General features: G+C 35.7%; 1 protein-coding gene across 1 annotated transcript; it reads right to left on the reverse strand.

Moving 5' to 3' along the window:
- Positions 1 to 26,705: 26,705 nt before the first annotated feature.
- On the reverse strand, positions 26,706 to 60,689 carry LOC123527895 (enolase-like). The gene is made up of 12 exons (XM_045307616.2): positions 60,642 to 60,689; positions 60,268 to 60,378; positions 47,366 to 47,461; positions 45,473 to 45,531; positions 43,557 to 43,626; positions 39,431 to 39,640; positions 39,011 to 39,100; positions 37,709 to 37,917; positions 34,696 to 34,835; positions 31,458 to 31,574; positions 28,568 to 28,676; positions 26,706 to 27,499 (listed from the first exon to the last, which is right to left on the reverse strand). Exons 2-12 carry the CDS (start codon positions 60,350 to 60,352, stop codon positions 27,377 to 27,379), a joined length of 1,308 nt encoding a protein of 435 aa, XP_045163551.2. The 5' UTR covers positions 60,353 to 60,378; positions 60,642 to 60,689; the 3' UTR covers positions 26,706 to 27,376.
- Positions 60,690 to 71,624: the final 10,935 nt, after the last annotated feature.

Raw genomic sequence — 71,624 nt, forward strand, 5'->3', positions numbered from 1 at the left:
ATCCTTTTAAAGCTTACAGTTTCTTTCTGTACATACCTTTAATTAAATGGATGACAAAGTTTTGCTCCCAGCATGGGAAGGACCATTAACTTCGCAATGTAGTAGTACCTATATGACACCTTATTTCTTTCATCAACTTTGTATCAGTGTTAATTAATAGCCCTAAGTTACAACTTTGTTAACTTTAAACAATCAAGCAATCAAACGAAATTGATTAAAGACTTAATAAACACAGGGTGTCAGGAGAAACGTTCGTCTAAACTTTTAACGGCCTTGTATGTAAGGAATGTTTCATGTCGTCATATTTTCTAGACAATTTCAGTTAAATTAATTAAAGTGCTTGGCTTTACATGGTATTTACCCTTGTGCATCGTTTTTGGGGTTCTTTTTCTTGTATTTTCATTTCAATTATAGAAAATAAGACTTTGTTTTACCCGCTACAGGCGAAAGATAAAAAACGTTTATAAACCCATTATAACTAAACAACAAAAAGATAGCAAGATAAATGAACGTACAAGATCAAACAGAAAACAGTTGAAGTGAAAGCAAAAAAAAGAAGGAAAAACAGAAAAAAATATACGCTGATTCTGATATATACACGGCGTACACTATCTTACTTCACGAGTGCCCATCTTTTCCGCTTGGCGCACATTTTAATGTTTCTTGTGCAAATTTGAATACATTTCCGTGTAAACGTGTAACAATCCGAGATGGATGTTGCCTTTATCAGCCGCTTTCCCCGTTTTCGAAACAATGAATTTTGCGCATTACTTGGATTTTATGTCAATGTGACAGCAATTGATTTTACAACAATGTTTTAGATGAATGTAATGTTATAGTAAATAAGATCGAGTGACTTTCATTGGAAGAATCAAAAGCACTCAAATACCTGTGTTAGTTTTAGTCCAGCTTCAGAATTTTCTAGAACGTTAACTTCGCAAAGTGTTGTTGGAAAAGGATCCCCGGTGTTTTTTTAAGTGTTTCATTTCTCATTGATATTAAAGATCTGTTTAGCGAATTTTTATACTATCACGTTTTAGTACTGTCGTTCAGCATTGGATAAAACTTGTTAAAAAGCTGAACACAGTAGTTTAAATTTGGTAAAAGGTTGGGATAACGGCTGTTTTTTGTGTTAAAACATCCACAGGCACCAGTATCAGACCTGGGACAAAAATATGGCTTTGTTTTCATCCTAAATGAGTTCAAAATAAAAAATATGTAAAGAAATACGAGCCCCCTTCAAAAGATACATATTATGTCTACTGAAGGCCAGAATCACGAGAATCGAGCCTGCGAGCAATGGGTTCATTTCCCGGGCCGTTGTGAAATAAATGCTCTAGACAATTAAACAAACTACCTATCACTTTTTCCCGTATACATTTAGCTACAAAATGAGACCGACCCCAAGTATCTGGCCCTTCCCGTTCATGAAATATCTATCAGGAAACGAGTGCTTTCCTGCTGAAAGTCCCTGGCAGATAAAAATGCGGCACAGAGAATCGGTACGTAAACATAGACTAAAGTATGGTTGTCCGCCGAGTACGGCTCAAACTCAATAAAAAATGCTAAAAACTATCAATAAATACATAAACTAGGACCACTCACAATCGTCAGTAGCAACTCAAACACGCGATATTGGTGTTTCAATTTCTTCAACGGTCTTTCGATTGAATGCTACGCCATTGAACAGAATTCATTCGGTATTTTTAAACGCAATGTCTAATTGGCCAATAGCGACACACCTCCCACAGAATGGCAATGTTTCGCACAAAATTACTCGGATATTATCGTATCAGTTTCAATGGCGGAGAATACAATTGAAAGATCGAAGGAAAAATAAAAAAAGTAAATATCGCGTGTAGCAGATGCTACTGACGGTGGTGAGTGGCCATAATTTACATATTTAGTAATACTTGTTATTAATGGCAAAAGAATTTGACCCTTGCCAGGCTGAAAAACATCTTTTAGTCCGTGATTTCGTACCGTTTCGTTGTGCCACATTTCTATCTACCTGGGACTTGCAGCAGAAAGGCACTCGTTTTCTGATAGATATTTCATGAACGGGGAGGGCTAGAGACTGCTTCATTTTTAGATTTACATCTCTCTATTTATGACAATATTATACATACCAGAATTTATGACAAGAGGGATGATTTTAATTTCAGTATTGTAAATTTTCCCCATTTGGATGGGGATGTACCTTAGGCTACATCTTATGGGGTATATATTTCTCAATTAATTCGGTTTGCCAGAGCGTGTAGTCATGTCAAGCATTTCAATGAACGTAATCAATATATTACAAGTAAACTTCTTCAGCAAGGCTACCGTTATTACAAATTGCGTAAATATTTTACTAAATTTTATTATCGTAATTCTGATTTAGTTTTAAAATTCAATAGTAATTTAAAGACACTTCTGCGAGAAGGTATTTCTAAACCCGTTTTTTATGGGGATGTGGTTTACAACTTCGTAAGATCTTGGGTCATGGTAATTTTCCAAATGTATTTGAAAAAAATATCAAACGTTTTATTAAAAGAGGTTACGACCCAACTGTTTTGAGACATACCGCATGTTTACTGTTCAACCCGTTTACAGTTGGACACTACGCTTCCCTCTTTGATTGCGTCTGACGGAAGAGGGGGAGGACTCTATGATGAGCAGTTTTTAAATCCTACCAGGACTGAACTGTTTTGATATTTGTCTTCTGGCCTGTTTCGTCGGGCCCTTAAGGGTGTTTCTCTTGTTGCTCTGTCTTCTGAAAAGGCATTGAGTACATACGTTTTTGGTTCTTAAGGTTTGCTTTTTATATATTTATACACGAGCATTTTTGTGTTTTACATGCCATGCCTTTTTGTTTCCATTACGTGTGTTAGAGATTCACCTGGAGGGGATTACTTTTATTTACACTGTCCCATGTCTTTGGAACATGGTGGGGGTAAGAGTGAGGTTGGGTGCGCACCATAAACCGGTTTAAGCTCCCCAGTGGTGTTTTTGCCACTGACCGTTCCAAGGCGGTGTGTGTATGCTTATTGTTCGTCTTGTCCTTATGTGTTGGCTTTGAGTGTGTGTGTGCGTGTGTGTGTGTGTGTTGTTCGTTTTGTCCTGATGTGCACGCGTTTGCGTGCTGGGGGGTTCGTTTTGAGGAGGCTGCGCTTTTGGTGGGTGGCACTCCCTGTTTGATATTTTCTTTGTTTTTTGGTCGGTCTCATTTTGTAGCTAAATGAACACTTGAAATAGTGATAGGTAGTTTGTTTAATTGTCTAGAGAATTTATTTCACAACGGCCCGGGAAGTGAACCCATTGCTCGCAGGCTCGATTCTCGAGATTCTGGCCTTCAGTAGACATATGTATCTTTTGAAGGGGGCTCATATTTCACTACATATTTTTCATTTTGAACTCATTTAGGATGAAAACAAACACATTTTTGTCTCAGGTCCGATACTGGTGCCTGTGATTACATCAGCAGAATCCAGAGAAATCGACTGGTGCCCAGTAAGGTGAGGATACCAATGTATCCCAAAGGATTTTACAAATGTTATAACACGAAACAAAGACAGGCGTTAGCCGAGTCCCCACAGTTATTATACCAACTCCATATGTTTCCTTAGGGGGTCAATAACAAACCCAGTAATTGATTTGTTTTATCGACCATTTATTTTTAGCGCAAAGAAAAAATGAAAAATTGACTGACCCTCAGCGGAAATATGGGGGTCCTCAAGATACCATCTTTTAACCATTTAACTTTTTAACAGTGAAAATACTAGAAAATAACTTTATGAACTTTTCATAGAATCATTAAGTGACATTCTGGAATTTAAATGTATCCTTTTTTACCCCGTTTGTAATATAAATTATAAATTTTTATTTTAGGTCTTTAAACGTATGGTTGAAATATTATATCAATGACTTTCTTTTCTATGACTTCTATTCTTTGAAAATAAAGTACAAAAGACTTCTGCAATGTTTACATGCGTACTGAATTATTGAAACACCCCTGTACGTCAGACCGCCCGTGCCATTGGTTTTACTGAAATAAAAGTAAATCAGATAACCGTAATAATCCTGATTGATGCATCTTAGTTTTAAAATAATAAATATTTTAATACATCATAAAATATATACATTTGCCTGAAGCCTTTTTTAAGTTAGAATGATTACATTTTAAGAAATAGAGATAAACTGCATCAATGGCTCGTTGAGTAAGGCAATCTGTATAAAAAATAAAAAAGTAAACTGTAACTTACTTTGTTGTGACCTCGCGGATGGCACGTCCTTTTCATGAATGATTACTTTACGGTGCATTATTTTGTTTTCTAAATTAGTTTATTGTTGTAAATGAGCCGTGCCATGGGAAAACCAACATAGTGGGTTTGCGCAGACTGGTCAGGCTCCATGCTGTTCGCTTTTAAAGCCTATTGAAATTGGAGAAACTGTTAGCGAACAGCATGGATCCTGACCAGACTGCGCGGATGCGCAGGCTGGTCTGGATCCATGCTGGTCGCAAACCCACTATGTTGGTTTTCCCATGGCACGGCTCATTTTAGGATATATTTCTGTCTCTTTTCTTTAATACATAATTGAGCCGCACCATGAGAAAACCAACACAGTACATTAGAGACCAGCATGCATCCAGACCAGCCTGCGCATCTGCGCAGTCTGGTCAGTATCCATACTGTTCGCTAACGGTTTCTCTAATTGTAATAGGCCTTGAAAGCGAACATCATGGATCCTGACGCGCAGTCTGGTCTGGATCCATGCTGGTCGCAACTGCACTATGTTGGTTTTCTCATGGTGCGGCTCAATTTATGTTTGATAAATGGGAAACTAATATTTGTCTGAAAGTAACGATTAAGTTAACGCTTGAATGTGTATTTACCTATCAACATTTATGAATTTACGCAATTTGATTGGTACAGAAGAGTAGTTTAATATCGGAAACAATTATTCTTATTTTACAAGGTATCTTATATCATTAGCTTGAACATTTTTTTTTGAAAAACGCAACCTGCGTTAAAATTTTTCAGTAAGTGATTTATCATGATTGTATACCAGTAATAGAAGTACAGACAATTTGATGTTGGAATTTTTCTTCGTCAATATAAAAGACACTTTGTCAATATTAAACATTATTCTACAATTTTAAATGTAATGGTTCAAATTCGAAATATAAGTATTTACTGAAAAAGATAATTCATACAAACAAATCATACACACACACATTTAAAAGCCAGCTGTTATAAATTTAAGTATTCCATAAAATCACACTATTTCTGTAATAAAATCGAGCCGCGCCATGAGAAAACCAACATACTGCGTTTGCGACCAACATGTGTTCAGACCAGCCTGCGCATCCGCGCAGTCTGGTGAGGATCCATACTGTTCGCTAACGCAGTTTCTCTAATTGCAATAGACTTTGAAAGCGAACAGCATGTATTCTGACCAGACTGTGCAAATGCGCAGGCTGGTCTGTATCCATGCTGGTCGCAAACGCACTATGTTGGTTTTCTCATTGTATAGCTCAATTATCTTTGTATCCTCGCGATTTATTTAACTTCAAGCGAGAGAATATGTAGCTTCTCTGTCCCCAATACATGATAACAGATATTTGAGTACGTATGCAAATGTTAGACCAGTTCAAATGTGCAGTGCAGTTCGAGCATGTATATAAAGTAGGACTCGAACTGCTAGTAAGCTAACTGAACTCTGGCGGATTCGCTGTGGAATTCCCCGTCTCTCTCTCTCTCTCTCTCTCTCTGTGTGTGTGTGTGTGTGTCTCTCTCTGTCTCCCTCTTGCAGAAGTGACAGACTATCAGATGCATTGCAAGTAACATAATTTATTTATTATTATGTATATGCGATCTCACATATATGTATGCATTACAGATGACAATATCATAATCCAGTAAGCATTTTATATTGGGTCGGAGTATCGGACTTATGTTGGCGTATGTTGGCCTGATGTGGCCAAGCTGTCGATAAGAAATTGAAAGATTTTTCTGGCCAACTAATATTCATAGCCACGAGTATCGGACCTGGGACAAAAAAGTATGCCCAGACTGATAAAAAATCAACTCTGTTTTTATCCTAAACATGTCCAAAATAAAAAACATATAGTGAAATATGAGCCCAATTCATATAATATGTGCAATCTACTGACTGAAGGCCGGAATCCAGAGATTCGAACCTTCGAGCAATGGGTTCACTTCTCTGGTCATTGTGAAATAAATTTTCCAGAAAATTACACAAACTATCTATTCTTTCCTGCTGAAAGTCCAAGGTAGACAAAATGCGGCACAACGAAAGGGTTAAAAAACATCGACAAAAATATGGTTGTCAGCCGGGCACGGGTCAAATTATCTAGCCATTACTAACAAGGATAACTAAGTATAGCTAGTTATTTTGACCCGTGCTTGGCGAAAAACCATAATTTAGTCGATGTTTTCGTACCGTTTTGTTGCGTCGCAGTTTTATCTACCTGGTATGGTGGCTGATTTCTGCCATTTCGTGCGTTCGTGTCGGTGAGGCGAAATGTCGAAATAACGAAAACACGAAAGGTCGAAATAATGCTTATTTGTCGTGTGTTCGCCTTTCGACATTCGAGGCGAATTCACGAAGTAACGAAACATTGAAGGCGAAAGAACGAAATTTCAAAGGCGAACACACGAACTTTTGTATTAATCACTTTTCGTATCGGCGGGTATTAAAACTTTGTTATTTCGCCTTCAATGTTTCGTTACTTCGTGGATTCGCCTATAGGAAGGCGAAAGGCGAACACTCGAAAACTGAGTTGTTTTCGACCTTCGTTACTTCGACCCGCCGACAAAAGCACACGACAAAAGAGCGTGTAGGGTCTTCTTTAATACACTATAATAATGGCGCAAACTGCGGCGTAATGTATATGAGCCGCTCCATGAGAAAACCAACATAGTGCGTTTGCTATCAGAAGACTTCAGACTAGCCTGCGCATCCGCGCATTGTGATCAGGATCCATGCTGTTCGCTAACGGTTTCTTTAATTGCAATAGGCTTTAAAAGTGAACAGCATGAATCCTGACCAGACTGCACGGAATCGCAGTCTGGTCTGGATCCATGCTGGTCGCAAATGCACTATGTTATTTTTCTTGAGGCGCAGCTCATATATGAATTTTATACTAGAACTGAAATACTTGGAGAGTGACATGTTTTATTGTATATAGGACATTTTCTATCATAAACTGAGAAAAAAATGTATAAATGGTAAAACACATATCTAGATAGCACTCAAAGGTCGGGTCGGCGTAATGAGATGCCCGTAAGACTGACAGAAGCTTAATGTATGTATCGGACATGTAAATTTAATATTAGTGATAAAATATCATTAGCTTTCGTTTTAAGACAAATACTATTTCATAAATTATAAAACACATTATTTGAAAAGCATATTCATTTCAGCAGCATATGCGTAATTGTTATGCGCATGCTTACCGGAAGGCGAATACACGTAATGACGAAAGTGCACATTTATGTCGGCGGGTCGAAGTAACGAAAGGTCGAAAACTGCTTATTTCTCGTGTGTTCGCCTTTTGACTTTCGAGGTGAATACACGAAGACACGACAAAAGAAGGGCGACAACACGAAGTTTTGATACCCGCCGACACGAAACGTGATTAATACAAAAGTTCAAGTGTTCGCCCCTTAAGTTTCATTATTTCGCCTTCAATGTTTCGTTACTTCGTGTATTCGCATCGAATATCGAAAGGCGAACACATGACAAGTAAGCTGTTTTCGACCTTTCGCGTTTTCGTGTCTTCGACATTTCGATCCGCCGACAGGAACACATAGTAATTATTTTGACCTTTCGTGTTTTCGTTACTTCGACATTTCGCCTCGCCGACACAAACACACGAAATAGCAGAAATCAGCCACCATAACCTTGGACTTTCAGCAGGAAGGCACTCGTTTCGTGGTAGATATTTCATGAACGGGAAGTGCTAGAGACTTGTGGTCGGTCTCATTTTGTAACAAATACATACGTGAAATAGTGATAGATAGTTTGTGTTATTTTATAGATAATTTATTACATAACGGCCTGGGAAGTGAACCCATTGCTCGCAGGCTCGAATCTCTGGACTCCGGCCTCAAGTAGATCGTACATATCATATGAATTGGGCTCATATTTCACTACATACTTTTCATTTTGGACATATTTAGTATGAAAACAGGGTTTTTTTTATCAATCTGGTCATATATTTGTCCGAGGTCCGATACTCGTGCCTGTGCTAAAATTCACTAAAAGCTATAATGAGTCCATTCATATTTCAGCAGTTTCACGAAAAAATGTGTCATTTAACAAAAAAGAGAGGTTTTGTAGTATAAGTACTAACGCAACTTAATTATATATATATATATATTTTTTTTTTTGTACACAGTCAACAAATCTTCTAACACAACCCATCTTTTTGCCAATATCTTAAAGATTGCTTGAAATAGATTTGTTGTAGATAACTTAAGTATGAATGAGTCACTTAAATAAATAGTATTTTGCGACTTTTTCTTCAAACTGGGTTGAGGTATTCAAAAATATAATTATGTGATTGCATAACTCGATTTTGCTGTAATGTAGACATGCTATATTAACAATAGATTTGAAATTTCAAAAATGTTGATTAAGTAATTTAAATGATATTATTAACACCCTATGTTGCGTTAGAAGATGTTTTAAGAGTATTTATATAGCTGACTACTTTATAATAACATTTACTTTTTATCATCCATTTATAATTAGTTTACCTATATAATACATCTTGAAATACATCAGTTGCTAAAAATGGCCAATGTTCAAAATGTTATTAATACTGTTGCAATCAGGTGACATGATTCCCCGCCTGGTCACATTATACTAACATTGGAATGACCAGTCCAAGAGAGGAAAATACTGGTACCTTTTATTTGGTCTTAGGTATGAGTCGCTCAGGGAACAAACCTATGAACTTCCGTTCTCGAAGCGGGCGCTTTACCACTGGGCTACCGAGGCGGTTTTTTTTAAAAAGAGTTTATTTGAATGTGATAAGTAAGTGCAATTGAAAAGATAATGAAATTCATCACCTAACAAGTTATTGTTACATAATTGACAGGTTCTTTGTTCTCTAGCAATATTTTGAGATCTTCCTTTTTCTATAGGTAATTTATGATTCCATTGCAACGTAAAACAAAATGACGGATTCAATTTGTTGCTGAAGAGGACATGTAAAATTCTGTACTCATCGTTTATGTATAAAAGCAGTCTCTCCGTCACCTCGGACATGTCATCATCTTCACTTACTTTGGAGAGTAGCGTCATTCGCCTTTTACGTTACTGGTATGGGTTTTCCTTGATTTATTCTTACCATATTAATTTCATTTGTCATTCGAAAAAACTCTAAGAGTAGTAGTAATTAAGAACTTTTAAGTTCAAAATACAATGTATCTTGGTTAGTATCGAATTTATTCACACGATCAAAAATGTTTTGAAAGGGCATTTAGCCACTGTAAATGTCAACTTTACGGACATGATTTTTCGTTCAAATTTCAATTTTAGCTTTATGTTTTAACCCTTACCCTACTAAATTCCCATAATGAACATGTCCATCTTTCAATTTGCACAGTACCATTAGCTGTTTAAAGGGGTTCTTACCAAAAAGATACTGACTGAATGGCAAACAGTGCAGATCTTGATCACACTGCACGGACATGCAGGTTGATCAAGATCTACACTAGGCGTATAGGCAGAATCAGTCGTGTCCAGCATGATAAGGGTTATTGCACTTACTTTGTAATAAAACTTTCAAGGTCTTTCAGTGAGCATAAAACGAATATTTTCATATAGATATCATATAGTTTTGAAACATATTTTTTTCAGATTTTTTTTCATGAATCACAATTTGACATGAATTTGGGTAATAAAATATTCATTTTTAAGATATCTTTAAAATTCTGAAAGTTGCTGCTACTACTATCCCACGAAATTCATGAAAAAAAATGTTACGGATTTGGTGGATTAACCAGTAATTACTCTTTCTTATGGACACAAATCCGTTACCATGTAACGTATCAAAATTGTTAAAAAAATCCGTAAAAGTTAAAGTCATTAAATATTTCAAGTTCACCAACCCATGAACTCAATTAATTGATAGCGGTTCCCAGTCGGGAGATTTAGTTTTTTTACCATAAAAAATACATGCAAACCATTAAATTTCATATTAACACATATGAAAAAAAAACTGTTGATAACATGTTATCGATGCCATGATGTTTTTTAAATGCCATGTCATTAAATCTTGATTTCATTGCTGATAATCTGTATATTGCATCGGCATCTGCATAAATTATAACTTTAAAATGGTGTTTGATGAAAACATGTCATATAATCTACATAATTCATTTCATGTATTAGTAACTTTCCTAATTTGTTTTTAATTGCAGCTGTTTCACTGTGTTGATAAACGTCGTTATTTATGAGCTGGGTGATTAAAAGTTCAAAACCTATTACACCATATAAAAATTGAACATACAGGTGTGTTGCAGTAGTTTTGCAATACATATTGCAGCAACTGTCTACGTTCCCCTTTAAGGTAGTGTAACCGTTAAGCTAATTATTTTTAACCTTTAGGCTGCTAAAGTTCTAAAATGGACTGGTCCACATTCACTTTGGGCAATACTATTTTATTATTCGAAGGGGTGTTCACTGAAAATTTACTGACGGAATAGCGACCAGTGCAGACCATGATCTTAGTCTGCACTGATCGCAAACGGAGAATCGCTTAGCACCAGCAGGCTAAAGGTTAAGCAAGTTATTTAAAACATATAAAAATCTGTAGTTTATTAAATGGCTTTAACTGGTGATTTTAATGATACCTCCACTTAGTCTAATTACAAACTGTTACATCGCGTGTCACTTCGGAATAGTATGGATTCAGTTTAAAACTGCACGTGATCTTGGATATCAAATAGACACCGTATTATGGTACATGCCAGGCGTAAAAGAAAATAGCACTGGTTGTTTATCCGTTCATATGATAAACATTACATTTTAATGGATGTTTAATGGCTCTTGTGTACCATAATACTATGGCAGATAAATGTATGTTAGTTGGTTCACTCAATCATCGCATAATTCATCAAGTATCAACATTAAAGTAACACATTTCCAACAAGGAGTCTTAGCGCTATGACAAAACGGTAAATACCGAGTTGAGCCGAATTAAAATCAAGTTGAATCTCTTAAGGAACCACTACGTTCTGACAAGATAAACCGCAAATGGTGAGTAAAAAAAAAAGCCGCGATGAAGTATAGGTCCATCATCATTCGTGGTCTTGCAGAAACTAGCAATAAAAACAATGCTAATAAGGTATTGGCAGAAGGCAATGGTACATCTGGTAATTCTTAACCTTGTTGTGGTGAAAACAAAACCATGATAAATGACAAGTGATTAGGAAACAAGCTGACATGAAGCACGGGATTAGTGCCTGTCAGGTTTTTTTTTTTTTTTTTAGTTATGACAAGACACACACTGATCGCGTCATGTCCGGTAACTTCCGCACCATTTAAATGTCGCGGAAAGTCAAGGTTTATCTTTAAAGAGGTTCATGTGTTGTGAAATTTGATCAATCAGATTATCGCGATCGGTATAGAGCTTGCACTTGTTGTCACCGTTCTGAATGCATGCCGTTCTTCGCATAATGAATGACAACATCAAGGCTATCAGCGCGGCGACAGTTTACGTGGCGACGGAACCAACTGTAAAATGCAGACTAATGGATCTCATGGTTTAGTTGACGAAGAAGAAATGCTAGTTGTCACCTAGTTCAAACTGGGTGTTTGGAATTTGAAGATGGAACTCTACCTGTGACTTAAATAGTTCTAACTTATGTCATCCTGTGTTTTAATCAGAATTTTTAAATTTTAGGTATTGCAGAGTCACATAGTGTAGATTGAAATGTTTTAACTTTTGATGAACAACCAACAACAACTGTGAGCTACAAGGAGAAAATTGTCATTGTCAAGGCATTAAAGAGACCAAGGATAGAGGAAGATGAATATGTTCATCTCCTTCATCGGTCGGAAAAAGTGATGCTGGTCAGGCTTCGCTCAGGGCGCAACAAGCTCAATACTCACTCGTACAAGAAATACAGACTAGCACCATCACCAACCTGTTCATGCGGTCAGGAAGATCAGACCACGGAGCATGTACTCCAGAAATGTAAACGACATGACCAGGAGCATGCTGCGACTTGGCCGATAGATACCTCGATCTACAAGAAACTGTATGGAGGCATTGAGGATCTACGACGAACCACAAATTTCATCGAGGTTGCTGGTCTGACAGTATAGGGCGTAGAAGAAATAAACACCATGTTATATATGCCCTATAGTTTTCAAGCCGGAAGGTCATATAAAAAAAGTAGACCCGGTAAACTGCAGCGGTCAGCGAATCTTATGTTATGGTCCGACATTTGATATATGCGCTGCACAAAAAAAATGGTCACATAATAGCAGAGTCATTTGAGTGAGTCTATTTATGAGAGATGAAGAAGTTTACAACAGCCCTCCCGCCCCGCTAGATCTGCTTAAGCGGAATTCTATTACAGTAAAATGGAATGCCCTCCATGAACACAAAGAACCAGAAAATTTAACAACACCGGCTTAAGTCTGTATCTGTAAGCAATTCAAACTTGAGATACGGAAAGTAAAGGGTTCTGATATTCTTCACATTTTTTTGTGGGTGGGGGGTGGGGGAGGGGGGAGGAGTGGGAGTGTGGTGTGCGGGAAGACATTATACATGTTGATGTATTGAAAAGGTTGGTTACGATGAGCTGTACTATGGTTAAGACTAATAAAGATTTGTTTTGTTATGCACCACCATAGACCAAATTCCATCATTGATGCTAGAAAGAAAAATAGTCAACCTTCACAGCTTGAAGTGAGGTGATTTTAGTCAAGAGAAGCTATGGAATTGACTGTTACACCACGAACTGGTACTGCGTACTTAGATTGCGGCCAAGTTGTGGTACTGCATACCAGTGTTCAACCTAGTAGTGGTAGTAAGCATTAAAAGGGAAACTGGCCTCTTCTCTCACACCCGCGTGACGATGGATTCCGTCAGGAATTAGGTGTCGAGAGTGATTGATATAAGTCGTAGAACTTGCTTCACAATCGAACTAATATAAATTACATGTAGTATAAACTTACATACGTTAGACACAACGCGTTTAGGAACTATAAGTCACTGTCAAAATACGTTTGAAATGAACACAGATGAAGCAAATGGTAAAAATGATAAACTGATGCTTGTAATAAAACAGAAGTATTTGAATATATACAGTATGTACTAGATTACCTGAAGACACATTTGCTCTGAGCTTTTACGAGCACTCATTGCCATTTCCCTTTGGGAAGAATTCCTTTCTTGGCACAAGACTGAGAAAGGTTAACTTTTAAAACATAAGAATTGATCTTTTGAGTTTTCAACCAAATTGAGCAAGTGTTCTGTACAGTACATATATTTTTAGGATTTTGGTGGACACATAAGAATCTGCAAAAGCAAGGTAGTTGAACACTATATCTTGCGACATCTGCGGATTTATATTTTTCGTGTTAGCACCCTCTAAGTACAGGTGGCGTACTCTATAATGTATTTACATAACTGTAAGACACTGGTATGACCTGTGATGAACTACGGGGCTTCCTTTTGGGATTGCATGTCATTTTCTTGCATCAATGCAGGTACATTTTTGTCTAGGTGTTTGAAAATACACTACAAATGTCGCGTCGTTTGGGCAAATAGTCTGGAAACCTTTTTATTATTTCAGTGGAAAAGTAGGTGCATTTTTGGCTCGTCTTTGCAATACTCATCCTCTCGAATACCTAAATAGATAATGCTGTGAGCCGCAATAGAACTAATAAGGTCTATTTTGGTCGTTAAGAAAATATATCATGATTAAGATTTAGCAAATTTTACTGACATAAAAGAACCTGGATCGAAACATTTACATATAATCATTTGTGTGTCTTTAACCTGAGGAAACTTTGGTAACGCAATGGAAAACAGCAAAAATAAACCAGATAGCATAATATATTATATGGTACTTTTAAAAAAGTTTAAACAGATTTTTTGGGGAGAAAATATTCATTTCATTATTTTTCTTATGTAACCCGAGTGGATAAACTACATAAAACCCCGTAAACAGAATTCACATGGTTTTTAAAGACAATTCATTTCGGGTGTATCTGAACCTGTGAAAAAAAGACAATTTACTAATAGTGATCAGGCTACGGTTCTCTAACTCGTAGCCTGCTGGCGGCAAGTGATTCTGCCTTTGCGACCAGTGCAGACCAAGATCAGCCTGCACATCCGTGCAGTCTGATCATGGTCTGCACTGTTCGCTATTCAGTCAGTAAATTTTCAGTGAACACCCCTTTCAATAATAAGTGGTACTGCCCACATTGAATAATGGACTAGTCCATTATAGAAATTTAGCAGGGTAAGGGTTAAATCATGTATTTTTATATGTATAAAGGTTTAACTGTAATACTGATAGAACATATGGACAATAGTTCACTTATTCACATGGGTGGGTTAAATTTACTGTTTTTGAACTTGAAATACAGTGGGTTGGGTGTCATTAAATCAACGTTAGTACGCCACAAACTAATTTAAAGATTGTAAACCGACGATGAAATTAACTATGTCAGTTTTCTTATGTAAATAGCTTTTTAAATTGTTCATTATTAAAATTTGTATCGAATTATCAGATGTTTGCAGATAATTTCACGCACAAACAGCGTTTCTTCTCCTTAAGGACATAGTCTGCCTTTAAATTTATACGAAAATGTATACGAAACAAAAGACGCATGCGCAATACAACACCTTCTCTTACAAATAAGGTCAAAGGTGACGTCAGGCGACAAGACTGAAACCAGATAAAAATATTCGTCTACAGTAATTACAGTATTATTTAAAGAAAACTGAGATTGTGTAACCCTGTAAAATACTTGCCTGTCAACTGATAAGAAATAGAACCCGTATATAATTGCACCCTTGTGCGTTATAGACAAGGTCCCAGTTTTCCAGTCGGCTTCGGTGTCGTAGATAATTATAACCTTAGATACGAAATTACCTTTTTGCTTATGTTTCGCACTCTATCAGAAAACTACTTGAATTTAAAAAAAAACAACAAAAAATAACGTTTATGTAAAAACATATATAGAAATGTTGAGATTCTGGTACAATATACAAGGTAAAGGATAATATACTAGTAATATCCTAGTTAATTCTCTTTTACCAAGAGAGTGAAATATATGTTGAACTTTTGTAAACTAAGCAAATCTAAATTTCAATAAATAATGGTTTAAACCAAACTTTCAATTTTATCGATTTACCCGCTCGCAAAACATGTCATACACAATGTCATAATTATATGCCATTTTGATACGAATTTACGTTTATTTATCACTCCTATTCGTCCTCAAAGTAACGTTTCGTTACCAGTTCAGTGAAATTTTGAAATATATTTCTTATCAGGGCTGTGCTTTCATTTCCAGATTAGCTTAGTCTTTGGTAAGTAACACAGCCACTTTCTCAGGTACAATAAATTTAAACAATAAAACCAGGTTTTATTGCACACAGGAACAAATATTTTATATCAGTATTATACCTATTTCTTTACCAGAAAGACTAAAACACTCCGAACATATAACAGGGTATATTGGAACTGCCAAATGTGCATGTTCGCACTAAATAGCCCCTACAGCCCTTTGAAAAAAGAGGCGAAAACCACAGTATTTTATTCGTGACATTTCTAATTTTTCATAAAAAATAATAAACTTGATGGATCAAGTACAATTCCTTTAACACAACAGTCGAAAGGTGACGCGCTTTCTTTTGTATAAACCGTCTGTAAACGGCCTTGGTGTCAAATTAACTAGATTAAAATGTTATTTTCTTCCATGATTTATGAAATGCCGAACAATTCATTAGGTTGATAAATCATAAAAATTATTAAGATAAAACGTTCACATTTCGGACAATAAATAAAATGTTGTATATGTCAATCTGAGGTCTTTTCTGAAAAGCATGGCGTTTTTATATGGCACTATGTGTCAAATAGCACATTATTTGACACTACTGATATTGAATGACCATCATAAACAAGCACGGGGAACTATTTTGCACAAAAGTCTTTAAGTATTTCATTTTTGGGGCGATAAGTGTAATATTCAATTAAAATTATATCTGTGATCAGTATGCTAGTAATATTATTTTGCATTTGCAAGCAATTTTAATTTGCGTTTTAGGTAAGGCATGTTTTCAAACTATTGTTCATAGAGTAAGACCAAACTGAAATGTTTAGCAATTTGTGATGCTACGATGAAAAATGTAAGATTCGATTTCATGAATAAAAGACATTTCAGTCTAACACTTAAAACAAAGTTTCTTTTTATCTAAGGTATTTTCAAAGGTCTCATTTCAAAGGTCTAAACAAAGTTTTCAAATTTTATCCGCTTCACAGTGTCACACCATGTGATATAAGAAGTGCACAAGATAGTGTTATCTAGCTGTGCTTTATTGATACAATATTCGATAAAGAGAGCAGGCTGAGCCAACACCAAACTTTATCTTAGCCAATAATTATTATATCTACCTTCTACTATATTAACTTTTATTACATAGTCGTTATTATTCCTCGTTAAGTTGCACTGGTACCGGAAACGTCAATATTTTTCCATACACTGACGCTGAAATTCATATCGTGTGCGTGACGTAATTCAGTGTGTGTTGTTGCACTTCTTTTTCTTTTTAGTTCAGCATTGTCAATCCTATTAAGGCTAATGAACAAATCTATGATATTTACCTTATATTTATACGTGTAGATGCGTATGTAATAAAAAGGTTATTATCTTTGCATCGGGAAATATGCACTCGTTCTTCGGCGGAAAAATATGCGCTCCTAAAGTCGCGCAATATTTCCGCTGAAGATCTCGTACATATTTCCTGATACAAAGCTAATAACCTAGAAGTATTGACCACCCGCATTAATGTATCATTGTTATACATGTAGAAGAACTTTACTAGCATTCTTTCGTTGTAATCAATTAAGTACGTGTTAAACATTTTTTTACTTCTGAAATGTAATTACTATGTAGTTTTCGAAATGAATGTGTTCAAACTAAGCTTTTCAGTGTGAACATGGCCAAAATGTGATTGAAACTTTATTATTGATTAAACTGAAGGTTGGGGTGGGGGGGGGGAGTGGTAAAACAGGATGAATAATAAATGATCATTTATCAATCAATTTCATATTGACTTTAAACTTTTAGTCATATTGGCACTGTGGCCAACCTTGGATAAATGACATGGCCAACAAGACAGTATTTGATTGCAAACATTATACATTTATAGATTTTTGTTTCATACTTTCATCAAATAATGAAGTAAGATAAAGCTTTATCTGTTAAATTTTTTATTATATTTAAATAAAATGTGAAAATAAGGCTAAAAACTGCGTCATCTGCATAGAAAGTTACTTCAGAATCACAATATATTAAGGTTTTATTCCGGAGAATCGAACATTTTTACTATGGTTTTATTTGGTATAATATTACCGAACAGTCACAAATTTAAATCAGCAATACGTTCGTATGGGCAGTATATCCAGCTGCAAGTCATTACTTTTTAACGGTGAGACCTATACAAAAGCAACGCAATCAATGGTGCCTACCTAATCGACGATATCTGAACAGCGTCGCTGGAAGTTGACGTGGCAAACTCACTTTCTGATATCGTCTGCGAAATATTTTGTAACTAACAATTGTTAAACTTTTCAGCCATTTTTTGAGAGAACAAGGAAATTTAGTTTTATTCTACCGTCGTATATACTTTTAATTGAAATACTGTCGACTGTGAATGCGGGAGGAAAAGCGTACTTCTTTAGCTTAAACTGATTTCCATACGGGTATATATATAAATGACAAATCAAAGTTATCAGAAACAGTCTTAGATGGTAGCTAGTATATGAAAACGGCGTTCAGCCTTAACAAACTCACGTACAGCTTTTAATGTTCTGTTTTAATTTCTCTTCCTTCAACCCGCCGCACTGGTAACGGCGCGATATTGTCAGTCGCCAAAACAGCTAATATGAAGTCTCTAACAATATACTTAATGAAAATGTCCATAACAATTAACATACTTCAATGAATTAACGAGTTATTAATGAACACTGGACAATGCCTTTTTGAGCTTAAGCATGACCAAGACCATTTTGTAGGGATTAATTTGACATTATCTTTAACATGACAGAAAACAAATGTAAAATAGACGACTATGTTTCCCTTTGATATTGCCGAATTTTTGAGATTTGATATATTGTCGTCATTTTGTAGTGGTCAAATATCCGTCTCCTTTGTCGTAAAAAATGTGTTTTTGAACAATACGATGATTAATGAGGAAACAGTCATCTAACCCAGTGTTCACGCTATGAAAACATCTATCTGGCGATGTACTGATCCGGTACTACAATCCCCTATGACACCAAGGCATCATATTTCTACATTTATCATGATTTTACTCGTTGCTATAACGAATATTAATAGTTAACACAGACCGCAAGGACTTTCAGCTATATTTCAGATCACCTTCAATGGTATCAGTGTAACTGAGTCATACAATTTGAAGATTAATAACAAAATGTCAGGTTTTCATCGTTTCCAGTGACTTATTTCATCTGTTTGAAAAAAAGAAGAAAGATAACGAAACAATAGAACAAGAAAGAAAGAAAAGAGAACTTCAAAGAAAGAGTAGGTCTGGACTATGAAATATTCTCGTAACAATGTGATATAATACTTTAATTTTGTTTATTTCTTCAATGTAAAGAAACGAGAGAATCAACCATTTTAACCATTTTATGTGGTCAGAAAAGAGGCGTTTCATACCCTCTAATATACTGAGTCGGCTCTATGCCTCCTTTCTCTACACGTCTATACGTATAAGCTCTGCACTTTCTACCCCTATGCGTTAAATCGTATCAGCACTATACCTTTACACCGTATCAGTTCTATACATCCTACCTCAATAAGTCTATATCAAATTCCTGTCTCTACACGCAAATACAGTATCAGCTCTATACTTCCAGCCTCCATACGTTTATACTGTATCAGCTCTATACCTCCACCCTCCATACGTTTATACCGTATCAGCTCTATACCTCCACCCTCCATACGTTTATACCGTATCAGCTCTATACCTCCACCCTCCATACATTTATACCGTATCAGCTCTATACCTCCACCCTCCATACGTTTATACCGTATCAGCTCTATACCTCCACCCTCCATACGTTTATACCGTATCAGCTCTATACCTCCACCCTCCATACGTTTATACCGTATCAGCTCTATACCTCCACCCTCCATACGTTTATACCGTATCAGCTCTATACCTCCACCCTCCATACGTTTATACCGTATCAGCTCTATACCTCCACCCTTCATACGTTTATACCGTATCAGCTCAATACTTCTTACCTCTACACGTCTATACCGTAACAGATTTATAAATCATTCCTCTATAAGTCTCTACTGAATCCCTGTACAGTACCAGTTCTATACTTCCAGCCTCCATACGTCTATACCATATCAGTTCTTTACTTCTTACCTCTACACGTCTATACCGTAACAGATTTATAAATCAATCCTCTATAAGTCTCTACTGAATATCTGTTGCTTCGCGTCAATACAGTTCCAGTGTCCTATGTCTATACCATATCAGCTCTATGTGGCTTACCTCTGTACCATGTTAGCTCTATACTTTCTATGTCCCTAGGTCTGTACATACCAGCTATACACTCCCTACCTCTATACGTTTATACCCTATCCTCTCTTCTGTATCAGCTCTAAACATCCTAAGTATTACGCGGACATTTCAAGTCCAGTATTTGCTTTATAACTGTTTAAATGTTATTCTAAGGTATCTTGGAAAAGTGGATGAAAAATCCAAAACGATTAATTTCTATTTTTTAATGTGAGCAAAAATATCCAATTGGAAAAGCTCTTTTTCTGTAAATAGGGGAAAATCCAATGGGAGTCTCTAAATAAGTTTAACATACTATTGGGGAAAATCTCCAAACGGAATTTGCAAAATTCCACTCTTTGTTTCGAATGAAAATTTCCTCCCTACCTCTATACGTTTATACCCTATCCTCTCTTCTGTATCAGCTCTAAACATCCTAAGTATTACGCGGACATTTCAAGTCCAGTATTTGCTTTATAACTGTTTAAATGTTATTCTAAGGTATCTTGGAAAAGTGGATGAAAAATCCAAAACGATTAATTTCTATTTTTTAATGTGAGCAAAAATATCCAATTGGAAAAGCTCTTTTTCTCAAATAGGGGAAAATCCAATGGGAGTCTCTAAATAAGTTTAACATACTATTGGGGAAAACCTCCAAACGGAATTTGCAAAATTCCACTCTTTGTTTCGAATGAAAATTTCCTACATTAAAACCCCAGTTAAAGTTATTTAAACAAGGAATTTGAAAACCGCAGAAATTTGTTTGGAACTGTCAAAGTAGAATGTATGTTTGTAAGAAATCGTCTATTATCTGTTTTGGTACCAGTTAAAAAACAAACCTTATGGCAGCTTTAAAGGTATTAGGCAAGTGGAAATAGCATATTTCTTTGTATTCAAAGATTATCTTAAAATATAAAAAGGTGGCATGTATGCGTGCAGTCATCTAATAAAAACATTTGATGATGCATGTCTAAAAAGCTGCATCGGTCCATTGATGCTATTTAGTACTTTTATACCTTAAGGCCACACAGGAAATTAGAAATTATTGAGACAATCACTGCATTGCACTTTAAATTACCACAAATATTTCCAGTTTGATTGCATAAGATTTCGAAAGATTTTAAAATGAATCATTTTATGTCATGTGAAAAAAAAGAGTAAAAAATAAATACAACACAACGCCAAAAGCTGCATATCCGTTGTACTTTAAAATTAATAATTTAGTTTTCTAGATATGATTACGAGTTAGGAGTTTAAATGATTCTTTTTTCTTGAATACTTTCGACACGTGCGACATGTAGACCTGGTCGTGAAGACATCAGACCAGGCCACGTGCAAATCAACCTAAACGCGTGGAACAGTGTATCTACGTGTGGGACTTAGGAATTTGTCATCAAAAATCTATACTGATAAAATGCTGCCGAGTTGTTGAACAGTCATGCACAGTTTCAAAACAAATATTGCTCATTAAACAATAATACAGTAAAATTTTAAAGTATAAATCTTAGATTAAACATTGATGAAAACTGGCCCAAGTCTTCAAGACGTCAGACTTGGCGACGTTATTTGGCCTAGTTGTAAATACGTCAATAGGAATCACTTCTGTCAATGCAAAATTACGATTGCATGGGTGAAAGTTAGAAAAACTGAAAATACTGAAAGAAATATATGGGGGCCTGGGGGCCGATAGGGCCCCCGGTGGGTCCAGGGCAAAGCCCTGGCTAGGGGTCCAGGGGGCCAGCGGCCCCCGGAAGCTCCTGAAATACAGCAATTTCCAAGTACTGTACAAAGCTTTTCCTGATAAGTAGAGTCCTCTGTATTTCAGTTTTGGAGACTTCTGCAAACAACAATTCAAGACCTTATTTTTCAAAAATTAATTTGTAATTTTATTATTTCCACATTATTTCACAATATACAATGCGATTACATTCAAATTCTTATCATTGTTATTGTTTGTTGCCTCATTGGTATACAGTGATAAGATCTGTCCTTTAAGGTTTTTCTTTAGGTCATCCTTCTAACTTTTGGCAATGCTGTGTGTTTACGTATGTGCCACTGGTTATGGCATGTTGTTTATCCACCCTGTCTTGCATAGATTCAGTGTTCTTAGTACCATTAGAAGAACCCGGCAGAACCTGAAAGTAAACAAATGGACCAAATATTAAATGACATACAAAACTATACAGAAGAGCCATAAAAGACATCAAGAACAGTCCCAAATTTAGACATATAAATATATATATATTAAAAAAAAATTGGGCATGGGTTCCCCTAAGAAATTGGTTTCTTTGGTTTAAACTGACACTTTGCTGCTGGGCTCATAAGTTCAGGGAAAGCTAAACTAATATTTACTCTGAATTAACAGACCAGTCCCAGCAAGCAACAGTGTATATGACCAGTAAAGCAAGGAGAAGACAGAAGAAAGGAAGAGGGTGGGGTCACATCCATGCCAAAATTGCCTGAATTAAGGATACAATAATGTATGAAGTTCAGGTAACACTGTTAAAAACTGTGTTTCAGTATTTTGGAGTATGTTTAATACCCTATTTTTATTTGAATTTGAAGCATACTTGTCATGGATGCTTGTGAGTTTTAGTACCTCTTCCATATAGATTAAGCATTTATAAACAGATAACGAAAAATCATCTCACCTCAGTTTTCACAACTCGAGTGTTTTTTTTCTGGTGTTTGCCGTCCTCGCAGTGAAGTCTGATACCTTTCTTTCCATTGGATTTGTAATTAATCGTTTGTGCAATATGCAACACATCAAATATCTATCTAGCCTTCTAGGTCTCACTATCAGACCATTTCAACCTCTCAGAATCTAACTCGGACAACTGCCATCGCCGTTAAATTTTGTTCTTGGCTTGTTTCTCAATCTCCTTGGTGTTTTAATCCGTTGGTAGAAACTTCATGATGGTCAGATCGGTCATTTTCTCCAATATTGTGAACAATCGAAAATTTCTGCCTCCGATTAGCCGTAATCAACAGGTTTTTGGTTGTCGTATAAGGAGGTCATAAAGTATCACGCGTGCTGAAATGATTCGTTAACCATCGGTTACAAACGGTTACACACGGAAATTTCAAATAGAATCTTCACTCATATCCGCGGAAATAACCGATCTACAGTCTATTTTTGGATGAATAATCGCCAGCGTTCGGTTATTTTCGGCTATAGAATAATGTTACATACGGTATTCCTAACGGAAAAGGACTATGCAAGTGTTGCAATCAGCGCTATTTTTAGCATCCTGGAAAATATGAATGCCATTATTTTGCCATTGATAGACGACCGCACTGGAACAATGGCTACGGGAACGGGACGAGTTGACTTGATGCCCCCCCCCCCCCCCCCCCCCCCCCCCGGTCCAAAATACGGAATTCCGTCATAATACGGAAAACTTTCACCCATGCGATTGATATTAAATTTTGTGACATTGCGATACTGCTATGCAGTTTAATATTTAACAATTTTATAATAAAGGATCTTAATGAATCTTGGACGAGTTTTATAAAAAAAGAATTAAATCTGCATGTTTTTTCACCTTATTTAACAGGTATAATAAATTAATTTGGTAAGACATACTAATGTAAGATTTTTTTACCACTTGTAACCTTCTGTGCTGAGACATCGGAATGTCTTTATATACACGTAGATAAAGGATTCTATGCTTGAAACGACGTCAACATCATTACTTTATGAACATATGATAAAGAAAGGATATTTACTAGAGTATCTAAATTTTCATATTGAATTTATTAAACGAGTTGAATAAAATAGTACAATGCAAGTTATTCAAATGCAGAAATTCATTGTCCAAACTGACCTGCGTTGGAATTTCTAATTCAGTGATGTTTGGCTGCAACCAAATAAATTTTATGAAGAGTGAATAAAAGAAAAAAAGCGTTGTTTATAAAGCACACATGCTCTCCAATGTTGGTAAGTCAGATGAAACTGAGTGTGTAGTTTTCTGTCTCAAGCATGCTGGAAACATGACCTTCGAGCTAGAATTATCTACTGACCATCGGCCATGAAGTTCGATGGTTATTATATTGTTCTCCAGCTACTGGTAACTATTTCAGTCTCAGACATTGAACTTTGACCTACTGACAGCCATGTGACCAAGCCTTCCTCACTTTGATAGTTTCCAAAAGTCCTGTTTAAAATGCATAGCTGGTATGGTATACATGACAAAACACTAAACAGGATTAAGAGCATCCTAAAACGTTTCAACTTAGAGCCCATACCTGCCTCTTTTGGAGTTCCGCAGGGGTCGCATTTTGGCCCCTGCTCATCTTAGCATACATAAAGCCCTCCGGCAAAATGTTGCGTCCAAAGTTCGTCTATATGCAGATGACACTGCCAAAGATGCTTTTCACACAGCAAAATTAACCTCTTCTGTCCGCCATTATGGCAGTCATTCCTATCATCACAAAATATCCTACAGATCAGACAAGAAGTACTCACAGTACCTTGAAAGTCTGTTTACTGATGAATTCTTTGCTTGGGATGTTGCTACATATGTAATCTGACAAGTGTCCCTATACTTGTAGCTTATTTTTACCGATTTTGTAAGCTATTTCCATTACATATCTACAATTTTCGATCCAAAAATGGCTGCCAGTTTTCTCAAGGGAGATAATACTGCAAAGTCACCTACTATCAATGATCCTCCAAAATGGCAATAACTGATAACAGTCCCCTGCACAGACTGAAGCGTCTTTGTCTCGGTTAGTACATTTGTGATCAGGCTCAACAATTATTTCCCTTAGCTGAATAGTTTTAAACATGAATTTACCATTTAAAAAGTTAGATAGTTGTTTTCTGTATGACCAGTATATTTTCAATGTGAATGTTTGTGTAATACTCTGCCGGCGAAGTCAAAACTTTAAAAAAGAACTGTGAACATTAATTTCTGATGTCAGGTAATAAAACACTTACAGTATGGCTCGAAAGCCGATAGACAACCACTGGCTCTCAGTCCTAGTAGTCCAAACTGTTGGCATTTACTTTTGACTGGCAAGTCATTCACTGGGAATATATATTACATGTATTACATAACTCCTTATATTTGGACCTGGGTCCGTTCTAAGACAGGACAGTATTTAGCAAGATTGTTAACAGATGATTTGTATTTGCTTTTGTACATTTAGACAGCCATGCATAATCCAGAAGAGATGGTTTTCGGACAAAAAGGGAAAATGGATAGTACGACGATTTCACACACAGTACCATTCATTGTTCGATGGTATCTGATTCGTACGCTTTAAATATGTGTACCGGAGTTGAGGCTGATATTTGTATCTGACACCAATGGGTATTTTTATGATTAGTATCCATGTTTGTCAAGCAGTGTTTAGTTGTTCCTCCATTATTTTTGTGAACAGTAAGTGTGACAGTGTAATGGACTGCAGATGGGTTTTTTTTAGTTGCTTCTGTCATTTTTGTTCTTTTAATTGATGTTTTTTGTTTTCCAACCGTTCTTCCTTTTACCAAATAAACCTGTGTCTGACTAACATGTAAAGCTGTATTGCAAGCTCAATTAACAGATCCTCTTAGAAAATATTTGTTGATTATTAAATGCTTTGTAATATGCATTTATAAAAAGTATCCCACCGAAATCGTATGACTGGCAGTTTATCTGTTACATCAATATTTGCACAGTAATTAATACGGCACATTTAACCATGCTGAGTACAAGAGATGCAATCGATCAGTGCCTTGCAGATCTGCAATATCTACATTCCAGACGTTTTATACAGGTACTCTTCATGCTGAACACGCAGCAATAATGCAAAAACACTATTTTCATAGTACTTGAGTATACTGTATGTTAGATGGATCCGAGTTTTGTGCACATGTGATCTGTATTTATAACTATAATCACCCGCCAAACTAAGACATACTGTAGTTTTTTTTATTGGTTATTAGGAATATTTCTCAGACTAGTAGAGCTTTGGTTCACAGAATGTAGGTAAACTGTATGAAAGTGTACTGTAATTGTTTAACTGCCAAGTGAACAAAGCAGTACGTGGAAAGTTATACATCTTATTTCTATAAATAGTAGCTTTATGCTATTGATGCTTGGTTCACAGAATGGCGAAGTAACCAAATTCTGATATTTTTCATTTGCATTGTTATATATCTATTGTGGCAGGGTTTTTCCAACAAGCTCAGAACTGAAAGCAGTCTATGTAATAAACCTGGTTTAAACAAAGATTAACAATACCCGTTTTCTGTGTTGATTTTAAATTAGCTATTGCCTAAATGAGTTTCCTTAGATAAAGCAGAGCTATAAAATATTATACTTCTTTGGATAAAGCTATACAGCTGATGCACACCAATTCCAATCAGTCTTGTGACCCCTAAGGCGGGGCATTCCTTAGATCACAATGTTGACTGACCAGGACTGTTTGCATACACCACAGCATCATGTCATAAAAGGGGCTTTTTTACCTAATGTTGTGAAGTGATGCAATATAAGAATGTTTATTTTTCCAGCAGCCACCATCATTTTAGGATTTTGTCATTTCTGAGATTACTTTAGATGTAGTTAACAACTGCTACATTTAATGCAAAAGAAATGGAAAACAAAAACTGTATTAACTATTTATAACGAATTAATTTTGGTTTTGTAGTTTACCATATAGATATAAAATACACTGGACTATTTCAAGAGTATCAGAATTTCAACAGCCAAAGTCGGATCATAACAGCATAACCCTAATGTATTCCTTAAACAACACTTCTCTTTTACTGGAATCATAGGCAGTATGAAAACACATATACCGTTACCAGAATCAATCTTCAACTGTAAGAACACTAAGACCCATGACATAAATCAACTGGTGGACAGACCATTATCAAAATCCACAAGGAACAAACAAATAACAGAAGTTAAAGTAAGTTTTATTCTTTACTGTAACAATACCCTACATACATAGAAGTGAATGAAAACTTCCAGCACTGAGTTATCAATGCTTGGAGAGTCTCATTAAACAAAGGGTTGAAAAAAGTACCCCACCCTTTAGCAGGAGGGGTAATGGATAAACTAACTTCACTTGCACAGGACGTTTTGACTAAGCAACTTCTAAATTTGTTCTTATTATAACAATTGCATATTATTATGCTGAATAAACATTCTTCATTTTCTGATTCTGAGATTCTTTATTTTGTTGGCATTTAATTAGAAGCTTGATCGCCCATCTAATCCATTTTTCTTACAGAAAAAAGCATTACACATATTATATACACTGGTGAAACTGTCTTTTGGAAAGAAAATTTACCATGAAATATTTATCTTATAAATAATACTGCACCTATACAAAAGAAATTAAAATAATAGTGTATACAATAACAGCAAATAAATACCATAAGACTTTTATTTTAAACAGAGGAAAAAAAAAACAGTTGATGTACTGCACCAAAAAGCACAAAGAACAAACAAGCACTTATAGCTATCTTAAACACTGTTGCCATTTATTAATATAGCAAGTCTGTGTCTCTTTTGTGTCAAATTCATCTCAAAGTTCAAATTTTAATTATGTCCTAACATTCATATTTTTGTTTTACTCTTAATAAGGGAATCGGAATTTTTCGCCCGCATATTTGGCACCGGCCCCGAGTTCCTCCTCGATACGTAGAATCTGGTTGTACTTAGCAAGACGCTCAGATCTGCATGGCGCTCCAGTCTTTATCTATAAAACAATTAGTAGCTCTTTCTAAATCAAAATAAAGCAAATAAGCTACCAAATCACTCTTTGGGCTAAAAAATAAGCTACTGTGAAATGGTTTATATTCACAAAATTTAAATGCTGACTTTCTCTGTAAGAGTGACATGCTAATTCAAAACACTTGTGTATACTAATAAGTCTTATTTTCAATACATGTAGTATAAACAACATAAAAAGTGAATTACACAATTCATTCTCATGTCCATCAAACTTGCATTGACATGGAATCTGCTTAATTCACAGAACATGCATGTAGTCCCTAGATTTACAACAAGTGATCCCTTTTTTTTACCGTATGTAATCTCTTGATTTACAGCAGTTTGTTGGCTGTTAAGTCAAACAAACTAACAGCAGGTTATATGTCAACTTTCCAGCTTTAACCAATCATTAAAAACTACTCTAGATGCTCTTTCGCCAATTATTTCAGATATTGGCTGACAACTTGGAATACCCTAGAGCCTTCTTTAAACAAGAAAAGATAGATTCCTCACACCACTTGAATGCTGAGGCTTGCATATGGGAAGAAGGAAAACAAAGAGCACCCCCCTGCGGGTGCAGACGCTTTTCTGATTTTTTTTGTCTCTGTATAATAGAAATATTTTCCTACTCATGATTTTCTCAGTCCAAAAGGGGCGATAATTCTTGCAAAAAGCAGGATGGAGTCATATTTCTTGATGTAAAGTCAGCTACTGATGATGAACAAATGTTGCAAGTTTGATAGTTTAGGAGAAAAGTTGACCTAAACATGAAACTTCACCATGAAATCTGATATTTTCTAAGTCCAAAAGGGCCATAATTTTTGGAAAAAGCAGGATGGAGTTATGTTTCTTGCTATACACAGTCAGCTATAGATGGTGAACAAGTGTTGCAAGTTTTAAAGCAGTAGCTTTGATAGTTTAGGAGAGAAGCTGACCTAAACATAAAATTTAACCAAGCAACGCCAATGCTGACACCGATCAAGTGATGACAATAACTCATCATTTTTTTCTTCAAAAAATCAGATGAGCTAAAAATGGGAAGACATAAACAAACCTGTCCTGTGCACAGTCCAACTACCAAATCTGCAATGAATGTGTCCTCGGTCTCTCCACTTCTATGTGATACCATAACACCCCATCCAGCTTCCTTGGACATTTTCCACCTACAATAAAAATACACTACTCTGTGGTGGGAGACAGAATTATTTCAGACAAGAGCAGGCACCTGGGTTGGCCTACAGACCTTCTGTAAGCCAACTGGGTGACTTCCTCACATTACATAATTCTACACCTAATGCAAGGTTTCAAACAGACAGCACTGAAGGGCAAGTGATTCAGACAAGTTTCCTTTAACTCCTTGACCAAGGAGGCACCTCCGTGAATTTTTTGTAGAAGTGGGCACTGGTATTAACTTATTGGCAGATATAATTTTGAAAAGAATCCCCGAAAAGTATAAATCCAACATACCGGAAAACTTTGAAAATGACTGAAAAAATCAACAATGACCAAGGAAGCACCTCTGTGAATTTTTTGTAAAAGTGGGCACTGGTATTAACTTATTCGCAGATATAATTTTGAAAAGAATCCCTGAAAAGTATAAATCCAACACACCAGAAAACTTTGAAAATGACTGAAAAAATCAACAATTAGAATAGATATAACAAATGTTCACCTCATTATTTTTTTCCAAAGACGGATCACGATATATATTTTTTCTATAAATTCTGTGTAACTCTGATGGGTTTCAATATTTTCAAATAAAACTTTGAACGACTATCTTTAATTTTTTTCATAGTTTGAACACAACTGGTTCTGCTTTTGCGACCACTGTAGATCATTATCAGCCTGCACTGTTCGCTATTCCGTTACTATCTTTTTTTGTAAGCACCCCTTTAAACAGTTAATGAAATTGTCCGAATTGAAAAACAGATAGTCATTATAGAAATTTAGCAGGGTAAAAGTTTCATAATTCATACACCTAATGCAAGGTTTCAGACAAACAGCACTGAGGGGTGATTCAGACAACCCCTTTAACCCTTTGACCAAGGAGGCACCTTATTAAAACATGAAATTTAGTAGAAGTGGGCACTGGTATTAACTTGTTGGCACATATGATTTTGAAAAGAATTCCTAAAGGATAAATCCAACGTATCGAAAAGCTTAAACAAGAGGGCCAAAATGGCCCTATATCGCTCCTAGTTTTTGACCGCATGTGACCCAGTTTCAAACTTGACCTACATATCATCAAGATGAACATTCAGACCAATTTTCAAACAGATCTCGTGAAAAATATGACCTCCAGAGAGGTCACAAGGTTTTTCTACTATTTGACCTAATGACCTAGTTTTGGACTGCACGTGACCCAGTTTCAAACTTGACTTAGATATCATCAAGGTAAATATTCTGACCAATTTTCATGAAGATCCCATGAAAAATATGGCCTCTAGGGAGGTTACAAGAATTTTCTATTTTTAGACCTACTGACCTAGTTTTGGACCGAAGTTGACCCAATTTCAAACTTGACCTAGATATCATTAAGATGAACATTCTGATCAATTTTTATGCAGATCCCATGAAAAATATGGCCCCTACAGAGGTCATAAGGATTTTCAATTATTTGACCTACTGACCTAGTTTTGGATCCGATGTGACCCAGTTTCAAACTTGACCTAAATATCATCAGGATGAACATTCTGATCAATTTTCATGCAGATCCAATGAAAAATACGGCCTCTACAGAGGTCACAAGGTTTTTCTATTATTTGACCTACTGACCTAGTTTTGGACCGGACATGACCCAGTTTCGAACTTGACCTAGATATGAATAAGATGAACATTCTGACCAATTTTTATGCAGATCCCATGAAAAATATGGCGTCTACAGAGGTCACAAGGTTTTTCAATTATTTGACCTACTGACCTAGTTTTTGATGGCACGTGACCCAGTTTCGAACTTGACCTAGATATCATCAAGATGAACATTCTGACCAATTTTCATGCAGATCCCATGAAAAATATGACCTCTAGAGAGGTCACAAGGATTTTCTATTATTTGACCAACTGACCTAGTTTTTCACTGCAGTTAACCCGGTTTCAATCTTGACCTAGATATCATCAAGATGAACATACTGATCAATTTTCATGCAGATCCAATGAAAAATTCGGCCTCTACAGAGGTCACAAGGTTTTTCTATTATTTGACCTACTGACCTAGTTTTGGACCAGACATGACCCAGTTTCGAACTTGACCTAGATATCATCAAGATGAGCATTCTGACCAATTTTTATGCAGATCTCATGAAAAAAAATATGGCCTCTACAGAGGTCACAAGGTTTTTCAATTATTTAACCTACTGACCTAGTTTTGGACCGCACGTGACCCAGTTTCAAACCTGACCTAGATATCATCAAGGTGAACATTCTGACTAACTTTCATAAAATTCCCATGAAAAATGTGACCTCTAGAGAGGTCACAAGCAAAAAATTACGGACGGATGGATGCATGGACTACGGACGCCGTGCGATCACAAAAGCTCATCTTGTCACTTTGTGACAGGTGAGCTAAAAATACTGAAAAATCAAAAATTGCAACATTCTAACAAAATGCTCACCTCATTATTCAATTCAATTAACAATATATATATTTTATATGGATTCTGTGTAACCGATTGGTTTCAATATTTTAAAATCAAAATGTGAACGACTACATTTAATTTTATTCATAATTGCAACATCTTTTAAAATTTTCTTAACCCTTATTATGCTGGACACAATTGGTTCTGCTTTTGCAACCAGTGTAGATCATAATCAGTCTGCACATCTGTAGAAATTTAGCAGGGTAAGGTTAACAAATTCTGGGCTACAAAAGTGTACATCACCAGATAGTCAATATAGGAACATTATTCTAATTTCAACAAGATAACTGTCTCAAAGTAAAAACTTACGCTTGGATAGATTCTGTTACACTACCAATCTGGTTGACCTTCAGTAACAGGCAATTACATGCCTTCTTGTCTATACCAGTTTGTACACGCTTTGGGTTTGTTACTAGCAAATCATCTCTGAAAACATTAAAAACATTGACATAATAATTTTATTCTCAACAGTTCAACTGTGCATTAAGAAACTCAATATTCTAAGTACATAAAGGGCCAAAATTTTATCAAAATGGCATGCATATCAATAATATGGTTCTAGGTCTACATACTCCCCTAATGATGATAAACAAGTGTGCAAAGTTTCAAAGCTGTAGCATTTACAATGTATGAGGGAAGGTTGACCTAAACAAAAATTTTAACCAACACTGACGACAATACAACAAGTGACGACAATACCTCAAGTGACGACAATACCTCGTAGAATTTAAAAAAAAACAAGAGGGCCAAGATGGCCCTAGGTCGCTCACCTAAGAAATACTCCATAACAGTGTAAAACATGTTTGACCTAGTGATTTCATGGAAACAAATATTCTGACCAATTTTCATTAAGATTGGACCAAAAAATTGGTCTATTGCGATAAAACAAGCATTTTCTTAGATATGACCTAGTTTTTGACCCTAGATGACCCATGTTCAAACTCGACCTAGATTTTATCAAGGCAATCATTCTGACCAAAATTCATGAAGATCAACTGAAAAATACAGCCTCTATCACATACAGAAGTTTTTTCTTTGATTTGACCAAGTGACCTAGTTTTTGACCTCAGATGACCCATATTCAAATTCGACCTAGATTTCATTAAGGCAATCAACCTGACCAAATTTCATAAATATCAACTGAAAAAAACAGTCTCTATCGCATACACAAGGTTTTTCTTTAATTTGACCTAGTGACCTAGTTTTTGACCTCAGATAACCCATATTCAAAACCGACCTAGTTTTCATCAAGGCAATCACTCTGACCAAATTTCATGAAGATCAATTGAAAAATACATCCTCTATTGCATACACAATGTTTTTCTTCGATTTGACCTAGTGACCTAGTTTTTGACCCCAGATGACCCATTTTCCAAATCAGCCTAGATTTTATCAAGGTAATCATTCTGGCTAAATTTCTTGAAGATCAGTTGAAAAATACAGCCTCTATTGCATACACAAGGTTTTTCTTTGATTTGACCTAGTGACCTAGTTTTTGACCCCAGATGACCCATTTTCGAACTTGGTCTAAATTTATTCAAGGCAATCATTCTGACCAAAATTCATGAAGATCAATTGAAAAATACAGCCTCTATTGCATACACAAGGTTTTTCTTTGATTTGACCTAGTGACCTAGTTTTTGACCCCACATGACCCATTTTAGAACTCGGCCTAGATTTCATCAAGGCAATCATTCTGACCAAAATTCATGAAGATCAATTGAAAAATACAGCCTCTATCGCATACACAAGGTTTTTCTTTTATTTGACCTAGTGACCTAGTTTTTGACCCGAGATGACCCATTTTCGAACTCGGCCTAGATTTCATCAAGGTTATCATTCTGACCAATATTCATGAAGAAGAATTGAAAAATACAGCCTCTATCGCATACACAAGGTTTTTCTTTGATTTGACCTAGTGACCTAGTTTTTGACCCAAGATGACCCATTTTCGAACTCGGCTTAGATTTCATAAAGGTTATCATTCTGACCAATATTCATGAAGATTAATTGAAAAATACCACCTCTATCGCATACACAAGGTTTTTCTTTGATTTGACCTAGTGACCTAGTTTTTGACCCGAGATGACCCATTTTCGAACTCGGCCTAGATTTCATCAAAGTTATCATTCTGACCAACATTCATGAAGATTAAATGAAAAATACAGCCTCTATCGCATACACAAGGTTTTTCTTTGATTTGACCTAGTGACCTAATTTTTGACCCGAGATGACCCATTTTCGAACTCGGCCTAGATTTCATCAAGGTTATCATTCTGACCAATATTCATGAAGATTAATTGAAAAATACAGCCTCTATCGCATACACAAGCTAAATGTTGACGGACGACAGACGCCGGACGACAGACATCGAGCGATCAGAAAAACTCACCTGAGCATTGCTCAGGTGAGCTAAAAAAATCAGACAAGCTTAAAAGACCTTATCGCGGGCTTAGGGCAAAACGGTTGTAACTCCTTCTTTATTTCAAATAATTTACAACTGTTTTGCGCTAAGCGTTATGCTAACCTTACAAGTTATTTATTGCCAACGAAATCAATGACATTTTAGAACCTACCTGACTGTTTGTAAAAAGGTTTTATTTAATTAAAACAAGACAAGATCATTAAATCAAATCAAACAAGAGTCCCACATGTTCTTTGAATGTGTATTCTAGCATAAAACTGCTGTTCTTGCCACTTTTCGGGGGTGTTTTAACAGGAGAGAAAACGTGTGATAACAGAGAGATCCTCACGCTCACATGCTGTTATAACACCTTTTTATACATGCACATTCTGTGGCAAAGCATAAACGTCATTCAGCCCCAAAACCGATAATTCAAAATGAAATGTCAACGTAAATAAAGAAGCTGTGTTCAATAAACGCTTGATGCCCCCGGTGGCATCCTTGTCATTACAAAGCAACCTAAGTCCAAAATGAGGTCAAGGTCAAGGTCAAACTGAGGTCAGGTGATGTCTGAAGATGAGGAATGGTCAGAGGTTAGATCTGCATTAGTATCAAGTCATTCTAGTAAGGGGTATTGATGCTAGACGAAACGGTCCCATTTGGTTAACCAAGAGATGGCCAATATAGATCAACCTAAGTCCAAAATGAGGTCAAGGTCAAGGTCAAACTGAGCTCAGGTGATGTCTGAAGATGAAGAACGGTCCCATTTGGTTAACCTCGTACGGACAAACGAACGGACGGACGGACAGGACAATCACTATATGCCTCCCGCATCAGTAGATGCCGGGGGCATAAAAAAGTCGGACATTCCCGTGCATTTTTTTAAAATTTAATGACGTTGACAGACATTGTATTCATTTATCAGTTTCGCGTTTTATGCTAGAATAGCGTTAGCGCATGTTCATTTCGTGTTATAACATCTGCATAATCCCTCAGGATTCTGCAGATGTCATAACATGAAAAAACATGCGTTATCCCTACAACAGTACAGACTGGTCTGATTATCTTTTTTTTTTTTAAATATAAACTTAAAGAAAATTACACAAGTGTGCAGCTTATCTTGAGCCCTGAAGTATTTCTTACCCTACAATCTGAATATCTACTTCTCCAGTGAGTTTAGTGTATGCTCCCCAGTCATCTTGGTCAAATGGATCTTCAATTGATACTACTGGGTACTTCTTGATGAACTCTTTATACAAGTCTCCTAGTTTTTCTGAAGGCAGCTGAAAAAGGCAATGAAAGCTGGTTAAAACAGCAGTTCGTTCATAGGTTTTTGAATTCATCAAATTATGTATGACATTCACAGTTCGCTCAAGTTGTTCTGCTAATGAAATTGCTCCATTTTGTTCAAATCTGACCATTCTATGTCAAAATTAATACAGTTGTCACATCAAGTTTATATCTCATTCGGTATACTGTAGAGAGATCAATCCCAATTCCCTATTAATTTCTTACTTCACTAACCCTTGCTAGAAATTAATATCTTAAAACAGCTGTATTGAACTATTAACTCTACATGACTAATATAAGTCATAACACATGTATCCATCCCACTATTAACAAGAGTGCCACACTGTCATAAAATATGCCCGTCATCGAACTTGGCCTAATTCGAGGGCCATAATCCCAGAGTGCCTGGGGCAATTTAGCTGGTTGTCAAACTTGGCCGAGATATTATGCCCACAAACATTGTCAGCAAGTTTGGAGAAGATTAGATGAAAACTGTTCAACTAACGAGAGCGGACAATGCTAAATTTGCAGTTTTTCAAGTAATTCAAGGGCCAAAATTCAAGAGTCCCATGGACGATTTAACTGGTTATCTAACTTGGCTGAGATTTATGCCCACAAACATTGCCAGCAAGTTTGGTGAAGATGGGATGAAAACTGATTGACTCAGAGAGCAGACAAGGCTAAATTTGCAGTTTTTCAAGGCTAAATTTGCAGTTTTTCAAGTAATTCAAGGGCCGATATCCAAGAGTGCCTGGGGTGATTTAAATACAAGAGGGCCATAATGGCCATATATTGCTCACCTGTCATCATTGCAATTAAGGACAAGAAGGTTAAATCAAAGGCCTGAAGGGCCTGAGTCGGCTAATGATTGATGTACTGACAGTATAGTCTACCAGTTTCAGTTGGTTTTAGTTTTTTTCTTAAAATTTCATAACACAGCTCGATATTTACCCAAAATATTATGTCCGGATACGATTACACTTTTCTCCAGTTTCAACAATATATTTTACAAATTGTGATGATACGAAGACATTTAGCAATTGGCAGTATCTGACATTGAAGTTTACGGTTAAATTACCTCTTATTTAAATCTTTTCATAAAAAAGTTGTTTCGTTTCATGAAAGCAGCCAAACATAGACTATCTACTTTCGATTTCAAAAACTACAAGAAAATACAATTTAATGTTTCGCCGATTTGTTTATTTCTCGAAAAATAAGAATTAAAATCATTTTTAATATCAGTAGTAACTAAACAAACCAGTAAGAGCTTCTTCTTCAGATAATTTATCTGTTTACTGACTGCAAAATTCAACCCATGCAAAGTTTATAGAAATCATACGATGCGTGTTTACGTTCAATGTGGGAGAATTAAGGCTGATCGGCTATGTTACCTAACGCATCCAGACGATTCAGATTTTGTTTTTAAAAAAGCATTGTGTGCGTTTCTGTAATTTTATATACGTTTTTATACGCTTAGAAATTATTAGACATGCGTATTTGCATTATTTCTATACGCAATTTACGCTAATACGCATCTTATCTGGAGCCCTGTGGAACTATTTTTTGTTTTTCGCTGGATGTTACCCAAGCTTTGTAAGCCTGCGCAATTCTTAAAATGCACATTTATGATTAATGAGTTACATTCGAGTACTGCACAATTACAAGTCATAAATATGACAGATTACATCGTAAATTTGGTCATAGCAAAGGGAATTGACATAATTTAACTTCATTCATGCAGTGAACTGTTTGAAGTTTGAGAAATCTAATGAAACTACATCCCTTCACAGCAAGGACTTGTTAAAAGGCTTTCAGCCTTTAGCCGACTCAAAAATCATAATCAAGATCAATCAAAAGAATCATGAGAAAATATAGTTGAGAAAATATAGTTGAAATTTTCCCTAAAGGTACAGATATGTCAAAAATACACCTATAAATTGAAGGTACCATCCATGTTGTACCACAGGAAAGTGGTTTCGGTTTTTCCCTCTAGAACCCATTACGGGATCTGGCCAGTTCAAGAAAGGAACCAAGATCTTATGGTGACACAAGTTTTGTGCAAGTTTGATTAAATTCAAATCATAAATGAAGCTGCTATTGTGCAGACAAGGTCAAAATAGCTATTTCTGGTCCATAAGATGACATAACTCTGGAACCCATAATGGAATCTGGCCGGTTCAAGAAAGGAACCAAGATCTTATGGTGACACAAGTTTTGTGCAAGTTTAATTAAATTCAAATCATAAATAAAGCTGCTATTGTGCACACAAGGTCAAAATAGCTAAGTTTGGCCCTTTCAGGGGCCATAACTCTGAAACCTATCATGGGATCTGGCCAGTTCAAGAAAGGAACCAAGATCTTATGGTGATCCACGTTGTGTGCAAGTTTGGTAAAAATCAAATAAATAAAGCTGCTATTGTGCAGACAAGGTCAAAATAGGTAATTTTGGCCCTTTCAGGGGCCATAACTCTGAAACCGATAATAAGATCTGGCCAGTTCAAGAAAGGAACCATGATCTTATGGTAATACAAGTTGTGTGCAAGTTTGGTTAAAATAAAATCATAAATGAAACCACTATCGTGCAGACAAGAAATTGTGGACGGACGACGGACGAAGGGCGATCACAAAAGCTCACCCTGTCACTACGTTACAGATGAGCTAATAAAACCTTTGAAACATCACATTTTTGTCATTAGTTGGTGAGTGAGAAGATCAAGAATCACAGCTCTTTTCTTGCTTATTGCATTATGTCAAGAACTAACAGATGAGTACTGAAACTAGGAGGCAATGCTCTTGTTTTAATACTTCTTACACTGCACATTCATTGATCACGAGAAATTATGAAAGTCAAGTGAATATATACATACATGGTCCTTTTCCTGGGACTCTGAGTTCTTGAAGTCTAAATCATAATATTTCTTATCATCTTTCCAGAATTCAGAGGCTGCTACATCCATGCCGATTTTGATCTTGTCTGTATAGCCAGCCATCTTAATAGCCTCTGCAAGTAGTGCAAGCCCCTCATTGTTGTCCTGAATGTTGGGGGCAAAACCTCCTTCATCTCCCACATTGCATGCTGAAAGTAAAGTAAACAAAGTTTGATTGAAACACTTCAGGAGCATGAATTTAATTATTGTTTGTTTTGGGTTTAACGCAGTTATTACAGTTATGTAACTACGGGCAGTTAACCTAACCAGTGTTCCTGGATTCTGTACCAGTACAAACCTTTTCTCTGCAAGTTACTGTCAACTTTCCCACATTAATCAAATGTGGGGACTAATGATTTCTGACACAATATCTTTTATAAAATCCTCATGGCTGCTATGACATACGGCTGCCCAAGGATCGAAATTGTGACTCCGCGACCTGTAGATATGCGTTCTCCCTACTACGCTAAGTGGGCAGGTTACATGATTAATAAACCTAGACCTCTTGCTCAAATACAATACTTTACTACTAGTATGTAAAATTGACAGTGTAAGAGATAATTCATTCTTCATTCATTACTTTTTATAACGTAATATTCTTAACCTTTAGTACAGTCCTTTTTTAATTCCTCACCAAAACAAGCAAAAATTGTTAATTCAGGGCACAAGTCAACTTTTGGGGACAGGTACCCATACTCTCAGGAAGGGGAATTTTTCGACATTTTAAGACGAAAAGGGGAAGTTTAAGCCATGTATATGTAACTACATTTCACACTTATTAATACTGTTTTCAATCATTCCTAACTGATATGACTATATTGCAGCAGTAATCTTCCTTAGAGGCACTATATAATATTAAAAGAAAGAGTTCAATATCTATTTGTGTCTAACAACCTATCATCAGGGGAATTTTCTTCTGAGAAAGGAGAAAAAACATATTATTTTAGGAGGGGAATGGTACCCATATTCGGCCCCAAAAATGGCCAAACTAGTGCCCTGTTAATAAGTGTCCAGATGCAACAACCTATGATTATAGTATAGCACTAAAAACACATAGCTGTAGTCCCATGTACAAAAATTTGGTTTGTCCAAACAGAGCATGCAGAAACACTAAAAATAGCATTGGAACCTATTTTTTTCTAAATGGTAGTGGCTTCATGAAAAGTTTTGTGACAGTTTGGCCTCTTCATTGGCCTTTTTAAGGAAAACAAGTCATTAATATTTTTGCTCCAATGTACTCACCATCTTGGCCATACTTTTTCTTAATGACAGCCTTCAGGTGATGGTACACCTCTGTTCCCATTCTCATTGCTTCACTGAAAGATGAGGCCCCTAGAAATATAGCATTAATGTTTAAATAAGTAAAATATGCACAGTTCAACTGGATTTGGCAATATATTTTTGAAAAACAAAAAGAACAGCTGTCTGAAGACAGGAATGCTTAAGTTTTCAACAGCCTTGCCAAATGAATGGATATTAAAAGTTTAAAAAGGGTGATAATTTTGAAAAAATGCAAAGCAATTATGGAACCTGTGCTCTGATATCAGATCATCAAAGTGAATAAGTGTATGAAGTTTCAATCCATTCCCATTAGTGGGTACTTAGATACCAGCTTAGTGTTTAGTGCTCTCTTGAGCTTATTTCTCAAACAGTAATACAAACCTGTAGGGAGGATCATGAATTCTTGCATGGCAAGTTTGTTCCCAGCGTGACTTCCGCCGTTTATCACATTAAATGACGGCACAGGCAGAATCACTTCTTTATTACCAGCCAAATCAGCAATGTGTCTGTATAAAGGAACTCCTTTCTTGGCTGCCCCAGCCTTGCAGACTGCCAGAGACACTCCAAGGATTGCATTTGCTCCAAGTTTAGCTGAAATTTATATCAAAGAGAAATAAAATTTCACAGATAATCATACTGAAACTTACATGTCTGCATTTTATTACTGTACTCAAACTGTTTAAAGCCTGCCTGCTTAGCTCAATAGGGAGAGCGCAGATCTACAGATCGCAGGGTTGCGAGTTCTAGCCCTGGGCCTGTGACGATTTGATAAAAGACATTGTGTCTCAAATCATTCGTCCTCCATCACTGATTGATGTGGAGAAGTTGGCATTTACTTGAGGAAAACAGATTTGTCTTGGAATAAGGAGAACAGGTTTGTACCAGTACAGAATCCAGGAACACTAGTTAGGTAAACTGCCCGCCATTACGTAACTGAAATACTGTTGAAAAACCCAAAACAAAAAAATAGTCTAAACCATGTTTAACATGGCTCTGGACAAACAGATTGAAGGACAAAGAAAATGAATTCCTTTGTAACTATTTCAATCTGTTTTCTTCTGAATATTGTGGCAGTTTTCCAGTAAACAAGACTTGTTCTTAAAAAATAAGCAGCCGCAGTAGTTCCTTGGTCTTTGGGTATAAATCAGTGTAAGAGAAAAGACTTGCTCTCCTAGAGTAACTGACAACTTCTCCACATAAAACAGAGCAGAACGAGGAAAGGAATGTCAAACTCTCATAGGGATCACACTACTTATGCGGGAATCTAACTCGAGACGTTTCAATTCACAGTCTTGTGTGCTAACCTGAATGGTAAGTCTTTTCAAAAATGCATTTAAATCTTGACTTAGACAACAGTTCTGAAAAGCCAGACAAAATTACCCCCCCCCCACCCAGTTTTGGATCAGAATTTTAAGAATTTTGGGCATGTTTGTGTCTGAGGGAGGTGGGTAGGGGATGGGGGAGGTGGATTAATGTTGCAGAAGGTGGGGGATGAGCAGTTTTGAGTCTTTTGACAGGATACCAAAGGACAAGAAACTAAATGGTTTTCTTTTCCTTTTTTGGAAATCGGTCATGGATTGTTAATGTAGGGGTTTAAAGACTGGGCGAGTAATCAGGATTGCTGAACTCCATGCAACATCTCATCAGCACCCCAACCCTATATTCCAAGTTCGAAGTCAACACATTGAGTAGTTTTAACCTTTAGCCTGCTGGCAGCAAGTGATTCTTCCTTTGCAATCAGTGCAGACCAAGATCACCAGCTGATCATGTGCTGCACTGTTAGCTGTTGAAATTCAGTCAGTAAATTTCCATTGAACACCCCTTCAAATAATAAATGGTACTGCTCAAATTGAATGATATACCAGTTCCATTTTAGAAATTTAGCAGGCTAAAGATTAAGCTGTACTCTTGAACAAACCATGAAAGACAGACTCAACATTTGAGACAGCTGAAAGTCTGCTTTTCAAAAATGGAAGGATAAATATTAAGGAACTGTAAACAAATCTATATGCACCCCACCCCTAAAAGTGGGGGCATAAAAAGTGACTGGGACAGATCAACTTCAACTTATTATTTTAATACTCTGCTACAGTGTACATAACTGCTTCAAATTCTAACACTAATTTGACTGTCTTGTTCAGTGAGGGACAAAAATAAATTGTTACACTTTAATGAAATTCTTAAGCAGATTCAAATCAGCAACTTATATTGTAATAAAAACTTTTCATGCAAATCCATTTATTGATTAATTATATGGTATTAGTGGTGAATTTCTGTCTGAAATGATTAAAGTGGCAAAGACATACATCTACAATGTCAGACACTGGCTATTAACTGTTTATCTTTTAATCATACTATGAAATTTCTTATTAGTTTTGGGGATTAAATTTCACTTATCAGATACATAGAGTTATTTATGTGGCTTTCTGTATAATAAATCTTAACAATAAATGAAAAAACACCATTAATACTGATTACAATGCTGAAGTTTTCAAAAATGCCCATAAATAATGATGAGTGTTGTATTTGCAATTAACAAGCTCTGTCTGCCCTGTATCTCTCATCAGAAACCCTTGTATCTAATTTGGCAAAGATCTCTTTAAAGCAAACATTCTGAACATGTTAAGATTAACCACAAAGTTTCCCAATGAATAGAGGATATTTGTTTGTTTTGAGTGAATATGGAATATATCTCACTGAGAAGTGAGAAAATTTCAAATATTTTGAAAATTTTCTCACTTCGAGGTGAGATATATTCCATATTCACGAAAAACAAACAAATTTTCATTTTATTTTATGCTCAATTACGTTGAGAAATGCATTTTGCAACTGTTTTAATCTCAGCGGGAAACAGGCGCGCATAAACAGACAGTAAAAGAGCAAAAAGCGACTATAATTTTCATCCTGTTTTGAGCAAATAATTTAAAATTCATACACAATGTATTAGGGGGCAGAGCTCATATCTCTCACAGTGTGAAAAATTAATATAGATTTCATATTTTTACAGTGTGAGCGATGAGATATGAAAATATTTAACTGATAGAATACTCAATACAGTATTTCATAAGTTAGCATAAAATAATATAAACTAATGACCTAATTTTTACCCACTAACTCAGTACATATATGTACTGTATTCCTAGGTTTTAATAGAAAATATTCTAAGTCTTATTAAAACTTGGAAAAAAATGTGGCCTCTTGAGTGTTAACAATTATTTCACGAAGTGACCTAGTTTTTAACCTCATATAACCCAGTTTCAAACTTGAGCCAGATTCATTGAGACAAACATTCTGAGACCTCGTAAATGGTTTGTGAGGTTTTTTTCTTATGATTTAAACTACTTGGATAGCTAAACACCAGAAAATGTGGTCTTTTGAGTGTTTTCCAGATTTTCTCTATTAAGAACTGACCTAGTGACATAAATTTTGACTTCAAGTAACCCATTTACTAACTTGAGCTAGATTTCATACACAAGCATTCTTACAAAGTTTTAAGAAGATTAGTTTTAGTGTTAACAAAGTATTTCTTCTACATGTATTTGACCTAGTGGCTAGTGACCTAGATTTTGACTTCAGATGACCCAGTTTTGAACTCATCTGCCATTCTAACATGGCAAGCATTCTCATTAATTTTCATTAAGATGGGACCAAAGTTGGGGCCTCTATAGATGTCGTGTCAACAGTAAAACTGTTGAGTAAGGTTGACTCAGTAATGGGTACAGGGGAACAATTGATTTTTTTTATCCCATTATCAATCAAGCGTGCAAAAATTGTTTTTGTAATTTTGTGACTTTCATTTTTACACTTGGTATCTCCTAACAAAAAAGTGTGATAATGCACTTGTTCTTTGCGAAATTTTATGCAAACCAGAGCTGCTTTTGAGAAAAGAACATGTCTCCTACAACTGCCTAATCATCTAAATAGTAAGTCAGTCTTATCATACTGTTTGCTTACTACAAATATACCTTTGAAGAGTAAAAAGGCTGATTTTGGGTAATTCAAGAGCCATAATTTCAAAGTGCCTCGGCCGATTTGGCTAGCTAACAAACTTGCCTGAGGACTTAGGGTCAAACCCATTTTATTTGGTGAAGATCGGATGAGAAATGTCCGACTTAAAAGAGTGCGGATGAAAGTAAAAAGGCTGACTTTCCTTAATTCAAGGACCATTTCTCCAAAGTGCCTTGGCTTATTTGGCTAGTTATCGAACTTGGGCAAGGATGTCTGGTCAAAGATTTTGTTTTATTAATGCCTTTTCACATTGATCAGTGTATATAAACAACATTTCTTCTATCAATTATCTGACACGTCTTACGAATACACAAAACTATTATCTTTTACTATTCCTGCTTACAAATGAATATTTAAGTTCAAACATTTGTTAACAGTCAAAATGTACTCACTGTATTTGCCGTGCATGAACACTATCATGCTTGTCCCTGCAAGTCACTTGGATTTATAATATAATGAATTTAAATTTATCAAACTTGATATATATAATTTTACTAACCTTTGTTGTCAGTCCCATCTAATTTCAGCAAAAAAGTATCAACTGCAGTCTGATCATCTTCAGACAGTCCCTGTAATGTAAATAAAAAATACACTTATCCTTTAGCCTGTTGGCAGCAAGTGATTTTGCCTTTACGACCAGTGCAGACCAAAATCAGCCTGCACATCCTTGCAGCCTGATCATGGTCTGCCCTGTTCGCTGTTCAGTCAGTAAATTTTCAGTGAACACCTCTTCAAACAAGAGCTGTCAGTGGACAGCGCGCTCAACTATTCCTAGTGCCTGATAGTATAATATAAGCAATGAGTAAAACTTTAACATTACAATAAGCATTTTCTAAGTCAAAAAGGGGCCATAATTCAGTCAAAATGCTTGATAGAGTTGCCTCCTCGTTTTAACAGACTGGGGTCATGATGGTAAGCAAGTATGCAAAATATGAAAGTAATACCTCAATGGACTTTGAAAATATTTGGGGTGGTATGCAAACTTTAAGATTTATTCTAAGTTGAAAAGGGGCCATAATTCAGTCAAAATGCTTGATAAAGTTGCCTCCTCCTTTTTACAGACTGGGGTCATGATGGTAAACAAGTATGCAAAATATGAAAGCAATATCTCAATGGATTTTGAAAATATTTGGGGTGGTACGCAAACTTTAACATTTGTGTGACACCCACGCTAACGTCAATGCAGGGGCGAATAGGATAGCTCCCCTATTCTTCGAATAGTCGAGCTAATAATAAATGGTATTGCCCAAATTGAATGATGGACCAGTCTATTTTAAAAATTTTGCAGGCTAATGGTTAATAGTTGAATTATACGAAAATGTTGCAGTCTTTACACTGATAGTTTATACTTATTTATTTTAGGTTGATTGTGAAGCACGTTCTACAACTTATAATAATCACTCTCGACACCTCATTCCTGATGGAACCCATTGCCACAAGGGTATGAGAGAACCAGGGCACTTGACAACTTTTGGGTACAGGTACCCATACCCTCAGGAATGGGAATTTTTCGTTGTTTTGAGACAAAAAGGGCAAGTTTTTAGCCATTAATATGTTACTACTTTACACTTACTATTTTCACTCATTTCTAACTAATGTAACTATATTGCAGCGGTAACGTTCTTTAGAGCCACTATAATGTAACTTGAAAGATAGTTCATATCTACATGTAGTTGTGTCAAACAATCTATTATCAGGGGAATTTTCTTTTGAGAAAGGGGGAAAAAACATATTATTTTATAAGGGGAATGGGGCCCATATTCTGCCCCAAAAATGGCCAAACAAGTGCCCTTGAGAACAGAAGCCAGTTTCCATTTAAATGCTAAGCACCAAGTAAGGGAGCTATGTAACATTTTTTATGTCTCTGGTTTGACTCGACTGGGGATCAATCCCACGACCTCCTGCACACAAAGCAGACGATCTACACTGATAAATGTTTCATTGAATGGTTCATATAGGATATCTGATATACAATAAAAGTACATGTACCTCCTAACAGCTTTTTTTTTTTTTTTTTTTTTTTTTGTACTATTTCCAAACCATATCATGAAAACATAGTTGGAACAAATTCTAAAATGAGTTGCGCCATGAGAAAACAAACATAGTGGCTTTACGACCAGCATGGATCCAGACCAACCTGTGCATCGGCATCATGATCTGCACTGTTTGCTATTCAGCATGTATCTTTTTTTGTATTAAGCACTGAGCACCTCTTTTAACAGTTAATGGTACTGTCCAAATTGAAATATGGACAAGTTCATTAAAGAAATTTAGCCGGGTAAGTCTAAGGGTTAAGAGATTTATACGTGTGAAGAGCTGAAATAATTTCAATGAGATGCATCAGATTTCAACATCAGCTCTCCAAAAACTTTAAAAAATTTCCTTTCCTAGAAGGGAATGAGAAATACCACTTACTGCTTTTGGTAATTCTGCTGCAATAATTTTGTTCACATTGTCAACAGCTTTGCCGACACCTGCAAGAAAATTAAGCAACACATTTATTTAAATCCAACAGACAAAATTGTTTTACGACCTAAAAAGTAATTATTTGTTTCCAATTTCATCATAAATTCAGATCAAGAGTAGGCATTAATTTTAGCCTCAACTTTTGAAAGCAAAATTAAGGTAGATCTGCTCCTCCATTAGTGTATTTTTTTCTACAAAATATACTAGGAAGGTCTAGCCCTAAGTCTTAACATGAACATGACTGTCTGACCTTTAGTTAACTATATGTATGACACACTGTGACTAGTGGCCCTTAAACATGAAATGGGGCCAAGTGCTACCACTTGGACAGATTTAGGAGAGGATCTTAAAGCGATGCTATAGACCAGGTTTAATGAAGCTCCACTGAGGAGTTTATGACAAAAGTCATTAAATGTTGTTGTTTTTTCCATATATTCAGCTCTAGTGTGCCTTAAAAGGGCCAATGACCACAATCCTGCTGGAGGACCGAAAAATAATGCTACAATTATGCTGAAAATTCGTGAAGCCGTTCATGACAAGTTGTTGAAAATTAAAATGTTTTAAGTTCTAACTGTCCCTAAAAGGGACCAAAGGCACTTTTTTGAACAAGTTTGGGAAAGGAACTTACTATGAAGCAACAGATCAAGTAAGATGAAAATTCATCACATATTTCTAGTTATACCGATTCCTTCGCACATTGAATCTGAGCTCCAGGTAAGGGCTGTAATTACGAATTTGTTAGGGGTCGGATACAAATTTATCTTAAAATGTGCCCGTATCAATACGGTTTTATTTTAAAATGTGGTCGTATCAGTACGACATGTATGTAGAACAGTATTACAGAAAGGAAGATCGAGTTGAATTGCATGTCTGCGCCAAGTTGCGTTAATCAACGCTATCCGAGCTGTTGACAATTTGCATGGTGTCAAAAGGAGTGTTGAATACACAAAACACACGCCGATAGTATAATTTAAGCTCCGTCCACTTTCAGTACTTGGGAGATTTTCCCGAAAAGTGTGAAAGCGAATCAAATTATCTGATACACTACAGTCGATTATGTTCAGCCAATTAGCGCCTCGGTTTCGTCTTTGACACTTTGTTTAAATGTCAGCATTTTCGAGAGCAAAAAAAATGTTTTATAAAGAAATTGCTGTAACCGTGCGATTAATTGGAATATAATGTACACATTTTTTGCCATCTATGGTACAAGAACGACATGTAATGTATTAATTATGTTAAATCTAATTGACTTCCATCGATGAATTGATTTGAAAATGTAATTTTAGTTTACAGTTTACTTTCAGTTTTATTTGAGTGAGATACTGTTCACCGATGATATTCATGACTCACTGTTAATAAAAATAAAACAGTTATTACCAAAAAATCGCCAAATTAGATTTTCAGCATCGGCTCGAATTTTTAAAAAAGACTTTACAGAATTCTGTAATGAAACAACAACCACTGTATGGGAAATGATACAACTAAGAAAAGGAATGGTCACATCAATCTAGAAACAGGAAAATTATAACCATCTTTCAAATAACTCAACAGCGTTCAGGTACCATAATCTTTTCCACTTCTTCCTAAAGTTGATGAGTTCATGGCTGCTGCTAATTTTTGTCAGTTATCTGGAACTACCATTACTAATTTCACAAAATATCAGGTAGTACCGTTACTAATTGCACAAAACCTTATCTGGAGCTCTGCTGAATGACCATCCTGTGAGCATGGTGAGATTAGATGACATTAGGTCAGTAGGTGATACTTTTAGATATGCAGGACACAAATCTGGATGAATGGGTAGACAAAGGCAAATCTGAGTGTAACACTGAAAGAGCATACCTTTTCCATGATATTTGCTTTTATCTCCATCTCTCATCTCCAAAGCTTCATAAATTCCAGTTGAAGCTCCACTTGGAACAGCAGCTCTAAACAGACCTAAAATGTAAATGCATTATCTCAAATTATACTGTTTCTGAATTGCTGCTTGTGTAGAATAACACCAATTTTAGAGTTGTTTTTTTTCACTGATCTGGGAATAGGGCCTGGGCCTAAAAAGTGTTGCAAAATGTCTACATTGGGAATTGTTAAAGATTTTAGACTGATCCAATAACAATAAAGTTGCTGATCAATATTTTTCAAAAAAAATGTAAAAACTAGCCATGAAAATTACGTCATTTTACCACCACCTACCAAAGTGTACATTCGATTTCGCTAACATCAATATTTATCGAGATATCAGAAAAAATAGACATTTGATTTTAAGGCAGTTTAGTACTTACACCAAGTTTATGCTTTTCAATTTAAATACTTGCATAACATGCAAAACAATCGACCATGATTGAGCAAAAATTGACAAGTTCATATCAGAAAGTAAAGAGAATTTCGGACAAACACAAATTCGGATTTATAAATGAATACATAGTGCCAAAAAGTTGAGAGACGTTATTTAAGGTGGGTCGATACCTTATTCGTCAAATATGACATTCCTTCCAATTTTGATGAAACTTGGTCCAACTATGGCGCTATGGTTCCTTTTTTGTTTATCAGCCGTCTTGGCAACAATAAATAATCAGTGATGACATCACAAACGTTGCAACGTAGGGCGCCAAAATCCGACGTAATAGGTCTTTTAAAAATTCTAAACAAGATTTAAAATAAGCGAAATTTCACAATATGATACTTTATCTAATTCACATACGGACTAGTGTGTTTTTAAGTGGCATCGCATCACATTACAACGGACATTTATAATTTTATTGAGCAAGTCCCACTTCATTCTGATATAAAATTTTGACAAAATATCGGCAAATATACGCAAAAATGACATCTTTAAAAAATTACAAGCCCATTAAAAGAACTTAAAATAGAACTTTACATTTTCAGTTTTTCACAATATTGTGTTGAAGACAAACTGCCCTTCCAATTTTTGGACGTAAAACGCAATGTTTTATCGACGTTGCTTACTGTTTGCATTGTTACGCTTTGGACGTTTGCATTATATCTTAGGTCTATTTCAACTGTATTCATGAGCCAACAAATTATTATGCATCAGTCTTTCTAATATTGACGCACTACCAGCTATCTGGGTTTCACGCAAGGACATTTTCCTTCCTTTTTAACTACAAGTCGCTACTTAACTGACCGCGATGCGCGGAACATAATTTTGACATCACCGATCTAAGAAATATGATCTTTCCTTTTATTTATTTTCATTTAACATTTCGTTTTTGTTTCTTGTTTGTCTCATTCCCGCTGAATTTGCAGTCAGCGTCAGTGTCCAGCCCTTCATTCGCACGTGTATTCTGTCTGGCACGTTGTGCGTATGAGTATCTTAGTAATGGCTGTTTTGCATACGCACCAAAAACTGAACTGGGGAAAAAAGAAATAGAATGTAGCTAAATGGCACTGAGGCAGGCCAAAACGAAATCATGTGTGAATTGAGTAATTTTTTTCTTGCTTGTAATTCACTTTTCCCTAATATTAGTCGAATTTTTACATGCTGCACGACTACTTAAAACAGTCGTACAGATTCATCGTGCAATTCCACACAAAATCGTATGTTGATAAATCAATGCTAACGACTTCATTATCCAATGCCGACGGAATTGTAATATCATCATCATCGATATTAAGGACATATCTGCCTCAGGTATTTTGATATATCTGTGAAGCACTAGCCGATTCCGAAACCCTTTTTTCCACAGCAAAATGTGTAAATCTCTAAGAAAACCAACAATATAATATTCCCAGCAGTCATTCTCGTTTATGTGAAGTCACTTATGTTGCCTACAATTATATTTACTAGAGTTACGCAAATGTTTTCTCTTCTAATACGTGGCTTAACATGTATTTGAACTATATTTTTTCAGTTAAATCACTTATGCATCACTGCAAAGTTAAACTGTAAAAATCTTTAAAATACCTGCATGCTTATCTGATTTGCAACATGAACTTATCTTCTGTTAGTTTCCAATCATATTTTGCCCCCAGATTAATGTAAGTAATAGATAGACCTATCATAAATAAGTGCATTTTTGCAGTCAGAAGTATTAATGACAAAGCCAGCATCGTAAAAGAAAACCTTTTAAAAACCTATATTACACTGAAGTAAAAAAAAACATGTGACATGCAAAATATTTCACACCTTTTTCTAAATATAACCAGTCTTACATTATTTCCATTATAGTTAAAAAGTATGTAGACAAAAAATCACAAGATACTTTCATGTTTAGCCATTTAAAGGCACTGGCCTCCAGATTTTCGCTTGAAGTTCAGTCATGTTTCAGGGTTTCTGCTGCAATTCGCCAATGGCGAAAAAAATGGCGAAAAAAGTTTTTGCTGTAAATGTATTTTTATAATGTGTATTTCTCTGTCATAAGTTCTCTCTGTCTTGCCTAAAAAACAATATTACCCACGGGCGTTTCCGTTCATGATACACAATACACAGCGTGTCACCAAGCGAGGGATTAGCGATTTGGTATCAATTACACAAGCTGCCACGTGCCTCTCGATCTTTGACTTTAATTTAAACATGCGATAAACCAATAACAGCTTTGGATGTAGAATGCGTGACGTATTTTATCGGCAAAATTATTAAGCTCCGCCTTTACATAATTATGTCATCATTGATTGAAGTAATATGGCATGGTAGTAAACAAATGAAAGTCGTGTTTCACGGACTAAATTAAAAGACACTGATAGCTGATTTATACATGTTTTAACAAGCGGAATCAAGAAAGTAGTGTCAAAGTAGCCATTTCTAATTTATATTTTGTAGCGAAACTTCGGAATGAACGACTGACGGGACATCTGCGATAAATTCCAATAATTTTTAATAATCATGATCGTAGATTCCAATGAAAAACTGCGATAAACAAGCAGAAATCAATGGTAAAAATTAACTCTGGCCATAGAAAATAAGTTATAATTTTTCATTTTATAAATCATGCTACTGCTAGTCTTGATTGCCTTTTCTTCATTTGTCACACATTTTCGCGACCCCAACTTCCGATTAATTTTGGTAATTCCGAGAAGACCTACCTATGCAAATGTATCTTTTAGTTTTTGCTGAGAAGTACTCCCCTATTTTGGCAAAGAAATAATAATAATATTTTCTCAAAATTTAGACCAAGAAACACACCAGAGGCCACCATTCCATGCCTGTATTTAATATTTTTCCAGGGGGAAAACCCTCTGACTCCCCCACTCATAAAGAGGGTAATAACCCCTCCTTTACCTCAAAATTTTGGACCTTAAAATGCACCAGAGGCTACCATTTCATGCCTGTATCTCAAAATGTTCCAGGGGGAAAGCCCCCTGACCCGCCACACCCACCCCATCATCAAAAAGGTACTAACCTCTCCATTATCTCAAAATTTTGAACATAAAAATGCACCAGAGGCCTTCATTTCATGCCTGTATTTCAAAAATTTCCAAGGGGAGAGCCCTACCCCCCCCCAAAAAGAGTTAATCTTACAATCAAATAATGAAGCAAGAGCTGTCACTAATGGTGACAAATGCCCCCCGCAGCACCTTGACCTTTGACCTGGTGACCACAAAGTCAGTAGGGGTGGTGTACTCAATAAGTACTATCAGCATGTGAAGTTTGAAGGTCCTGGGTGCAGTGGTTCGCATGTAAAGTGCCTTCACGCAAAAAGTTAACGTTGGCCCCTGTGACCTTGACCTTTGACCTGGTGACCCCAAAGTCAGTAGGGGTGGTGTACTCAATAAGTACTATCACCATGTGAAGTTTGAAGGTCCTGGGTGCAGTGGTTCGCGAGTAAAGTGCCTTCATGCAAAAAGTTAACGTTGTGACGAACTAACTAACGAACGGACGGACAGTTGAAAACTAATATGCCTCCCTTTGGGGGCATAAAAAATGTAAAAATGACAAATTGTTGCAGCATGCACAGTGTGTTGGAGAATACACTCACTGGACGCCCCTTCCCCCTATGTGTCGTTGACTTCGATATTTTGTGGCGGAAAAAAAATCAGGGCCAGTGGAAACCATGTGTTTTGACCATTAGAACACGATTGTTTGTTCCTATTAAATCTGTCTTAAACTACCAAATCAAGAGAGAAGTTTTAAAACATTAAGAAATAGAGCAATCATTTTTTATATCTATCTTTTTTCTTTTTTGTTGTCGTAGGATCTACAGGTCAATGCCTTTAAAAGAAGTTTACTAAAACATGTACTGCGTGAAATCATTATTTTAACAAGAGATCACAGAGTGATCTTGGCGCCCACCAATGTGCCATTTTTGAGTGTTCCAAATTTGAAGACTTATTGACTAGCTCAAGGTCAAATTTCATTTCCGTACACAACACAAATCTATGCATGTGGTCCAAATTTGAAGCCTGTACCTTCAAAAATGTGAAAGTAGGTCACTAGGTCAATGTCAAGGTCAAAGTTTGTTTCGGTATACAAAACTATGCATGTGGTCCTAAATTTGAAGCCTGTAGCTACAGAAATGTGAAAGTAGGTCACTAGGTCAATCTTAAGGTCAAAGTTCATTTCGGTACATAAAACTATGCAAGTGGTCCAAATTTGAAGGCTGTAGTTTGAGAAATGTAAAAGTAGGTCACTAGGTCAAAATCCAGGTCAAATTTTACTTCGGAATACAAAACTATGCACGTGGTCAAAATCTGAAGCCTGTACCATCAAAAATGTGAAAGTAGGTCACTAGGCAATGTAAAGGTCAAAGTTTGTTTCAGTACACAAAAATATGCATGTGGTCCAAATTTGAAGGCTGTAGCTTGAGAAATGTAAAAGTAGGTCAGTAGGTCAAAATCAAGGTCAAATTTTATTTCAGAATACAAAACTATGCATGTGGTCCAAATTTGAAGCCTGTACCTTAAAAATGTGAAAGTAGGTCACTAGGTTAATGTAAAGGTCAAAGGTCATTTCAGTACACAAAACTATGCAAGTGGTCCAAATTTGAAGGCTGTAGCTTGAGAAATGTAAAAGTAGGTCACTAGGTCAAAATCAAGGTCAAATTTTATTTCAGAATACAAAACTATGCAAGTGGTCCAAATTTGAAGCCTGTACCTTCAAAAATGTGAAAGTAGGTCACTAGGTTAATGTCAAGGTCAAAGTTTTTTTCGGTACACAAAACTATGCATGCAGTCCAAATTTGAAGGCTGTAGCTTGAGAAATGTGAAAGTAGGTCACTAGGTCAAAATCAATGTCAAATTTCATTTTGAAACACGAAACTATGCATATGGTCCAAATTTGATGCCTGTACCTTCAAAAATGTGAAAGTAGGTCACTAGGTCAAAATAAAGGTCAAAGTTTTTTCCAGTGCACAAAATTATGCATGTGGTCCAAATTTGACGGCTGTAGCTACAGAAATGTGAAAGTAGGTCACTAGGTCAAAATCAAGGTCAACTCATGTCAAGGTTCATCTTGCCACTCAAAAATATACATGTGGTCCAAGTTTGAATGTTGTAGTTACTGACAAGAACATTTTAAAAGCTTTTCCCTATATAAGTCTGTATGAACCATGTGACCCCCGGGGCGGGGCCATATTTAACCCTAGGAGGATAATTTGAACAAACTTGGTAGAGAACCACTAGATGATGCTACATTACAAGTATCAAAGCCCTAGGCTTTGTGGTTTGGACAAGAAGATTTTCAAAGTTTTTCCCTATACAAGTCTATGTAAACCATATGACCCCCAGGGCGGGGCCATATTTGACCCTAGGGGTATAATTTGAACAATCTTAGTTGAAGACCACTAGATGATGTCACATACAAAATATCAAAGCCCTAGGCCCTGTGGTTTTGGACAAGAGGTTATTCAAAGTTTTTCCCTATATAAGTCTATATAAACCATGTGACCCCCAGGGCGGGGCCATATTTGACCCCAGAGAAATAATTTGAATCATCTTGGTAGAGGACCACTAGATGATGCTTCATACCAAATATCAAAGCCCTAGGCTCTGTGGTTTTGGACAAGAAGGTTTTCAAAGTTTTTCCCTATATAAATCTATACAAATTATAAAAATAAACAAAGGGCCATAACTCACTCATAAATTGTTGAACCAGTCTGATTTTCAGGGGGACACAACTAGGGTATCAATACATCATTCTGACAAAGTTTGGTCAAAATCCCCCCTGTAGTTTCTGAGGAGATGCGATAACGAGAAATTGTTAACGGACGGACGGACGGAATGACGGACGGATGGACCACGGACGCAGAGTGATTTTAATAGCCCACCATCTGATGATGGTGGGCTAAAAACGGATGACTTAATTTCAATAAATCATGACTGTTCAAATAAATCACAAGTCTTGTCGGCCTCGGGGCATGAAGGCATGATACATGTATGTTTTAATGACACAACATGATTCTTCCAATACATGTACCACATTTCAGTAGAAACTGTACTAGATCACTATAATATACATGTTCGTACACTGTTCGGAAGACGTAAACGTCAAACTGGAAACGTAATTGAAATTAGGCTTGAATATGCGTAAATATCGGGTCTTCTTGACAGATAGGGAAGCAGACGTTTCTACTTTGTATTTTGGCGGGAAAACAGCATGTACCTTCCATGATGTTCCTTCGGTATTGACCGAATGCTTATAGAAAATTACGTTTTGGCGTTATAATTTGGTGACTCTTAAGACGTTTTTGAGATGTAGAAAGGGAAAACGGTAAATCCACTGACTCCCTCAATGTTTCGATTTTTGTACATTTAGTTCATAATTATAGGTAGTGGGGTGGAGGAAAATCAAAAATCATGGGGAGATGGGTTGAAGGAAAATAAAAACTAGAAATGTGTCCATGGGACACAGATGCCCCCATTACATGACATTAAAATGACAATTTTTTCCCAGATCAGAGGCCATAACTCCTACAATACTGAATAAATCCGGACGCGAAACCCCAGGTGCACAACTGCACATGCTGACCAACATTCCTGTAAACTTTGGTGACTCTAGGTCAAATACTTTTGGAGCTACACACGACTCAACATTAAAATGACCAATTTTTAACTAAGTCAGGGGCTATAACTCCTACATGACTGAATGAATCCGGATGCGAAACTGCAGGTGCACAACTGCACATGCTGACCAACATTCCTGTAAACTTTGGAGACTCTAGGTCAAATACTTTTGGAGCTATGCGCGACACAACATTAAAATGACCAATTTTTTACTAAGTTAGGGGTCATAACTCCTACATGACTGGATGAATCCAGACGCGAAACCGCAGGTGCACAACTGCACATGCTGACCAACATTCCTGTAAAGTTTTGTGACTCTATGTCATATACTTTTGGAGCTAGGCGCGACACAACACTAAAATGACCAATTTTTACCAAGTCAGGGGCTCTACATGACTGAATGAATCCGGACGCAAAACCCCAGGTGCACAACTACACATGCTGACCAACATTCCTGTAAAGTTTTGTGATTCTACATCAAATACTTTTGGAGCTAGGCGCGACACAACATTCTCGGAAGGACGGATGGACAGACGGACGGACAAGAGCAAATCTATATGCCCCCCCCCCACAAAGTGGGGGCATAAAAAGTATGGGTGGTGTTTTTTTGTGCGTGTGTTTTTTCTTCTTCAAAAATTGCCTTCCGACCCACCCATACAATTAATTCTAGAACTGTCCTTATAACATTCACTTACTTTTATCAACTACGCACGATACGATATCAAAGTTTACAACTGATTTACCCTTAGTTATATTTGCTTATTATGTTTATTATGTGATCTCCTCGTAGAACGAAGAACAAACACATGTATAGATATCAAACTGCTATGGCGCGCTGTATGTACATGGCATCTAACGTCAAAACGTTGAGTTGTACGTCCAAAAATCGGAAGGACAGTTTGTGTTCAACACAATTATGTGAAAAACTGAAAACGTAAAGTTTCCTTTTTTATTTGACATTTCATTTGCAAATTGATCACTTGTGCTGAAATTCAGACTTTAAATGGGTCTGTAGATTTTTTAGAGATGTCATTTTCGCGTATATTTGCCGATTTTTTGTCAAAATTTTGTATCAGAAGGAACATGGTTTGCTTTATCAAATGATAAATGTCCATTGTAATATGGTGCGATACCACTTACAAACACGCAAGTCCTAATATAAATTAAAAAAAGTTTCAAAATGTACAGTTGCGCTGATTTTAAATCATAATTAGGCATTTTAGAGGACTTAAAACGGCAGTATTTCGACATTTTGGCGCCCTACGTTGTGATGTTCGTTACGTCATCACTGATAATGCATTGTTGCCAAGACGATGGAAAAATAATTTAGAACCATAGTGCTACAGTTGGACCAAGTTTCATCAAAATCGGAGGGAATGTCATATTTGACGAATAAGGTATCATCCCACCTTAAGCGGTTCTAGTCCTTTTATTAAACTAAACAATATAAGAATAAAGGTGTTTAGAATCAGACAGAATTATTATTCGATTTTAGATAATTTTGAAATAAACTGCAATTCATACAGCTCTAAGGAATTTGCATGTTTATAAAAATTGATTGGCATTCCTTTTAATATTGCCATAATTATCAGGAAAACAGTGTTCCCACTATATTTTTTGGTCGGGGGTGTTTTCACCTCCAGCCAAACAAATCTGGGGGTGAAACATGAAAAGTGGGGGTGACAAAATTAAAGCGATCAAATAAAAGAAATAAACAATTTTCTAAGTATTCTTTTTGACACAGTGCAGCCACTAAAATTCTCAGTTTCATGCTGTTTGGGCTGTGAAGACGAGTGTTGCATATTCCCACCCGCAGTTACAAACATGTCGGAAATTGTTCGTTGCAGACAAAACATGTGACATCAAATTGCGTGGTTGACTGTGTACTGCAAAAGTGAATAATTTCCGTACATTACCGATACCGCATTATCGAGTTTTAGTACCAGTCCACTACGTCACGCATCCGGGTTACCAAAATGAATCGAAAATGAAAGTAAACTGTCAATTTGCATCGGAATTGAATAACTATTTTAATTAGTGAAGGTACACGACGGCAATATTACGGAATATTGACTTAACACAATGATGTCTGTTTTATTTTTCTTTGTGTGATTTCATCCTCGGGAGACTTTTTCTTTAAGTGGAATGTGAAATCTGTGCGTGAAAAACGTACATATTTACGTGAATGGGAACACTGGAAAAGATTTCTCAGTTTAAATACATGTAGTTTTATCTTTTAAAATGAAACAAAGGAGAAAAATGAGTAATGATTAGATAATTGCTATTTAAGGGAACAATATTTATAACAATGTGCGTAAGGCTAAAATTATGAAACCCTATATTAATTTGATCATTCCATCCAACATAGAAAATAAACTGAAATGGTCATTCCCAAATAAAATGTTCAGGCTACCAGACAAAAATATTGGTAGCTACCAATAAATTTGCAGATTTCTGAAACCCTATAGACTAGATCGCGAAAATGTACCAGGGTTCGCATAATTGGTCCTGGTATACGCGTGTTTATTGCAGCTTGGGAGTCCCCGGACGCACGTTTCTGCAGTGAGACGCAATGAAAATTGATTATGTGATTAACCTGCGAATACACAAGGTTTGACTCGAGAGCAAAATATGTGGGCGGAATTACTTGCTTGTCATCGATAGCCGCGTATAGCCAATCAGCGTTGCCCGTTTCCAACACACCGCGAGATAGGCGGCATATGTATGATCAACTCGAATATACATGTGATTGCCGGCGTGATTGCATAGGTGACAATTTCTAATTGTTTACGACGGATTACATAGTATTTGAACTAACTTCGATTGTTTTCTCACGTACTAATTACCAAGCAGTTTTCAAGATTTTTTTTTTTTTTAGAAAAAGTGATAATTAGGCTTAATTATGAATGTCCGAGTAATTTTAAGATGCTGTCGATGTTGGTCTTAGTAACGTGATTATTTTTCTGCAAAATCGCTGATGTTACTGAAGAAGCATTTATCAATATGTTGATCATAGACATACTGTGCATTCTTAATGTATTTTAGACCGAATGTTTTAACGTTATGCTCTTAATAAGCATTAAAATAAAAGAATAATTGTTCATATATTTTCTCTTCACTGTATGTTTATATACGTTTCCATTCTGAAATAAAAAGGTAAAGAATAAATTATCACGAGGGATTTTGTCCAACTTGATATTTTCACAAGGGGGATTTTGTCCACCTTGATAATTTCACAGGAGGATTTCGTCCAGACCAGAAACAGCAGGGGGGGGGGGGGGGGGGGGGTTGTCCAGGGGCGAGTCCAACATTAATTTTTGACTACATTTTACCTTTACCTTTTTATCTCACCTTAACAATATTTGGGTGAAGAATTGTGATTATAAAAAGTCTGTCGGTCTACACTTAATTTGACAGTACAATAGAGGCCTGTGTTTTGACGAAAGTTTAAGTCTGTCTGTCAGTCTAGTCAGTAGTTGGGACTGCAACTTTTTCAGCTTTGGGAGTCCCAGGACTGCAACTTGAAATTGCTAGTGAGAACCCTGATGTTCTACTCTGTCCCATCCATATTTTTCAAACTGAGAAGGCCCTGGCCCCATTCCCAAATTAGTGGAAAAGAACAATGCAATGTCAACAATGTCTGGCGTGATTCATTATTTCTTTTGTTCCCATTGCGATCCAGCAACCTACTTGTAACTAAGATAAAAAAGATGACATCTTTTATTTTGTTTAAAAATATATGTGGAATGTTAGAAAAGAGTCCACAAAATACAATCTGGTAAGCAGATGAAAAATTGTTGAATTTTACATCATAGTTCATACATGTACTTTTAAGTGTTTTTTTTCCTGGCCGGTATTGGACCCCAATCCCAATGGCAAAGTAGTATTTTTTTTCCCAAAGTTAAATTTATTGACTTTTTTCAAACAGGACTGAAACCTTAAACATTGTTAAAACATTTGACATAAGACAGTTTGCTAACTTAATGCATAACCATAAATAACTAGATTCTAAATCATGGCAATTGTTTTCTTAAATGTGACATCTTTAGAAACAAAACTGATTTTTAACGATTCGAAATTTAGGCATTTTACGAGGCATTTTTCCCAATTGTAAATGCCCGAGCCCCACTTTAGCAGGCTGGTAACATTGCCCGATCGGGCTTATGACACAAAAAGTAATATTTCTTGACAAATAATGAAGGTATTTCTTTCAAACTTGGTCCATTTATTAAGCATTACATATAATGCTTATCAAGATAGAAATAACTTTGTTGCCTTCAGTTTAGTTAGAATTACTTCCCTTTTTCAGATTTTTATGATGCATAATTTTTGAAGTCCAAAAATATTATGTTTTAATGCAATGTTTAAAACAAAAAAGGGTTCAATGGCTTTCTAGTGCTCCAAACTTGTGCACCAATACCTTTATTCTATATATTTAGGGTAAATACTTTGTTTCTAGTGCAGATGTATGAGCATTTTTTTTAGGACTAACATTTCTCTTTAATGTTGTAAGTGAAAGCAGAGTAAAATGCTTACATTCATGTACTAGCGCAATAATTTAGAGCATTAGAAAGCCATTTAACCCTTTTTTGTTTTAAACTTAGCATTAGAACATTGTTTTTTTGGACTTCAAAGATTAAGCGTCATAAAAATCTGAAAAGGGGAAATAATTCTACCAAAACTGAAGGCAACCAAGTTATTTTTATTCTAATTTGTATCATTTGTTATGCTTAACAAATGGACCAAGTTTGAAAGAAGTATCTTCATTATTTTTCAAGAAATATTACTTTTTGTGTCATAAGCCCGATCGGGCAATGTTACCAGCCTGTTTAGTGGAAAAAAACCCACTGACTTTACTGTTTACAATCAGGAAACATATACTATTCAGCGATTTTTTTCCTTCTTTAATAGGGTCCGTAAAACGGACCCTTTCCCAATTGAAAATAATGACCATTTTTCCCAATTTCAGACCAAATTATTCCCAAAAATGACCTACAAACATTTTTGAAACGGCTACTATCCCGACATCGTGAAATTCGCCGATTATAGAAAATATGTTCCGAATTTTAATCGAGTGTTTGCTAATTTTGACCAAAGGGCAAATACGCGATTAAAATTCAGAACATGTTCTCTGTCATCACAAGCGCGAATTTAATCAATCGCACCATGAATTGTTTTCGGTAATCGGTTTCCACGATCTTTTTCTGTAGAACCAGTGACAAACTGTGCGAACAAAGAGTCACAACAGCAAATATAATGTTCAAAGGCTAACAAAATCCAAACTTGCTGGCTGCAAAAGCCTTGTGGAGTTCAAATTCTCACGGGCATCTTCACAGCCTGTTCTGACTGAGGAAACGTCCGTTGAATCGTCGACACCGGTGTCGTTTTCATGTCAGAGTCAGGAGAACTCTTGTGTAACTCCGGTTGAATTTGTGCCAGAGTGTGTGCCTTTAGAACAACCATTGTTATCTCAGAGTCAGGCCACTGTATCATGTTGTGATGATCAGAAAACTAGCTCTAGTGTTACTCAATTAGATCCAGGAAAGGGGTTATTGTAATTTTGTATGTTACACAAAATTCCCAATTAGGATGAAAACGACGCTATTTTTCCCAAATCGTCCGGACGCGGACGCTTTCCCAAAATGGCAAAAAAAATCGCTGCTATTATAATACAATATGATAATAAATCCAGAAGAAGTCATCTTGTATCGGTTAATATTATACAAAAATTATCTGAAATAAGTATTCATTACTTTGTTTAACATCTAAAAAATAAGTTGACATACCATTTTCTGTCGTAACGTCAACCTCCACTGTTGGGTTTCCCCTGCTGTCGAAGATTTGACGAGCTTTAACTGTCTTGATTGGCATTTTTCTTGTTACTGCTCTGTACTTTGCTGCAAGGAATATACACGATGTCTTAAAGTGACCCGACAAGGCCGTTGTACAAGAAAGAAACATTCACAATGTCAAGGACAAGGTTGCACCGGCAAGACCGAAAGTCAAGGTCATATTTCTAAATATATTAAATGAAAACAGCTTCCGAAGAATATTACAACTGCCTAAAACAAGTATTTTTAATAGCAGAATACTCCTTCACTTAAAGTTAATAACAGAATTGTGCAATTATAAGAAGAAATAAACAAAATACTTTACTGACCGGCGACTTCCTCGAATGTCCTTGATCTGAGTCGAGTAAACGTTTGTAATTCCGAATGTTCAAACAAATCGCTGTCATCTAATTTGTGGCTACCGGAAAGGGTTTATATATCATACGTTCATAGATTTATCTCTTTATATTTCGTTTATCAATTAAATAAGATAACAGGTAATGAAAAATGTGTCAACAATCAATTTTATGTGAATTAAAGACAAAACATGAGTTAGTGCATGAAACACGCTTAGCGCTTAGAAAAAAGGTCTGTCATATATGTTTATTGTAAGGAAATATATAATTATTTCTTCGTATTTCATTCATCAATTAAAAATGAAAATAAATTATGAAAACAATAAATTAATTAATAGAAGAATTGTAGACAAAATATTTGTCTGTGCAATAAAACACGTACGGAAATTATGTGCCTGTCGTATGTCATGTAATCACCAAGAAGTACAACCCCTATACACTGTAATCATTTCTTTATATGTATTTCAAATAACAATTAAAAATAGAAAATTGATGATGAAAACGATATCAATTTTTGATTTTATGGCGAATTATAGACAAAATACGAGTTATTGCAAAAACACACTGATCGGAATTTTGTTAATTGCTAGCTATAATAGTTCTTTGACTCAAGATACTGTTACCTTTGCTGTTATAAACGAAAAGGAAGAGGAATATTCAAAGAATGATGTTTTTAATACAAAAACTATTTCGTCCGATGAAAAGTTTGACAATCAATTGCCTATTAGAGATAACCCCTTTAATCTAAATGGTAAAGGCTTAAAGATTGCCTGCTTAGATATACAGCATCTAATTCCAAAATATGATGAAATTAACTGTATTCTGCAAGGTAATAATGTAATAGATATTTTTGGAATATGTGAAACTTACTTATCTGAAAAGGTTGCTGAACATGAATTATTTACTAATGGCTATAATATTGTTCGCCGGGATAGGACAGATAAATCGGGCGATGGCTTGTTTGTCTATGTTAATAATAACATACCTTTCTTACGAAGAAATGATATTGAATCTCATGACATAGAATGTATTTGGTTAGAAATATGTTTTCAAAACACTAAGCCGTTTCTAATTGTCTTTACTTATAGGCCACCTAATTCAACGTAGTCTTGGATTGATCAATTTGAAAAGCAATTAATACTGTAAAGCAATATAGACTATTGTGATGAAATATACATGTTGGGTGACATAAATATTAATTATTCATGTACTTATGGATTTGAAAATAAGAAGTGGGATTTTTTTGTTTTAAAGTATGGACTTACTCAATTGATTACTATACCAACAAGAGTTACTAAGACTAATACAAGAACTATTGATCATATTTATACTACACATATGGAAAATGTTATTCTAATCAGTTCAATGTCTCAGAATTAAGTTTAAGTGACCATTATATTTTAAGGTTTATTCGTAAAGTTAGTAAACACATTAAATTTGTAAAGCGTAAACCCATCACTTATAGATCGTTTAGTAAGTTTTCCGAAGAAAACTACCTTAATGACTTAGCTTTGTCCGGTATAGATGATGCTGAAACTGTAGCAGATCCTAATAAGTGTCTAGATATAATTTACTATAAATTAAATGACGTCTTAAACAAACATGCACCACTCAAACTTAAAAGGGTTGAGCGTCTTAAGCAACCAGAATGGTATACAGATTCTATAAAGGAAACACGTAGAATGAGAGATAAGTTTCATCAAATGAAAGATTGGGATTCCTACAAAAAATGGCATAATAAAACTAAATGTTTAACTACAAAAAGTAAAAGCCCGCCCGCTTAGCTCAGTAGGTAGAGCGTTGGTCTACGGATTGCGGGGTCGTGAGTTCGATCCTCGGGCGGGGCGTATGTTCTCCGTGACTATTTGATAAACGACATTGTGTCTGAAATCATTAGTCCTCCACCTCTGATGATTTACGTGGGGAAGTCGGCAGTTACTTGCGGAGAACAGGTTTGTACTGGTACAGAATCCAGGAACACTGGTTAGGTTAACTGCCCGCCGTTACATGACTGAAATACTGTTGAAAAACGGCGTTAAACCCAAAACAAACAAACAAAAACAAAAAGTAAAAAGCAGTTCTTTAATAATGCCATTAAGTATAAGTTGGATTCAAAGCATCTATGGTCTAATCTTAAAACTCTTTCTGGTCAGGCTTCAACTTCAGTGAAACTCCCTTCAGTTCTCAAAATCAATAATGAAGTCATAGAAGGCGACATGAATATTGCAAATATGATGAAGGTTCACTTTGTAAATATCGCGAATATTATCAATAGGGTTCCTTTTAATGAAGACAATTTCTCTGATCTTAAATCTTTTTGCGATGTGAAATTGAATAATGTGACTTTTAATATTGAACACATAACAGTACATGAAGTTAAAAATCACATTAACACTTTAAACACAACTAAAGCAATTGGTGTTGATGGTATAGGACCTCGTGTTATAAAAATGTCCTGTGACTACTTAATAAATTGTATAACCAGTTTAACAAATTATAAATGTATTGACCAGAGTGTTTTTCCAGAAAAACCTAAAAGAGCCTGTGTACTACCTTTACATAAAGCTGACCCTCTAGACGACCAAAATCATGAATTATAGACCTATTTCTATCTTACCAAATAATCTTTATCAAAAATATTTGAAAGGCATGTTGCTTTCCAATTATAAATCTTTTTTCACTCAACTGATATTTATCATGCGGTTAAGTCGGGTTTCAGAAAAAAAATACTCGTGTAACACTGCTTTAATTCACCTTGTAAATAAATGGTTGAAAAAAAAAAAGATTCGGGTAATGTAATCGACAGTCTCTTTTTTGACTTCCGTAAAGCATTTGATTTGGTTAATCACGAAATTTTGCTTCAAAAACTGAAATTGTATCATTTTCTCCCTCCTCTGTTGGCTGGTTTCGATCTTATCTTTCAATTAGAACGCAGTCTGTTAAATTAAATACTAGTGTTTCTAATGAAATATTCATAAAAACAGGAGTGCCTCAAGGTTCAATTTTGGGGCCTCCGTGGCCGAGTGGTTAAGGTCGCTGACATCAAATCACTTGCCCCTCATCGATGTGGGTTCGAGTCTCTCTCGGGGCGTTGAATTCTTCATGTGAAGAAGCCATCCAGCTGGCTTACGGAAGGTCGGTGGTTCTACCCACGTGCCCGCTCGTGATGAAATAATGCACGGAGGGGCACCTGCGGTCTTCCTCCTCCATCAAAGCTTGAAAGTCGCCATATGACCTAAAATATGTCGGTGCGACGTTAAACCCAACCAACCAACAAGGTTCAATTTTAGGTCCTTTATTGTTTCTCTTATACGTTAACGATTTGCCTTTACATTTGAAAAATTCTAACCTTGACATGTATGCTGATGATTCAACTTTATATGTGGCTGATCAGTCAGTTTCTCTTATTGAGACCAATTTACAGTCTGACTTACATATCATAGATAAATGGTGAGTTGCAAACATATGGTACTTAAATTAATCCTGTAAAAAACTACTTCGATGCTGATAGGTTCCCAGTATAAAATAAGACATTCTCTCTCTCTGAATATAACGGTGAATAACTGTCGTATATTTTTTCACAAATCACAAAGTTTTATGTGTACATATCGATCAGCATTTAAAGTGGGATGTTCACATAGAAAATGTCTGGAAAAATTATCTAACAAATTTACACTTCTACGAAAATGATATTGTATTGTTTAAGTATGTATTTTTTAAAATACTTTGTACCTTGTTGAAGGCCTAATTGTAAGTATGTGATTTCATTTGTATTTGCTTATGTGATTGCATAAATGAGTTTACCTTCGTAAAATAAAGAAATTATTGAGTCCGCTAAACGCTTTCAAGCGTTGACTAGTTCTGCTATCGCCCGATTTTTCATTCTTATTAAATGGCCTCACAACAAAGCGAAGTGATATAGTTCCATTAGATTGTCTCTAATTTCAAAGAGTTTATTGATCGAATGAAGTTCAATTATGTCAATCCTATTTGCTATGACCAATATACGATGTAATCTCTCAAATTTATGACTTGTAATTGTGCAATACTCGAATAAAGCCACGTATTTTCTTCCGCGGTAACTCATTAAGCATAAACACGCATAACGATTCTGCGGGATTTGGTAATACATTTGCGCATATGATTATGGTGACAAATTTTATGCCCTTTTGTCACAAAATAGCAAATATGATGTTCACAAATTCAAATAAAAACTGCATATTAACTTATTAGCCAAATTATCTATTTGTTACCCTGTCCGTTTCGAAAAAAAATCTGTAAAATCATTGCGCAAATAACAAATTTATTGCTTCATTTTATGAATTGCGCAGTCTTACCGAGCTTGCGTAACATCAAGCGAAAGACAAAATATAGTTCCAGAACATACTGCTAGTATTTTATTGAGTCGGGTACCTCTGAAAGCATTGGAATGTCTCTTATCAAAGAGTTTACCACATCGATGAAATTAAATTATGACAGCTTCATTTTAAATGACACGAATACGATATGTGCAGTACGTTAATTCTTCCGCGAGACTTCGCGGATGAATCCTAAATACATTCTGGACACTTGTTGGCGGACACGCGTGACCTGTTTATAACAACGCTGCTACAACTTTGCAGTTGAATTTTGCAGTCAGTAAGCGGATAAATTATCGGAAGAAGAAGCTCTTACTGGTTTGTTTAATTACTACTGATATTAAAAATGTTTTTATTTCTTATTTTTCGAGAAATAAACAAATCGGCGAAACATTAAATGGTATTTTCTTGTAGTTTTTGAAATCGAAAGTAGATCGTCTATATTTGACTGCTTTGACGAAACGAAACAGTTTTTTTTATGAAAAGATTTAAATAAGAGGTAATTTAACCGTAAACTTCTATGTCAGATACTGCCAATTGTTGCTAAATGTCTTCGTATCATCACAATTTGTAAAACATATTGTTTAAACTGGAGATTTAGAAAAGTGTAATCGTATCCGGATATAATATTTTGGGTAAATATCGAGCTGTGTTATGAAATTTTAACATTCAAGTAACAGACATGATAGATATTATTGTAACAGAAATGATTCTAGAATTTATTTTTATAACACGTACATAGAATCTATATCAGACTCATATTCTAGTCCTGAGGCATGATCTGAAAGTAAAAAGATGAAGTGACAGTCATTCATACTTTGGATATTGTAATACTAAAAAGAATCTAGGTAATATTTAGAAATTGAAACATAAAATTTTCAGTTAGAAATCGCACCAAAGGCTGTATCAAGGGTCTACATATTCAAAAATTTCTTGTGGTGATACCCCAAACCCTTCTTGCAGGAGGGGGTATCCTCCCGCACCCTTCCACCATATTGCCACTTTACAGTTTGATACATTTGCCCTTTTACCACCTGCCACAATGCCTACTTCAAAATCTGACTGCAATTTAAAGCGGGAAGAAACACCCCTCCCCACACCAACCCTGCTACCGACCACGTAAAAATGGCTCAAACATTTTTCAGCCCAATCTGGGCCTGTCTGTCTACATGAATCAAAATGGATAATTGAAAGTGCATGGACTTCGGGATTACAGACATGATTTTGAAGGGGTTAACAGGTCTGAAATAGAATAAATCATGGTTTTAACTAAAAAAGAACTGCATTTATTAATATCGGTTATACTATATATTGACACTCAGCAATATTTACATACATGTATCTCTAAACGCAAAGTAAGTATACTTTAAATTGACACCACTTATAATATGATTGAACAATACCTAATATATGACACGGTTATCGACAGGCCCATTATCTGTAAAATATCTGAACAGTTCTTTCATCCATCCGTTATAAATTGTATGTGGCAATCCGCGCTGTAAAATTTTAATACATAAATTGTCATATTCAAATTTTATCATGTGCGAATATATTCCAGCCGATAATTGCCTCTTTTGGCAATGCCGGAGGCAAATGTTTACTGGAAAAATATATATAGTCATGGGCAGTATCTTAGTGTCAGCTGTCACATTGTAGTTTGTACTTCCAACATTTTTATTTCTGCGAACCACTCTTCAATTTTAGAGAAATATATTGGGTTTAAATACTTGTATAATGTCAATCAAAGTTTTACTAGGCATCGACTGAATGTTCATTTCATTTATTGTAACAAAATCTGTTTAGTTGGGAAAAAAAAAAACTAAAAACAAACTGAAACTGGTAGACTATACTACCAGTACATCAATCATTAGCCGACTCTCAGGCCCTTCAGGCCTTTGATTATTATTATTATTATTATTATTATTATTATAAAGGGCTTCGTATAATCGGAAAGGGTTTGTCATATGTATTGGACCATATATATTTCATTTTCACACAAAAATTGCTAACTGATATATAAAATATTTTGCTTGTATATTGATTTTTTTGACCGCGTTTAACGGCATAATTGACGGGAAGGACTCTGGAGCAAGCTGTAAAAAAATGGAATAAACAGAGAATTATCACTGTAGTTTTCTGTATGCATGCAAATATTAAATCATGCATTTTTTTAAACAATTTTCAAAAGCTTCTGTGGGGTAAGACAGGGAGAAAACGTATCCCCAAGTTATTTCATATTGAACTAAACAAAAATAATGAAAGTATCAGCATGTTGCTCAAACTTTTCATACCATTATATATGCAGATGATACAGTTACAGTTGCAAAAACTTTTCAAAATTTGATAAATGATTTTTGTCAGTATTGTAAAACATAGAAATTAACAATAAACACGAGAAAGACTAAAATAATATCTTTGGCACCAGCAAACCCAAAAACTACATTTAACTATAAATGGCGAAACAATAGAAAATGTAAAAGAGTATAAATATCTAGGTGTCCTCTTTCTCTCTCGGGTAGTTTTCTAAACGTGTGAAAACAGTTATTCTAGCATAAAACTGCTGTTCTTGTCACTTTTCTGGGATGTTTTAACAAGAGAGAAAACGTGTGTTAAAGAGAGATTCTCGAGCTCACGTGCTGTTATAACAACCTTTTATATATGCGCGTTCCGTGGCAAAGCGTAAACGCATTACAGCCCCAAAACGGATAATTAAAACAAAAATGACGTCAACGTGAAAAAACAACGCAGACGTTCCAGCGCGGTTATAATGATTTCGGCAGTATATGCATTTCAAATGGTAAAGCATGTTAAAATATTTTGGATTTATCTTGAAACATATTTTTTGGATCACCCAGAAAATCCTTACTTAAAAACGCAGGTTAACTGATAAAAAGGAATTTACTTGGTCATTTCTTACAGGAGTTGGATTGGAATTTAGAGAATTATTCAAACGAAATAAATTATAGATTATTTAAGGATGTAGGATCGTGTTTTTTCTATCGTTAAAATTATTGCATACTCTGAAAGCTTGAAGAAAATTTGTTTCTAAGACAAACAAGTGAAGAAAAAGCACATGTCACAGAACTCGTTTTAATTCTATAAGACATTTTCATCACAGACTGTTAAAGCATTTCTGATATTTTGCAAAATTGGAAAAATGGAGGTACTTTATAAAACATATAATATCCCACTTAATGTTAAAGGGATTTCAGGTCTTACAGGTTACTATGAATACATGGCAATACCAGAATTGTATAAAAAGGATATATGTCACTAACAAAACTCTTTAATTTTTACATGTTGACATAATTACCCCATCCACTTTATTTGCAATGGAAGAACCTGTATGAAATTTTACAGCTGTTTTGTTCAAAATTACAGTCATGATTATTTCACATTTACACCTGTAGATTTCATTATCAACATTGATTTTACAGCTGTAGATTTTAATTTACAGCTGTCAAACGAGATACAGCTGTAAAAAATCTTACAGCTGTAAAAATGAAAAAGTTACAGCTGTAAAAATGAAATAGTTACAGCTGTAAAATGCCTCAAAGTTACAGCTGTAGAAATATTACAGGTGTTGAAAAAGAAGACATTATTTTAAGGGACGAAAGCAGAGGTATAAAAAATTTTAGGTTGAATTGTAATTTTCTAGAAAAGGTGGCAATTACTACAAAAATGGCAAAATAAATGATCTTGTAAGTAAAAAACAGTAATGAAATATGTTTACAGTATAGCATTTGCAAAATTCAAGAGTAGGATAGTCAAAGTAGATACTGTGCATCAGATCTTGTTTTCTTTCTTTGTCATGAAAACATATGACAATTTTGTAATTATTTCACTTAAACTTATCAGCTTCAAATATAGTGTCAGTAGTTAATGCATGTACATATATATGTCCTTTTATAACTATATTAGGTAATAATACAGTTGCACTTACTCTATAATAGTTAAAATTCCAATATTTTAGAAAATGTGGTTTCTTTGTGAACTTCAGTTATATCCCGCCAAATTTAATTAAAGATGGCTGACAGTACTCATGTTTCCCTCCAAAAAAGTTACAGCTGTAATATTGAGACATGAACATTTTACAACTGTAACTTTCAATTGTATTTTTTACAGCTGTATTTTTTGAGAACTGCATATTTTACACCGGTAAATTTCAACTGTATTTCTGGTCATTTTCCACTTACAGGTCTTTTACAGCTTAATTTCAAAATACAGTTCATTTACAGACGTTTTACAGCTGTAAAACAGTTCCTTTTTTCGTACAGGTAAAACGTATTTAAATCTACAAAAACAAAAATAATAAAAAAAATCGGCCGTTAATATTTTAAAAATATTTAAAACTGATAGTGCTTACTTGATGTTTGTATTTTCTCCATACAATCTTCCGATTGATGAATCCTTTCCGTATATTAAAATTATGGGTATTTTAAAGCTGTTAACTATAACAAGACTGAAGAGAAGATACTTCTTCCGACCACAAAATGATATTTGTCACATAAGGGTTGATTTTTGCGTAGTGAAATTTAAATTCCTTAATGGCTTGTTGACATTAAGTTAAGGGTCTGGGAATTGCACATGGTATTCCAATTTGTCAGTCAGTTAATACTGAAATCAATTGTAGGATGGTAGAGCGACGGACTGGACACAAAAATGCGGACGGACTAAAGGAATGACAGAAGAGCGGACGGAAAGCGCAAACCTATAGTTTTCGAAACCGGTAGCTAGAGGACTAACAAAACTGATCATAATATTTGTGAATGAAAGTATAGTATATCAAATGGAATAAAAGGTAAAATATGTGCACTCAATGTTGTTGCAATGTGTAATTTCAGGGCTTTTTGTCATGGAAGCCACTGAAAGAATGACTAATAATAGATATCCAAAAAGAAGAACGCAATCTGCTCAAATTTCCCATAATGGTTTTTGAATTGCGCTTAAGCTGAGGATAGGAGGCGTTAGGGGGTGTGAGAGTATTGCAAATTATCAATACCTTTAATGAATTAATACACTCAATCCGGCTCCGCCTTTTTATTTCCTTCATTGCGCTCTGCGCTTCCGAAGGATCTTTTATTAGCACTTTCTGCTAGTTTCAAGAATGTCCAGTTCATATCAATAGTGTCCAGTTCGTATCAATAGTGTCCAGTTCGTATCAATAGCGTCTAGTTCGTATCAATAGCGTCTAGTTCGTATCAATAGCGTCCAGTTTGTATCAATAGCGTCTAGTTCGTATCAATAGCGTCTAGTTCGTATCAATAGCGTCTAGTTCGTATCAATAGCGTCCAGTTCGTATCAATAGCGTCTAGTTCGTATCAATAGCGTCTAGTTCGCATCAGTAATGTGTATGTCGAATCAGTAGTGTCTAGTTCACATCACATACTGATAGGAACTGCCTTGTTCGTTTAAACATCTCCGCTCTCCGTTTTCATCTATGACTCTACAATTAGGGAACGAAAATAATAACGAGGAAGAAAATGAAAAGAACTACTTCAACTAATGGGGCCTAACTAAGTGTGATTAAACTGGGAATGTTCAGACTGAATCTCTTTAGATTTTTATCTCTACATGTACGCATGTAATGTATCTTTCTCTTGTGAAATCGAACACGAAAGATAATGATAAAAAATATGAAATCACGATGAAACCAGATATTTCCGTCGTTTATCATATTTTCCATCCAACAGCAGTTCTGCATTTAATTCCCTATGTTCAGAACTTTTCCCTGTTTCTTCCATAAATCACACATTCTGTGTTTTAGTTGGTTACTCTCTTTGCAAAAAAAAAATAGTTTGTTCATATCCTACCTTGCAATGTATTGACCTCAGGGGCGGATGTAACTATTGCCTACTTTCTGAAAAGTCAAGTCGTCTTTTCCGCCCGCCTGCTTAGCTCAGTAGGTAAGAGCGTTGGTCTACGGATCGCGGGATCGCGAGTGCGATCCTCGGGCGGGGCGTATGTTCTTCGTGGCTATCTGATAAACGACATTGTGTCTGAAATCATTAGTCCTCCACCTCTGATTCATGTGGGGAAGTTGGCAGTTACTTGCGGAGAACAGGTTTGTATTGGTACAGAATCCAGGAACACTGGTTAGGTTAACTGCCCGCCGTTACATGACTGAAATACTATAAAAAACGGCGTTAAACCCAAAACAAACAAACAAAACTTGACTTGCACTGATTGGTGGGCTTATCAACAGTTTGTCAAATGTCATTGTTTCTGCTTTACAGCCGGCTACTTTAATAGCAAGTACATAAGCATTTAAATTTCCATTATTGTCTGTGTGTCCCGGAGTCAGCCCAAGGTTAGTGCTTACATAGCAGTAGTTTAAAAGGTCTTTGGAAAGATAGTAATGTGACCGGCTATCCCGTCCGAGTTTCACTATAATGTGAGCTTTCTAGTGTTTATTTTCTTATAGATTTTCTAAAATTGCCTGTAACCTCTCTTATCCAATCTTTATCTCGGCCACCTTGCCTTGAAAGTTGTCGATACTTTGATAGTAGTTGATTAAGCTCAATCTGTTCTGTTAATTGCAGTTTGTTACAAAAACTGAGCTATGAGCCGTGCCACGAGAAAACCAACATAGTGG

This window comes from Mercenaria mercenaria, chromosome 14 (genome assembly GCF_021730395.1).
Source record: "Mercenaria mercenaria strain notata chromosome 14, MADL_Memer_1, whole genome shotgun sequence".
NCBI lineage: Eukaryota > Metazoa > Mollusca > Bivalvia > Venerida > Veneridae > Mercenaria > Mercenaria mercenaria.

Bases quoted from the DNA above. Each gene is read 5' to 3' on its own strand.
- LOC123527895 (XM_045307616.2), bottom strand. From the start codon at position 60,352: ATGCCAATCAAGACAGTTAAAGCTCGTCAAATCTTCGACAGCAGGGGA. The intron at 39,101-39,430 runs GTTTGTATTACT...CTATATTTCTAG, and splicing joins ATTCATGATCCTCCCTACAG to GGGCCTCATCTTTCAGTGAA. The intron at 34,836-37,708 runs GTATGTATATAT...TGCCTTTTTCAG, and splicing joins AGTCCCAGGAAAAGGACCAT to CTGCCTTCAGAAAAACTAGG.